Source organism: Cololabis saira, chromosome 18 (genome assembly GCF_033807715.1).
Source record: "Cololabis saira isolate AMF1-May2022 chromosome 18, fColSai1.1, whole genome shotgun sequence".
NCBI classification, from domain to species: Eukaryota; Metazoa; Chordata; class Actinopteri; order Beloniformes; family Belonidae; genus Cololabis; species Cololabis saira.
In genome coordinates, this window is record NC_084604.1 from 19156428 (window position 1) to 19212009 (window position 55582).

General features: G+C 40.3%; 1 protein-coding gene across 2 annotated transcripts; it reads left to right on the forward strand.

Moving 5' to 3' along the window:
* The first annotated feature begins 513 nt into the window (after positions 1–513).
* slc24a4b (solute carrier family 24 member 4b) lies at positions 514–38473 on the forward strand. 2 transcript variants are annotated; one of them, XM_061746951.1, is made up of 17 exons: positions 514–1320; positions 8454–8561; positions 18326–18402; positions 22415–22489; positions 22578–22662; positions 22750–22853; positions 23979–24053; positions 24136–24161; positions 25891–25944; positions 27699–27790; positions 31973–32142; positions 32332–32473; positions 33916–34082; positions 34904–35018; positions 36047–36159; positions 36250–36315; positions 36566–38473. In XM_061746951.1, exons 1-17 carry the CDS (start codon positions 1152–1154, stop codon positions 36713–36715), a joined length of 1788 nt encoding a protein of 595 aa, XP_061602935.1. In that variant the 5' UTR covers positions 514–1151; the 3' UTR covers positions 36716–38473. The 2 variants fall into 2 exon arrangements, with proteins under 2 accessions (XP_061602935.1, XP_061602936.1); XM_061746952.1 differs by having other exon boundaries at positions 32338–32473.
* Positions 38474–55582: the final 17109 nt, after the last annotated feature.

The window sequence follows — 55582 nt, forward strand, 5'->3', positions numbered from 1 at the left end:
TCCTCATATGATAAAATCCACCATCCCCCCTGATTTTGTTTTACAACTCCAGTACTGTCTATAACCTTGATTATTCAGCTTGATTAGCTTGGTATCAATATGGGGATGGCAGGTAGGTCAGATAATAAAAGGGATGTGCTCAGGACCCCGAATGATATTGGATTTGGTTTCATAACGGAGCAGTTGAGGGATAGGTTTTGTTTTTTTGTGTTTTTTTTTATAATCGTGAGTAACATCAAAGGGGGTTGCCTCGACGTAAGAAACAACCCGCTTATTTATTAACCCTCAAAGATCGCGGGACTGTCGTGTGCGGAGTGACCGACGCAGAGACGGATGAAGGCTGATTTATGGTTCCACGTTACACCAACGCAGAGCCTACAGCGTACGGTACGCGGCGCCTACCCTACGCCGTAGGCTACGCCGTCGATTTAACGCGGAACCATAAATCAGGCTTGAGGGGATGAAGATCTCTCCACAGGCTGTTTGCGGAGTTAAAGGAGCCCGGTCTCATTGACAGGGAGGCTGAAGGGCGCAGCGCATCGTGCACTGAGGAGGGGTTGGCGTGCACGGGGGAGGCGCCCGACAGAGAAAGGCCGACGGCACCGCGGCTGCCACCAATCTCGCAATTAACCCTCGATGAGCGCAGATTTGCTTTCACTGAAAACGGGCGCAGGTGCGTCTGATTGCGGCGCGGCGCAGCTGAGCGCTCCGGCGTGCGTGACTGGAAAACTGACGCATCTTATGCTAAACAGAAACTATATAGCGGGGACGGAGTGAGCAGTCGGGTTTATCTCTCAACAGGACTGGGGGTGCATGTTGCAATGAGATTCCGCCCGGTATTCGTCTTCTTCTTGCAGGCTCTGATTCTGGGGCATCGCGGAATTGATTTTTTTTTTTTTTTTTTGGGACACCCCCAAATCGGAGTTTGACCGCGGTGTCATTGCCCTTTTCTTTTTTTTCTCTCCACTGCTGCTGATCGGCATCCCCTCGGCGGAGGAAGGAAAGAAAGAAATAAAAAGTGTCCGCTTCACTACTCTACATCTGATCATCGGACGGCTGGGGATGAGGAGCGCGTCCCCGCGTGGATCCGCGTGAAGAGGCGAGCAGGGGTTTGTTGAGGTTTCTCTCAAGGACGGAGGAGGAAAGTGAGCATGCAGTCCAGCATGGAGCAGGACGACGCCGTGAGCCCGTCCAAGAAGACCATCCTGGCCAAGATGTTTAAAGTTCGCAAGAGGAGGGAGATGCTGTTCGTTCAGGTGTGCTTCATCTGCAGTGTCCTCTTCGTGGCGTGGAGCATGTCGCTGCTGATGAACAAGACAGGTGAGTGCAGGTGCTGGTGCTGGTGGTGGTGGTGGTGTGGGGGGTCTGAGGACGGAGCACACCTCTGCAGCGCGACCATGCACCCCGAGGGGCATCACATCCATCATCACATCCATCACAGGCTTCCCACGTCAAGGGCAAATGATGAAAACCTGCACAAACCGCCGGCGTGTGCAGGTCCAGCTCCTTGTGCAGCGTGTTCATGCGGCTCGGACTCGGTGGTTTGGATCATCTCCAGGGGGCTGTGTCGTTTTGCTTTTCTGGGCCCAAATATGTTGTACTACACAAAGTCAGCGACACATACTGTCGGGTCACAGCGTTTCTAAAGCCTGAATTATGGTTCCGCGTTAAATCGACGCAGAGCCTACGGCGTAGGGTACCGCGGCGACGCGCACCGTACGCCATAGCCTCTGCGTCGGTGTAACGCGGAACCATAAACCAGCCTTAAAACCTCACTGTGGAGTACAGCGTGTATGCCGCAGTGTGCGCGCCGTGGCTTTTTTTTTTTTTTTTTTTAAATCGCTCTTCTCTCGTGATGACCGTATTTACACCGCATGTTCATTGCGCACACAAACACCGGGTTAGAATCGATCGAGGATACGGTGAATTTGCCTTTCGTTTTTCAGATTCTGCCTCTTTTTTTTTTTTTTTTGGTTTAATATATATATATATTTCTGACCAGGCGAAATATGCCAGTCCATAACAGCCTAGAAGTCATGGCTGGCATCACCGCATCTGGCCCTGCATGGACACAAACGCGCTCAAATCATGGTACGCGTCGGTTCACGATCGCATCTTTGGGCCGATCGATGGATGTTGATCACACTCAAACGCCCGATGATCATTCGGAGGAGAGACACCGAGGAGGAGGAGGAAGAGATGCTCCTGCGACTTGTAGGCGATTCGCTGAGCATCCCCATGGTTAATCACGCGCGCTCGGGCGCACACACACACACACACACACACACACACACACACACACACACTAGCACAATCCAAACAACGTGCCCTCCCGTGCGCACGAGTCCGAGCACTTACGGCGGAGTCGTGTAAACGCTGACACGCAGCCTCACCCACAGTTATGTAACACAGCGCCTAGCCTTGACATTTCTGCTGGTGAAGAATATCTGACAGCATGGGCTCAAAGGTTAACTAGACACCAGGACAGTTCTGTTCATATGCAGATGGGAATGACCCTGCTCAGAGCCGAGAGAAAACTTAAAGGGGACCTATTATGGCATCTAATACCTATTTTAAACAGGCCTTGAATGTCTTAAAAACAAGCGTTTTTGCTAAAGAAACTAGAAATTCAGCCTCTGAGTCATGTCTTTATCTTCCCATTCTCTAACCTCATTATCTATGCGGGATTGTGAGTGGGCGGAGCTATTATGAGACACTGTGCTGATTGGCTGCCTGAATGACGCGAGACACCGCTACGAAAAAATGGCGGCAGCTCCGGCCGGCGGAGTTGTTGTTGTTGTTGTTCCGGCCAGAGTTAGTTGTGGGCGTGGTTTCACGCATCGGAGGCCAACCTATGTAAATTGCATTTTGGTTACGTAACGACGGGAGCAGAATCTGAACGTCTCGTAGAAGCCACATCACACTGGACGGCTCATCCGGGCGGCTGTACAGACACTGCAGCATTTGGTTGCTTTCCTCCTTCTCTGAGTTGGCAGGCTGAGGGGAGACCACTTTATATATGTTAAAGCAAGAAAAAACATGTTTTTCATAATGGGTCCCCTTTAACATTTTTAGCACCAAGGGATGCTGAATTATGCCCCCCCCCCCCCCCCCCCCCCCCCCAAAAAAAAAGGCAGGACAAGGTTTTTTTTTTTAAAAAGTGCTTCCAAATCAAAGCTTAAATCGTGGACCCTGTCTGTAAATCTGCCCATTTGTAGCCATTCAGGAGCTCCGGAGCTGAAAACGGATGTACTGTACACCCCCCCAAAAAACTAAGCCACTGCTGCTCTCTAATAACTTTTTTTTTTTTGTTGTGTGTGGTGGGGGCTGGTTTTATTAATTACATTAACAGCAACAAGAGGCTTAAAAGATTTTCAGGAATGATATACAGTGACAAATCTCTTATCTCAAAAAGCAGGAGCCTAAATAAAGCCCCTCTTGGTCACTGAAGCCTTGCCTCCTTTTTGTTCTAAGTTTGCCTGATTTCACAATGTTGCATAACAAGGTGTTTTCAGGAATTTCAGCTTTTTTGGGGGGCACTTCAAGGTGACATGCTTGAAAAAAGGGGTGGGTTACAAGGATATTCCTTCTGGGCAATGATTCCCAAATGGGTGAATAAGTCTGAGCAGCTGTGCCAAGCTCATGTTTCAACCATCATCAAAAGCACTTGTCTTGTTACATTAAAACAGTTCTCGCCACCCTATTCTGTAGCTGACCGGTCCAGATGGATGTGAAGGGATGTACTACCTCTGGGTTACATCTCCTATGAAGTGGGGTGGGGCCCTGGGTGCAGGCATGCATGCTGATCGAGCTGTGAAAGTGTGACGGAGCTACACACGGGACGGGAGTCAGGAACAGGTGTCTTGAGAAGCAGGGCAGTACTGAGCTCTGACGGGTTGCTGCAGCAGGTTTTTTTTTCTTTTTTTCCCTCCCTCCCACAAACATTAGGTGAGCTAGAGCCCAGCAAGGAAAGATTGATGGATGATTGTCCTTGGTCCATCTCCCTCCTGGGCTGCTTAGAGCTGGAGGATATTGCAGGGCTATTATTGCTCATCTGAGCTGCTCAGTACAGTCGTGTGAGGAAAGGCTGCTCTCCAACCCCCACCCCATCATAACTTTCCTCTTTTTTGTCTGCGCTAAGTTCTTAAACTTTTCTAGTGGCTTAAGAACTGTGTAGTTGATCTGGTTTGCCTTGAACCATGTACTGTATTTAGCCTAGCAATAAAATTGACGATAATATGCCAGAAACTAGTGGATATGTATTAAAAATAACTGGTGTGAGGGTGGTAAAGATTTTTATTGGGTTTAGACATGATCTGGATCAATGTACAAGGGATACAATGGGAACATTGTTAGTGTTTTTATAAGGCTATCAGATATAATGCAAGTTTGTCAGCATCTATCATTTTTGGAGCCCTTAAGTGTATTTTTATTTTTTAAAAGAGGGAAATGTGTTGCTGGTGAACTTGCTATGTTTCAGAAAGCCTATGAACTTGGTCTGACTTTAAAACTCTTTAAATGTATTCAAAATAGCTACATGTACAGTTACTATCCATCCAGTAAGATAAAGATTATGCCAAAGGAAACCCTTGAACCTTCTTTAAGGGCATCTCCTGTGGTTCTGGATGGATGGTGTGTAACGTACTTTACTCGCTATTTCAGGATGACTAAAGTTCTTTCAACCTTTTAATTAACAAGGACAACTCATTTTAAAAGTGACTGAAGTCCAAAGATTTGTGAACAGGTTCTTGGACCACAATATCCTCTAGCTCAGTCTTTGGTTTAAGAAGACCTAACTTAATCATTTGCTGTCAATCAACTTAACATTTGGACACTTAAAAGGGCAGTTATTAACATGACTTGTGCAGCAGATGGTCACTCGCTCTCAAAGTACAAAAATTTAGGGCAAGTGATTTTTATAAGGTCCTAAATCTGCTACTCTCGGTTGTGAGTCTTTTAAATTATGAATAGCTTTTAGCTTGCATTCTTCCATTCCTTTAGTTCAAGAATCCCCCACTCTCTTCTGAGGGATTTGAGACTCGCTGTGCATGAATACATGAGAAGACTCCGACAGCAGGAGCAGGAAAACCTGAATCTACCAGCTGCATGACGCCACTTGGCGTGATCTCGCCTCAGTATGACTGAGGAGGGACTTCATGAAAAGATGCCTGGCATATGTTGATCTTAATCATACAGTACATCTTTTATAACTTTCCACAGACTGTGGATATCCACCTAAAGCAGCTGGGTTTATTGGCAGTGTGAACTTGTATTTCTTCTAGACTCAAATGGTGGTTAAATTAAAATGCTGATCTGCAGGTTTTTTGTTTTGTTCTCTCCAAACCTATTAGATGTTTTCAACCATTCAAGATGCACTTATTGTCCACTGCAAATGAGAAGAATAAAATTAAAATGTTTAATTGTAGCTCTCAAAACTAATCACTGCTTTCATTAATGGGCCTATTGTAATTTTAAATGGTTAAGGATGAGAAGGAATTGCAAATGTGCACATCACAATTTCCTAGACAAAGTAACCTACTTATTGAGTTTAAATAGTTCACTCTGAGCCAGTTGAAATGCACAATCACATCTTCAAATGCGTGCTACCAGAACGCATGCCCAACAGCTCAGACACATTCTTTCGGTCATCTAGGAATCATTAAGCAATTTAGCATGCAGTTTCCCAGTACAAGTTGCATTTTAAATGGGCAATTTTTCCAAATTAAAATGTTCCTGTATGCATGATTGCCTGTCTTGCCGCATGCCGTCCACATGTCTGTGGCTTTAAAGCTGGTTCCAATGATGTCTGGATATCAAATTGGGCAGAATTTAATTTTAGCAGTGCTTACAATGTAGAGGGAGGCCAGAGGCGGGAGAGTGAAACTGAGCTGGTTAGTGGGAGCAGGTTGAAGCTATGACTGGAGGGTTCGGGCTCTGGGATTGGAGAGTTGTGGGAAGCAGCTGAGGTCGTCTAGTGTGTAATGCGTTTATCCAGTGCCTGCTGATCTTCAGGCTGTTGGACTATCGTGGATTGAAAGCCATTTAATGACAATTTTATTTTGATGTGCTGACAGCACCGTTTGAGGCAAGTATGACTGTACTGTATCGAAGTCAAGACTGAACTCAAATACTCTGGGATTCACAAACTGGGCCCTTTCATTCTTAAGAGTGAAATTGATCTGTTCCCCCATAGCATGACTCAACACTTGGGTTTTTTTTTCTTCCCCCTCTTTCCTCCTCCCCTCCAAGGGGTCGCGATTTCCAACATCTCATCACTACTTGGTGTTTTGCTAGGGAGCTGTGTTAATCAAAGCTCTGAACAAACTCTACCCTGTCGGCCGACCACTTGAAGGCAAATGAGCTGCAGACTAAAGTTTCTTCAAATGTACGTTCTTGGAGATTAAAACCTGAGCCAGATATTGGACGCACAGTTTGTGGGCCATCAGAAATGCATCCAAGTCAATGTTAAAGTTGCTGTATGTACTGTTTGGGTGGCAGTGACATCTCATTCTTTTTGAAGATGATATTGAATGACTTCTTGCTAATCAAACTGTTTAGAAAAAGGATTGTCCATTGAAGTAGCTTCCTGCACATGTTCCATAGTATCCCCTCGGATTCTCTACTTTAAGGCTACATCTGAATGCAGACTTTAGCCTGATAACTGCTATCATGTACAGTAATGCTCCGTTTACATTTGTTTCAGTAATGAGCATAGGCTCTGTAAATGAAAGAACCAGAAGGGATCTAGAAGTATAAATCAAAGTGAATCTGCAACTGTGAGGCTTGAAAATGGTTTAAGTTTTTTGTCTGTCCACTTTACAGCATCAAGGCTGCATTTACAAACTGAAATAGGGTCCACACTCCATTAAAAGTTTCAATATGAGGCTACCTTTCCCGAGTAGCATGGATGGAAAAACCTCACATTTAAAAAGGAACTAATGCAGTCATTGCCTGAGACTCGGTTATTCCGCCTGTGATGGATACAGTTGCATTCCTTGTGCTTTTCACCCATATTACACTTAAATCTGGCGTTTTAAGAGCCATAAATGGAGGATCATCCTAGCAAAGTTTTGGCAATACTAATCTGCAAGCACAAGGAAATAAAAACGTATGCCATTATACCCCAACGTGCATCTGAGTTTTTTTTATTTACTTTTCTAGCTTCATCAAAACAATCATATCGATTGTCAATTTGCTTTTACCCATCTATGATAATTTAACTTTGAACTTAAACCAGAACTCTTAGTTTTGTGTCATAAGTGAAGCTTGTTAGCCGAGGTTGTAGGGGTTGAAACGTGGGTTGACTCTGCTGGTTCTGCAAGTCTCCGTTCAACAGAGGGTCTTTAAAACGTCGTTTTTTTTTTTTTTGGCACAGTCGTAGCAAGGCTTTCCTTCAACGAGGACTTAATGTGCATGGATTCACTTTCATGACAGTTCAGGTGCTCATAACAGTTACTTTTTACAGCTTCTTAACAATGAAGTTTCATTTTGACCGAAGTGACCCGAAAATCTAACGTAATCCTCATTCTTATACACTTGCCACATGTGGGCTTTGGAACAAAAAGGCAAACTTGTAACCTTGAGCAGCAGACTGTTGTCTCAGACATTCAGGGTTGCTTTATTTAGCAGGTTAACTAAGTTCAGTTCATCAGTCTATAGGTGTTGTTTTTTTTTTTTTTTTTTGTTTTCTTCCCTTTCTCTCCATAATTGCCAGGGGTTGTAGACTGGTCACAAGGAGCCGTTCACATGTTCAAGAAGAACTTTTACAAGCGTCATGTGAGTCGACGCCTGGCTAGAAAGTCTTTTAACTTTGCTTTATTGCATAATCTCTCTTGGATGGTGGGAAGCTATTGACCAACGAGGTGATTATGAATAAAACGGTCTGTCCATCCTCAGGGTGTCCACTAGGGATGCACGCATGACTATGCATACAGCATTTAAGTCTCAGCACTCTGCTCCTCGACTAGCCGTGCCTTTGAAGTGCTGCCCAGAGTGTCTGTATGCATGTTTTTTTTTTTTCATAATGGATTGCAGACTTTTTTTTTTTCTGCCCTCATTACAGAAGCTTAAGAGCAGTTTAATAAAAAAATGAAATTCCCACCCCCAAAACATAATGGAACAGCTGCATTTTGATGTTGCCGCTGGATGGAAATGTCACATCTACATAAATGTGAACTTTTAAGGGATTTAAAAAAAAAAAAAAACAACCTTGTTTGGATTAATGAGTGTGATCATGGGTGCTTGGAGGGGGTCATAAAAAATGCTCTGCAACGGCAGCCATGTTAGTTTTGAGTGCAAAATGGAGTTTCGAGGTTTCGCTGCAACAAAAGGGGAAAAGCCTTAGAGGATGGTTGCAGGAGCATTAACCTCCAACACACTGGAGGCTTGGATGGAAACGTGCATGCTGTATTTGTCACGGTTTAATGATAAAAGCCATTTATGTTCTGTTTCAGGGCATGGGATGATGGTGGAGGGACACCCAGACCTTCAGCACTGGGGTAGGCGGCTCATGGCTTCACTGCAGGAAAATGAGACGGAGCCAAAGAACTGCTCAGCGCCAGGTAACTTTATTTTTAAACAATGGTGTATTTTGCATATTTCTCGTACTCAGGGGAAAAAATGGGTATTGTGTGGGTTTTATTTTTTTAAATTACACCATCTAGGAGAAAATGTCAAAGTTGGCAGCAAATAGATGAGTGTTTTGAGTGCAGATATTTGAAGAAGCAAGTGTTTATTGTAAGACTAGTCCGACCCATTTCTAATCGGGTAGACAGAGCTACACAGTTTTCTGGTGATAATAAAAGAAACTGCATGTAACTTGTAATTTTCTGCCCATTACGCCATCAGTCAAGATTAAATGCAGAGAGTCTTTAAAGGGAACCCTGCATATTAAGACATGTAGGTCTTAAAAGATAAATGTTGGTATCAATTATAACAATGTGATATAAAAAACCTTGTTGATGTCTTCGTTTTTATAAAATTTGAAAATATAATTTAACATGTAGGTCGCCATTGTTTTTTACATTCTGGGTAGTACGTCACACGGTGGCACCTGCTAACCCCCGTCCACTGTTCTGACACCCAGAAACAGATGAAAACACAGCTAAACAGGTGACGGCGCACCAGAAACACAGATGAAAACACAGCTGAACATTAAGGTGACGGCGCACCTACAAAAAAGTAAAATAAAATTAAAAAAAAGTGCAGCCCCATACAGCATGAACTATAAAAACACCATAAAACTCAGATAGACTAACAGACCACACGTTTCAACTAGCAGATAACCGATGCTACAATAAAAACCCCAGCCAGATCTGGCGTCATTAAATTAAATAAAGATGTTCTTGCCTATTTGAAGCGAAGTCTGCGCCTCCCGTTTCGTCAAAGTCCCGGGCCAGTCCCCTCAGCCTCTGGTGAGTCATCACCCAGCACCGAGGCCGGTTTTAGGGGGGAGAGGGGGGGGCTATGCCCACTCAAACGTGCATATTGCCCACCGGCGTCTCCATCCCGGCGGCGACAGCGAGAGCGGAGAGCGGAGAGCGGGTGGCGGAGCGCTGCGGGCTGTAGAGCCCCGGCTACGCAGCCTACGGCGTAGCCTACGCAGGCTACGGCGTGGCCTACGCCGTCTACGCCGTAAGCTACGCCGTCTACGCAGGAGCCTAATGCACTGGTAAGATGCGCACAACATTGATCATTTTTGCAGATCTCCCGTGCATCACAGAACTTTGATCCAGTTTGCCTGAACCGAGACGTCTTATGGGCTCCCTCGTCAGCCTCCACGGCCGGGAGATGCTGCTCAACTATGTTTTAGATACCTGTCCCAGTTAAACTAATGGGGCTTATCTTCCCAGAGCCACCGTCGTACGTCATCGCCCCCAGAATACATTGCGCAGGTAAAACATGGCGCCTCCCGCAGGTCAAAATATGTAATAAACATTGTAGATTTTTAAAGCAATTAGATTATTTTATGTGTTTCTAACAACATATTTTAGTATAAGAGAACAATTGTGGCTAATTAGGGACTACATGTCTTAATATGCAGGGTTCCCTTTAAACCATGCAGACCTGATTCAATATTTGATGTGACTAAAGTGAGAAAGTGCTGGTGGACAGTTTAAAAAAAAAAAAAAAAAAAAAAAGTAAACAAACAAACAAACTCTGGGGTACAAATTAGTGACTGACTTAAAACACTTTCAGCAGTTACAATTAATTGCCTATCTTTGAATGTTTTCACTGGAATTTCTCCTGAGATGCATTTGCAGAGTGAAATGTATATTTTTAAATGTTCGGCTTTTTTTAACTCAAATTTCTCAATTCCTGCATGGCTTTTATTCTATTAAATTTGTAATTGATGCACTATCAACTGAGAACAGATTTGTATTACAATAGATTTCATGCTAGTTTGTACCTGGAAATACAACAGTTTATGGAGTAGCTGCGCCTCCACCAGCCACAGGTGCTTAACGACATCAGTAATTATCATTAAACTACATTTCCAATACTAATGCATTGTTTTGGTCCCTCTTTCTGATATTTAACTCTGGTTGCAAATTTAATTTCTCAAGGCACTGATTGTGACCATTGGCAACAATTTAAACTATCAAACTTGTTTTAAAGAAATGTATGAAGTTGTTAGTTGATGCTGCTCTTAACCTATTAATTGTAACACATTCTCTGAAATGAGTGGGTTTTATTTTTGTTCTTCCCACTAGTCATATAAGTTGACTGAGTAGTTTTTTTTTTTTTTTTAATCCTGCCATCGCCTCACTTTAAAAGCCAGGATGTTTTATTTTTTATTTTTTTTTAATTTTTTTGGAAAGTGCCTCAGGAGGAAGTTACAGATGTCTTGGTTTCATGTTGATTTCCATGTCATTCAAATAGCTTCACACTGACTAGTTTTGTTCTCAAACATTGACTGATTCATGAACCTTATGTGCATTACTTATTTGGAAAAAGCTGCCAGTTGAGCCATGTTATTCCTCACGTTTTGTATAAAAAGGATGTACACACAGTGTCTCTTTTGCATCCTTCTGCTCTCGCCGGCTGAAGAACCTTCTCCTTCCAAGATGGATTTAAGACCTGAGTGACGGCGCTTGTATGATGTTTCTTAACAGTTGGATTTGTGCATTTGACCAACGCTGTGAACAGGTGAATTGACTCTGTAATGTTTATTACTTCATTACTGGACACAACAGCCCGATTCCCTCAAGGACCAGTGAAATCATCATCAGCAGTACTACTTGCTGTTTTTTTTGTGTAAACAAGCCAAACATTTATTTTTCCACTGCCACTTATGGACACTTTTTTTTTTTTTTCTTCGTGTCTTTAGCACCAGACTGGACTCGACATTCCACAGATTTCTCATTCGCCTCCTCCATCCTATTACACTGCTTGGTCAGTGTGAGCTGATCATATGACTTCTTGTGTTTTGTGAATAATCCAGCCCATAGTTGCAGACATACGAGACCTCCTGGCCCTGTGGACTGCTTATTTTGTTTGCCAGAACTGCACATGTATATATTATAGTAAATGTGGAAACAGTGTTTAAAAAATGCTCAACTTTTAACTCCCAAGAAACATTTCCCATCAGTGGTGTGCTTAGCCAAGCTGCTCTGTCTTGTCGTGCAGAAGTGCACCATGATCTGCATGTGACTTGTGAACTCCAGGACCTCAGAGGGAAGTGGGATTTATATTCTTTTGCAGCTCAGTGTGCCCTCTAAACTAGTTAAAGGCAGTTAGGTGTTTGTCTTGACCAAAGCTTTGTCATTACGTTATGCAATAACTTATGCAAATCTAGTATTCTAAGTATTGATTGGACTCCTAATCAATAGAAATGAGTAGAGCTATAATAAAGTTTTTTTTTTTTTCCTCTAATAGTTACTTTTGCACTGTAAGTCATTTGTATTTTTAATATGGAGATCTTGCCAGAACTCATTATCATGCCTGTATAGAATTAATGGCAACAAACACTAACCCACTAGAATACATTTCCAGTCCTAGTCATCTGAACTGTAAAAAAAAGTTACACAGAAGTCAGCGGTTTCATCTCTGTGGTCTTTTGGGTCCATCCTGCTCACCTTGCTGTTAGAAATTTTCTAAATGTGGTATTTGACTGCACCCCTTGTCTTTTACCTGGTAGGGTTGCACTACTTTGTACCAAAGGAAATGTATTTGGATTTGTTTATGGTCAGTGCTGTGTGCGGGGGGGACTGAGCACTGAGCCGACAAGTAAGGGGAGGTGACCAAGGGGTTTGACATTGATGTGATTCTTTGAGGCATGACGACACTTACCGTATTTACAAGAACTAAATGACACTTAAAAAGGGACATATTAAAGTTCTTGACTGTATTTGGGTGTCTGAAGTGACTCACTTCATGTGGGTCTGCCTGCATCCAACTGTCTGCAATGTGACGTCACAGGCCCAGATGGGAGTAGAATATCCATCTTTATATTATTCCATCTTCCATTACGCTGCCAGGAGTGCGTAGTGTAAAACATCAGTTTCAAAAGGCCCACTACCCTAAATCCAGCTACCGTGAAGAGTTGTAAAGAAATAGTTTTTGGAGAATGTTGCATACATCTCATTTCCTCAGGAAACCTTTGGGATGTCAGTGGTTAAGTGGCTGAAACAATCCTGAAAACATCACATGGGAACTTTATGCCACACTATCTTGTGAGATGCAGAATTTCCTCTCAGCAATCCCATGACGAACCAAACAAATGCACTCCTATTTCTCACCCAAATAAGAGGTGTATTAAATCTAGAGCAAGACTAAAGGTTTCATTTAAATGTTTTTTTCCACAACTTCTTCCAGGCAGCACAAACTTGATCAGATGGTTGTTGGCTAAGAAAGGAATAAGGGCTTACTTGGTAGACAAAGAATACTGAATTTTTCATGTGCATCACCCTCCCTCTGCTGAAAAGTGTGGCACTGATGGAGGAATAATCTGCATTCAAGTGCTGCTAAAACCATACTTTAAACGCCCACTTGAAAGGCAGGGTGTAGCAGGAATGATAGAGGTGAATGACAAGGTTTAGAGATTTTGTTTCTTTTAGTTTTGAAGATGCAACAGTGATCTGCTTTTTTGGCAGGAGGTGTATTGTGGAATCTCTCTGCAATGTTTCTTTTTTTGGATGTTTTACCTACACTGTAAATTTGGTGTTTTATGCATCAGCCTGTATTGGAATGCATGTTCATCAACTGCAGGGAAACACCAGAAGGAGTGTGGTGTGTGTTTGTTTTTTTTTGTTTTTTTTTATAAAGGGAATTACACAGGCCTGGATTATGCTGGAGTGCATAATGGCAACTGACCTCACTTGCACGCCGACGATGGAACAATACAGAGCACAAGCACCTGCACAAAACGCTTTCCAGTGCTGAGCAGATGAAATATGCCTGACCTCTTTACACATTCGAGTGCTGCCTTTTTTTTTTTTTCCTCTCCGTCTCATACATTTTCATTTTGCTCATTTTATTAAAACAAAGACATTTCTCCAGACTTCAGGAGACAAGGCGGTTGCAGAGCCATGTTCATGCATTTCTCCAATACAGATGTTTGCTTCATCTACCCAGGAGCTTCTGATTCACCAACAGCTCGTCTACACTCAATCTAACAAAGTCTGATGGGAATTTGTGCTTAAAGTTAAGTGTAATGGGTTTGAGTGTGCTCATAGCTGAAGTTGGATCTCTTAAGGTGCTTATGCGACCATGTGAGTTGGTGCTTCTGCATGTGATGGTTTTAGTATATGGAAAGTAGGGACTTTGTCTAACAAAGGCTTTGACCTCTTCATAACTTATTGTTGGTGCGACCCAGAGATCATCCAATAAGCCAGCTCATGTTTACAAAAATATTAGTCAGCCACATTCTGATCATGCCGTTCACTGATGTCTGCTGGAGGAAGCTAATTATCTAATGGGCTAATAATGGCCCAGAGGAAAAGTGTGTGTGTGTGGTTTAATTTATTGCAGTTGTGTTCACTTGATGATCTGGCTGGTGTTTTGGGGTGGGAGCACGGACTGTGATGGAACTGGTACCAGGCACTGTGCCAAAACGCCTTGCTCATGTTAGGTTTTTGTGGAATATTTAATAGCATTAAGTTTCCCCCCCTACTGCTTGGTGTGTATGTGATTGTCATGACTACCTCTAAAGATACTTTCTCGGACCACAACAGGAGTGGTGGCTGAGGTCTGTGCACAGTACTCCCCGACATCTTCTGTGTGACAACAAAGCAACACACTGTGCCATTATGCAACAGTCGTATCTAGATTATAATCAGATTACTGAATAATTACAACAGTGTAAATGGCTCTGGTTTTAACATGTCAAAGTCAGGTCATCTGTTTTTGTTGTAGCTGGATGTTGGAGTGAATACTCTTAATCCGATCTAGGAAAACACGAGGAAAAAAATATAGCCAAGTTTGTAATGAGTGAATTTTTTTTTTTTTTTTTTTTAATTCAGCTTGTGTAGAGGCAGGCTAGGAACATTGAATATTTTGGACGATGGTCCTCGTTAGTGACTGAGCCATTGTTTTTGTCTGTCATGCACCTCAATCCGTAATTGTTCTTTTGATCCTTTTTCTAAACTCAAGACTGCAGCACCTCAAAGTTTCAAAATGATGAAACCTTTTGAATTGTTTCATCTTATTTAGCTGTGAATGAGGCCAAGCACAATGTGTTAATTGGATTGTTTTTCCTTTTTTATTGCCAACTACACTGCAAGACTTGCAACAGCAAAAAATTGAATAAGAAAGGTATCAATTTGTAGAGGGTTTTTAAAGAAAAGCGTGTGCTAAAACGTCGATGCATTAGTCATTCTAAACATATCTGGAAGGTAAACGGTACTTCGACCTAACCCGGAAAACTTCACTATATTTTAATATCTCCTAACTGCTGCACCAATCTAGAAACCTGCCTCTTTAAAAACTAGACTGCGCTGTGCTAGGACTACGCTCCCCCCCCAGCAAAGGAACATCTGTTAATTAAAGTCAGGCTGTTTACCTTCCAATGTTTAAATGATTGCTTGAATAATTTATGCACTGACTTATGGTAACAGCCACCTCCAAATAAGCTTGTTAAATGTGACCATGACTTTTTTTTTTTTAAATTTATTTTCTTTTATATTAATCACTTGTGTATTTAACCACTGAAATGAGTTCCTTGCTAAATTTGATTGCGCATTAAACAGGATGGTATCTTTTACGTATAAACAGTTTTACTGTTCCTGACCTAAATTACGCATCTGCAGTGTTCAAAAGTATAGTGCGCTATGACTGTGATGCTTCAGGTGAAAAGGGGCTGGCTGCAGAAATGGATGTGCCAGTAACTTCTTGCATAAGCATCCCAATCGGGTCTCCAAACGAGGTTAGTTTTCAGCACAACTTCTGAGGAGAGCTTTATTGCCCCCCCCTTTTTTTTTTCTTGACAGTGTTGGCAAACATCCTTGTGAATGTTGCTAGAAGCTGCTTGTGTATTGTTGCTCTACTCAAACACTAACTTGAATAATTGGGTTGTAGCTCGATTTATTAAAATTCTTCTGAAAAAAGTTGGATTTCATTCAACTGAGGTATTTGTCATTCAATCCATGTACCTCATTTGAGATGGATCATGTAATCAGTCTGTGTCCTGCCCTGTCCTTGTGAGGCAATTGGCCACGGAAGCATGTTCTTGTCTAGTTTGACCTCTGTAGCTTAGAGATGGCGGTGAACGCTGCAGATGCTGTCTGGGTGACGGTTTATGGGCTTGCGAGGTGACCCTCGCCTACCGGTCATCACTCTCTGGTGTCCCACTGTTGGCGCCACCTTCACAGCTTTTCGTGATCACCCATTTTTAATGCTGTCATACAAGATCACATCCACACAGTGGCCAAGTAACTATGAGCTAAACTGCTGGGGAGTTATTGATTTAGACAGAAGACCTTCAGTGCTCTCCACTAATCATGTAGCCAGGAGCTGAGATGACAGGAAAATAAGTGACATTTATATTCTGTTCGCTGGGGTCAAACCTTCTGCAGCTAGGTGTTTATGGGACTTGTAAGTCCTGTTATCAGTTGAGCATTTTGGCTTTGGGATCAGCTTTGAAATCACAGCTGACAAATCCTGTACCTGAATGTGTCCTGGTTTAATTCAATTTTATTTATATAACGTCTATTACAAGTTGTTTTTAGAGCATCTCATCTGAAGTTTTATTCAGCACATGACGCGAGATGACATAGGATGGTAAATAGCCACCAGGTGTCCTGTCTGTTTTTAATTACACATGAAGGTCACTGACCTTGTGCTGAGTTTAGTTTTAGCAATTTAATGTTGTACAACGGCATTAAATCTTACAAATCAACTTCTGATTTGTCCCCTAGGCAGAAAGTGAAGCGTTTAATTAATTGCCATCTATCCTCATCTGTCATCTGTTCCAGACGCAGCGTTTTGGATGATCAGGTACAAAAGATGTGATGCTGGTTGATGACAAAGGAAATCGGTGGTGCAATTTTCCTCCTGCCCACAGCAATAGGCCTCCACAATGAATCTTTGCATTAGTTTTCATGATTTATTTATTTTTTGCATTAACTAAGAGTCATGATAACAAAGTAATCTCATCCTACAAGCTGCAGGGTTTCAGATGCAGGACAGACTCAGTCACACAATCTCAAATGTTGTGAGGAGTCTCAGGTGAGCAAAGTTCCACTTCCCACACCCATGTGGCATCTCCACCTTTTTTGCAGATACGGACATTTTTCAATCTTCTACTACTCCAGCAACAAGTTTTAGATTATCCTCAGATGTAGTTTAGATAGATATAGATTTGGATATATTCAGCCTGTTAGCGTTAGTTTCTCATTTTGAACCACTGCGTGATTTGCTTGTTCTGGGGATTTTATTTGTAAAAGTTCAGTTTATGGGTCTTCAGCTTTGAGATGGGGGGCCAGTTCATGTGATTTAGCATGGGGAGACCCATTAATGGCCAGCACAAGCATCCAGAACGCGCACCTGGAAATGCTCATATGGCACACGAAGTGCCCAGGAGACTAGAACTTTGATACTTTTGTAGGTTTCCTTCTCCCTCAAACCCCAAGTGTGTGTGTGTGTGTGTGTGTGTGTGTGTGTGTGTGTGTGTGTGTGTGAGTGACATGACACCACGTAGGAAACTGAACAAATGGAGGACGAATATAAATTTACTGTGCTTGATATACGGTATATCAAGCAGTATTTATGTGCTTGATATATATCCGTCTGAAGTAACAAACTTGGATGTGACAACTTTGTCCGTTTGAGGTGGCCTCAGTCTGAAGATGTCCTTGAGTGAGCTGTTCAGAGTTGCAGGATACAGTGATATATTTTGCACTGCATCCTGAGGTGCTTTGACCAAAGCATGTAAGATTTTTATAATTTTCAAACAATTTAGCTTTGGAGGTTAAAGTGACGTGATTCTCTTGGCACTTATGAATCTGCAGTTTAATACTTTGAAAATGTGAAATCTCTTATTTTCTCTTGTATATCTTGCTTGTTGGTTTCCATGTAATACATTTTTTGTTTTAATTGTCTGTCTGTGATGCAGTCTGCTCAAGCTTGTGTAAACAATATGCCTGTAATGTTGTAGTCTTGCTGGAAGGGGACCGGCACTGTGAGCCAGCTGCTCGGGTCGAACCGAGGCCGCTCCCCACAGATGCTCCCTCACGTAAACGAGATGCTGAGCCTCTGTCTCCAGCCAGGTGCACCGTGGATTGGCTGTGCTCCCAGAGATCTGAGCTGTGCAGTGGTACCATGTTCACGCCGCGGTCCAGCTGGAGCTCTGGATGATGGATGAGTTCTCAGCATGGGAGACTTTCTGCGTGGTTGCTTTAACTCTGTATGACTTGAGACTTTTAATATAACCAAGACTTTTTAAATCAGTTGATGTAACTGATGGTGCGTTCTCTGAACAGGTATAAATGTTAGTAGTGTGCTATGTTGCAATTTCAGGATTTAACATTTTTTGTGTGTTTTGAGCCAATTCAGTCCTTGGAGAATTCAACACCCCAGGGTTTTGTTTTATTTGAATGACAGCCCGTCTAATTTACGTTTGACCCTTTCTAGCGGTAGTGGCCACTTTAAGTGCGCAAGACATTTTTGCTGTATTAGATGATCTAGTGGAAAGATGAAAGAGACAGAATAATGCAGCCGCAGTAATTCGGTGAAAGCCTACTGAACCAACAGGACACCCCAGGCCTGTGGCTCCAAGATGGATACCCATCATGAAGTCACAAAGTCCTCCTAGGGTGGGATGGGTACATGTGTACCTCGCAGTCATCTGGCTGATGTGTGGTGACCATGACATTTCCTCTCTCCTCAGCAATACACGAGTTCCCTGATGACATTTTCACCAACGATGAACGAAAGACGGGAGCAGTTATGCTGCACATTGTGGCGGTAAGAGACCTTGCTCAAGTGATGACACAGATGTTCATTAAAGTCAGCATGCATCGCACCTCAGGTTCCAAAGTTTGGATGCTGTTTTTTTTTTTTTAAAGTCGTGTGATGTTGGAATTTAGTTTTTTTTTTTTGAAGAAGAAGAAGAACCAACTTGTTCATTCTTGAAGTTGATGCCACCACTGCATTCAAAGGGTTGGGACATGCATGTTTGCATGTTTAACACTTAACTAACTGTTTTTTGTTTTCTTTTTTAAGCGCTTGAAGGGACATTCTGGAGTTAAAACAACCCAGGTGTATTTTTAAGAGTGCTATCTTATAAGTCTGGACAAGTTGGCCACTGATGCTACGCAAACTCACTAGCTGCAAAAAGAGTTCATAGCTCCTATATTGAGTCTGGTCGGAGCTCCATCGCCCTGATAACATTAATTGCCATTTTTCTGCAAACACATGTTGAACTGCTTTGACTCCTGTCGTTTTGGTCCCCATCGAAAGTTAACACACTGCTGCCAAAGTACAGACCTATGGCTATTTAAATGCGGCCGTTCTTGTCTAAAGGGATACGTCTCGCATGCTCTGCATCCAACGTGGTCCAGCTGCCTCAGCAAAGCCACTGGGAATGCATTGCTACACCTAACCTCATTTCAAATAATTGGAGGTGTTTACATGCTGACATAGTCATTTCTAAATAAGGTAAATGCAAATGTTGCACTTGATCTTCAAAGAGCAGTATTTTAATTTTGAAGTGCTGCTACTTGTGTGCAATGATTGTATTCAGCACCACTAAAATCCTGCTGTAACCTGTGCCAACGGTGCGACTATCCAGTGTTAAGCAGGCACCGTGGCTACTAATAACGGCCGACGTGAGCGCTTGATCTTCAGACTTCTTTGTACAGAATACTCTCAAGTAGTGAGCAGTTGAAGCAGCCACGAGTAAGAACGGAATTGAATGATGGTGGAAGTGTCGAGTTTATCAACTGATGGCGACAGAAATAAAATTGCCCCATTTGAGAGAATGCTGCCATCAATAGCAAGACTCGACATGTGACAGGCGTTGCTGACTTCTCAAACATTACCTTGCAGCAGACTATTACACCCAGGTATTGGTGCTTTTCTTAAATATAGTTCCTTGGTTTGAGTCTAATTTAATAATTTTTCAAATTTTATGAAGTTATTTGTATATTTCAACATAAATTTAGGTCGACTTTGTAGGTTTTTTTTACTTTTGTTACTTGGACTATCATAATATGCTCAAATTTGATGTGAATTGTGATGCGCTTTGCAAAAAAGGTCAACGCCTCTTATCTGAGGAAGCTCGCTAAATTCCAGGTAGACAAAACCCTGATAAATGTTTTATAGTGCTTTTATTGAATCTGTTATTTCGTTTTGTATCATATGTTGGTACGGAAATCTTGCCAGCAAGGAAAAAAACTGTTGCTTCTAAAGTTGCTGGGGTGAAGTTCAGCAGTCTGGATGAAATTTTTAATTCTCAGGTGCTTAAGAAAGCAAAATCCATCGCAGGGACGATACTCACCCTCTTAACCAAGAATATAAGCTCCTTTCCTCTGGCCTTCGCATAACTGCCAGCTACAAAAAATAGATACAAATTTTATTTATGCTGATCGGTGGTCTCCCTTTTTTATTGCTTCTTCCTCGTGTTCTGTGAGCTTTGTGCAGCTGATGTAGTTTTTCTCTGCTCGCATCATGTATGTTTTTATGTCTGAACATAGCTGTATGATTGTGTGCTGAATGTTTATCTGCAAAGTGAAGCGACTACGTGTGGTATCGCACTTCCAGTGACTGTTAGGCTTTGCCAGACGAGGTCATTGGATGGTAAGAGAGAAAGGTATATATGCTTATCAACACTTGTGTTGATGTAGAAAATAAATCAAAAACATCAGCATCTCTAAGACACATGAAAGGGAAGTGTTCCCCATTCTACAGCATTGGTCCTACTTTGTAACAGGCAGACCAGTTTAGATCAAGCAGTTGAACTTTCCCCTGGAAAAGGGATGGTGGCATATGTTGCTTTTACACACTTAAATTTGTGAAACAGTGACTTGAAAGTTGCCCATGCCATGCGTGTTTCTTTTTTTTTTTTTTTTTATTAAAATGCCACCCATGCCATTACAGCAGGTTACTAAAATGGGCATTTCCTCTGTTTTTGAATAATTTTAGATATGTAATCAGAACTCAGGACAGTCTTGAACTTCCAATTTAAGTGGATTATGTAAATTTAAATAAGTGCATTTCTGGTAACCTGACCTCATGTCAGAATATCTAACTGGTGTCTGAGAGGTGACTCGTGCTCTGATGGCAGTATTTATTCAGCCGGTAATGTAGGTGCTCAATGTTTGTTTTTCCTGCAACACACTTGTAAGTCTGCAGCGTAATAGAGCTGCTGATCCACCGATTCAATACAATTAGAGCAGAGACCATCAACTTGCTGTACTTCACCTCCAGCTGCCACAGGTCAGGATGGGGCTAGAGGGGTACATAGTCATGGTTTATAAATGTACTAATGTCAAATGCATCTGCCCTCCAGCCCCCCTTTTTTTTTTTTTTTTTTTTTTTTTTTTTTTTTTTTACAAACTTCCAACTGTAATTGGTTTAATGCAGTGCCATCTGAAGCGTGGGACCATTCAAATATTTAATATGTACCACAGATGAAATTCGTGACTAGTAACTGAACTCAAATCATTCTTTAAGTCTTGTAATGTGGCATGCAAGATGTCATCCATGAGAAACTTTCATATTGTGTATGTGTGTGTGTGTGTGTGTGTGTGTATATATATATATATATATATATATATATATATATATATCTCATATCTCATATCTCTCTGCCTCTTTGAAGGGTGTTGAATGCGCATGGTAATGGGCAACTGGAGACACTTAATATGATTTAATGCTGCTTTATCTGTGGACATGTTCTACTCCTGAGTCTGTGCTGAGTCTTCATCAATAAATTAAATGGATCATTATTTTTAGACTAAGTTTAAATGGTTGTCCAACTCCAAAGAATGTATTTGACTTGATTCTTTAATGGCTCTGAGCTTCTCAAAGCTATTGTCCAAATTCAGTCACAGTTGAGCTTCATAACTGGACATAAAGACAAAGATTAGTTTAAAATTATTCTGAAAGACATGAATGATGGATTTTTCATGCTGGATTTAACACAACCGAGCCTCAATTCTGCCTTTCAAAATTAGACTTAAGTTTGGGGCACAAAAATCTGTGAATAAACTTCATAATGCCTTGGGGTGTGCACTTTCAATTTATATTAAGATAGCTTTTGCAGTGTCTAATGAACTCCACAAGTGAATAGAATTTTTGGGTACTGTTCTTTAGCTCACTTTGCCAAAAATACTTTTCATTTTAAATATCCCAAAAGAACCTGACTGGAGGAAAAAATACAAGCATACATCAATATTTTAGGATGCGTTTTTGTTGAACTGGATTTTAAACCTCAAGATGATCACATGTCAAATTAGTTTTTAAATGTGAAATATGAGCTGCACTCCACTAAGGTTCACCTTTTTAACTCGCTCAAGCTTTGTTCCGCTCGAAATATGAAAAATACTTTTTGTACTGGCATCAAATCACATGAGGTCTGAGGGTCTCTCCATTCTGCAGTCCTGCACTGCCCCCTGTGGACAGCATAGAGAAGAGCATCCCTGAAAGCTGCTGGCTCCTGATGTCACAGCTGATCTATAATTAATAGAGCTCTCAGCTTCTGCCTTGTCTTCCTCCCCTCTTATTGTATCAGAAGCATGCACATTTTTTTTCTTCCAAACATTTTTGGAGAAAATTTACAATTGTATACATCTTGTTTTATACTGTTGATTCTGCAGTGGCCTGAGAGCCCTGGTCTTACCTCTTTAGCCATAGAATATTATGTTAATATAGTTCATTTGTGCTTGTTAAAGGTGCATCTACACAAGCCCACAGAAGCAAGAATGCATACATGCCTTTCATGTCTCAGATGCACTCTTTGTGATTCTGCCTGCAGGCTCTCTACATGTTCCTGGCCCTTGCCATAACATGTGACGAATACTTTGTGACAGCGCTGGAGAAAATCTGTGAGGTACTGCAGAGATGCAGCCTTTGATCTTTCGTTCTGTGTTGCACTGAAACAGTATTGTGTAATAATTGGATAATCTTTGCTTATGCAGAAACTGGATCTGAGTGAAGATGTTGCCGGAGCCACCTTCATGGCAGCTGGCAGTTCTGCACCAGAGCTTTTTGCATCCGTAATTGGTACACTCGTGCAGTATGTGCACACAGACATTCCCAGATGGTTGGTGTCACCACCAGCTCTCACTAGCTGCCTCCTTTTTTGTGCAGGTGTCTTCATCACCCATGGTGATGTGGGGGTGGGAACCATCGTTGGCTCAGCGGTCTTCAACGTCCTATGCATCATTGGTGTCTGTGGGATTTTTGCTGGACAGGTGCGTGTGAGTCAGAGGGGGAGAGTTACTGCTGCTGCTGCATCATCGTTTATTTATAGACTGCAAAGCTGCACGTGTGGTACAACTTTTAGCAGAGGGCAAATGACGACGTCTAAAATGTAAAACTATGCTCTTGGAGTCTGAGCAGATCAAAGATGCAGTGGCCCCGACATGTAGACGTGACGGTCCCAGAAAGGCAGCAAAACGGTCTCAGGTGGCAAAATAGGCTGAGACAACAGAACAAGTGTGGAAGACTTCTTCATTCAAATTGAAATGCAATGCGAGGGGAAACTGGATTTCACTTAAGAAAGCAGTAACTTAAACAGTCCAGAGATTTGTTCAGCTGAAGTCTGGTTAGATATTTATTGTTAAAACTGCAGTTTTTAGGACTTGTTAGTTTGCCAAGATTAATAATTCTGTCAGTGTACAGCATATTCATCCTCTGCCCAGAATATATCATCTGTACCCTGTTCTTGGGTGTAGCAACATTGATTTACAAATGGAGAGTTGCCTCCAATTGAACATTTACTAAATATTGCTGCTGTAGTCACTTTAAACAAACCTGTGCAGAATAAAGATTTTATTAAATAACAAGAAGAAATTTACTAATAGACCCAGTTTCTTCAAATGTACTTTTGTCTTTTCAGGCTTGAGATAATTGAAAGTCCAATTTTAATATAGTTACGACAGTTGGTCTGACAGAGTGTACAACGTGTACCCCATTAGAATTAACTTATAAACTTTTATTGCAGTTGATAAATGTTGTTCTATTGGAAAACACTCTTTCTGTAACTACATCACCTTTTTAAAAACGATGGCTCGGGTACATCTGTTGCCATGGTGACTCAGGTTCTCATGTCAAGGTCACCTGTTCTGAAACCAAGAGCTCCAATCTCCATGTGTGAACTTAAACTGTTAAATTCAGTTAAACCTGGTCTTTGAAACGGACCTGGGAAATGAGGGAACAAGGTCCAACGCTGGGTTTTGTACTTCAGGACCACTGGATAATTCTCTAATCTTGCCATCGGGCTCATTTAAGTATCATGTGAAATGACTAAGATTCTGTAAATGCTATAAAACACGTTCAGTTCATTTGGGAACAACTGGCTTTCCTTTAATTCTTAGGTGGTGATGCTGACCTGGTGGGCTGTTTTTAGAGACTCCTTCTACTACGTCCTGTCTATTGTGGCTTTGATAGCAGTAAGATTAATTAATGAACATCACCTGTTTTTATTTTACCTTCATCCGCCACCAAAACCTAACTTTTTCTCTCAATTTTCAGTTCATCTATGATGAGAAGATAGTTTGGTAAGTGAATCTTTAAATCTTTTTAATGTTATGAGTTTGAGATAGTTGGCAAAACTTCTTTGTCAGGGACCCTTGAGGGCTGTAACAAATGACTCTTGCTATAACTGATTTTGAAGTCAGTTATTCATGAATGCCAAATTTTAAATTAATGTAACGTTATGGCACTTAAGTGAGAAAAATGCATTAATTTTAATACCATGTTAACTCATTTTTATCTGGTTATTCCAATTGTTTATGCCAATTATGTGAGCTCGTAAAAAAGAAACCAGAAGTTGAGTCAAACAACCTTGACACAACTAAAGTATGCTCGAGGCGCCAGGTGACAGAGGAAAAACACGCAAACTGGATAAAACATTTAAAACGAAACAAATCCCAAAAGATGCCCCCCCCTCCCCTTTGGTCTAAGAAAACCATAAATGTTAAACCATTTGAGAAGGGAAATCCTCTTTTATTGTATTTTAGACTTTACTTTTTCCCTTTCCCGGTATCAATAAAGTTTTAATTTAATTCAAATGTGAAATGATTTGAGACGCTTGTGCTATTTATTTATTTTTGTAAAATTCAAGGTGACTTTTGGGTTATTTTTGTCACTTTCTGAATTTTTGACTCATAATGTGCTTGACGTTTAAGTTATCTTTACTTGCACAGAGATAAAAATCTAATCTTAGGCTGGACCTTGGAGGAAGGAGCAGGCAGACGATGCGCAACAACAAAGAAATGGCTTTTGTCATTTCCACTTTGATTTAAAAATTTAGGCACATAAGCTATGACTAATGTTAAGTATGAGGCGGCTTTTAGTACGGCCAGCTAGATGATGGCTTACACAACTCCTTCACCTGCATTTTTGAGGAATTTGAAAGTGTACAAGGCAAGTGGGACATGACTCGTAATGTGATCCTCCCGCTCCACTGCATCTTGAGGTTTTTAATATTTGTGGGTGGCAGCAGAGGTGTGTAGGACTGCAACTCAGCCATCCAACACATGAGCATGAGACCAGGAGGCAAACACATTCATCCATGTTTCTGAATGAGAAGATCCCCATTAAGTGGATCTGCTCTGTGCTACTGTTGCACTCTGACATTATTTAGAGCCAGATGATCACTAAGGTCCATCAGTGTTGCTGCAGAGTTCTAGTTCTCGCTGCTGTTAAATCCATGCCTAAATATAGACCACTTATAGCCCAAGTAGTTTAATTCCTTGTTATGTAATTGATAAAACAAGCTGTAAATACGCAAGATGTTGAACCTGAAATCATTTTATCGTGTTAAGATGATGGGAACATCTATTGCTGGGTTGTTTTTTAAATGGACATGCTAAGGCTATATATATATATATATATATATATATATATATACTGTATATAGTTCCCTTTTTTAAGCTGCATATTTGGCAGATTTTAACATCATTGTACTGTAGCTCAAATTGATCAGGATGATTTTGGCTACGTGAAGCCAAGTGTGAAACAATTGCGTTGAACAATACATTTTTGTATCTGCTTGACACAAGCAGGCTTGTGTATAAGGCATTATTTTCTTTGCAAAAATCTCATAACCCCAAGAGTTTTATGCTCTTCATTTAGATTCATATCCATCGAGATGTAGAAAAGTGCTGGTTTGCCGCAAATGCAAGCTTAACCTGATTTAGTTTTTCTTTTTTTTTTAAAGCCTGGCTATATTCTAAAACAAAAATGCAATATGTGAGCATCTGACCTCTTTAATTTTCTCATCAGGTGGGAGAGTTTAATACTGGTACTCATGTACGCAGGATACATCCTCATCATGAAGTGAGTTCTGGATATTTAACTTTTTTTTATTGAGTCTGGTTGTTTTGAGTTTCAATCTGCTGCTTCACACTCTCGTACACAAGCATCTGCATGTTCATTAGTATAAATGATTGTGTGTGTTCACAAGGATGTTTTCCAGCTGGGAGGCAGTGTCCCTGTCAAGTCTCCCGCCCCAGTTTGAGCAAGTGTTTCACCAGAAGGCATGTGGGTCTTTTGAAATCAGAAGTGAGCTATGGCATGGGAATACAGTTTATCCAATTTTATTGTAAGGTTTCTTTGAGGATTGTAGCTTTAAAATTTCAGATGCCTATAACCTAATTTCAGCCTTTTCACTGGGTGGGTGGGGAGAGAGTCTTCCTGCAGATATCTTCTAGCCTCCTGTATTTCTTTTTTCTTTTGAGTTGTTTAAACCGAAAACGTAAATAAGCTACAACATTTAGTGTGATATGCTGTCCAGACTGAATAATACTAACCGCACTGTGTTGACGTCTGTCCAACTGGTAATCTGTGTTGCACTCGGTGGCAGCTTGCTCTCTCCCTGCCATCAGTTTAATCTTCCTCCCTCTGCAGTGGCTAAGGGCGCAGGCTTAACCGGATCACTCCTCTCCTTTCTCATTTGGAGGAATAAGTGCTTACTGTAGGATATGCTGTCATATGTCTCCCTTCTCCCAAAATATCTGCTGACCATTTTGGGCTGTTCCCGTCAAAATGGAGACCAGTGGGTTTAGTGTAATGCAATCAGTACTCTGAAGTGACCTCCCACGGCTCCGATCTAAGATGCTTTTCCCCTCTGTGGCGCGTGAATGATCAGATAAAATCAGAGGGGAAAAGAGACGCAAATGTGAGATTGTATCTCTCACCTCCAAATTTGTAAATGCTTTTGTCCAGTGAGTCATTACATTTTCTCCATCTTCGTCTCAAACTGAAGCGTCAAATTTGATCTTGTACATATGGTTTCCACATGGATGTGGTCATATCAAACGTGACCTGTGCTTCCCCAGTCTGGATTTTGGTGGCGTCGTGTCCTGAAGACTGTAAATGTTGCAACTGAATATGATTGTAAACGAGTGCTGCTGAAGCCCAATGTTTTTCATTTAGATGACAGACATGTGTTGCTGAAAAACCACGTTTAGACTGGTGGTGACAGGTTTTTAAGTGGTCGATGCAACACTGCAGCAGCGCACACTGCATTGTGGCGGTTGGAGAAAAGTGCACTAGTGCTGAACTATTTTCTCACACTTATGTTTTAAGGGTCTGATTATGGGGTTATTTTTTCCTTCCCATCCTTCTGAGGGCATCAGGGATATAATAACCCTTATAAATAGTATATTACCACTGCTCACAGTTCAAAGCACTGGTTCTTCCATTTTTATGCCGTAGTACTTGACTGGTCCCTGAAGTTGTGCCCAATGCAAGCCTTGTAATTGCCCTCTTAAAGTTTTTATTTTAAATAGCTGGAATGACAATATGTCTCAGCCTCTTATCTTTGTGCAGTGCTGATGCTGTTTTGGTAGGTGGGCCACCTTAACTGTACATTCTGTGGGGAAATGAGAATAAAGGGATTTTTGACAGGTATGGTTACCAAATTTCAAACGTGTTAACCTTTTTTTTTTTTGGTTTTTTAATATTTAAAATTTAAAAAAAGCTGGTAAATCCTGTTTGAATATGGGAATCCCTCCCCCACCGCTGTTTGTATTTCAGCACGAACCATGTCAGTGTATCTAATTTAGGGATTATGTTGGCTCTTTTTCTAGATTCAACTCTAGCATGCAGCGATTTTTCATGGGAAAGTCCAACAAAAACGTGGCCAACGGTAACGCCGCAGCCAGCAGTGAGATGGAGGATGGTAATACTTGCTATGACTATTTTTGGGGCGACGACCCGTCATCGCCTTTACTCAAATCAGGTAAGGTTAATCAGACAGGCCGAGTCCACGTGGAATAGATGATTCGACTTAGTTTTTTTTTTTTTTTTTTTCTTTTTTGGAGGATTGTGGATGTTTTTATACTTTTGAGAGGTCTGTGGCTTTGAACCTTTGCCCCTTTCTCTCAAACTAACATGAACTGCTTCAGCAAATAGTGTAGTCTGCTGAAAACTTGGCTAAGAGACTTGCTTGGCATTTTGAAGTCTTTGGATCCCTGAGCTTTTTGTAGTCTCCCAAAATTGAAGAAATCTTGTTCAAATTTGCTAAGCAAAGAGGCTGAGGCTGGCTGTAGTCTCATTTCCAAACCTAACTTGTATTATAGTATTCCAAGATGACGGCCTGCAATAGTTTATATAATGTTAAACTGTCCCGTTTATACACTGCTTGGCTAAACAAGTAAATGCCTTGATTTCATTAATCGGCAGGAGGTACTTGTTGGAAAGGTACTGCAATGTTTTTTTGTTTTTTTTTTCAGCTTTTTAGTTTCACCCCGACCTTTCAGGTGTGGTCCAGCACTTTTGGAAATGGATGCAAATTAATCCCTACATCAGATCTCTGTAAATATAGATTTGTTGATCAGCTGAGGCCCAGGATCACTGGCAGTGTAGTTGACTGCAACGTAGTCCTCTCACTGCAGCATAACAAAAATCCTTAAAGTACAGTACACAACCCGTAGCATCCCAAAATGACAAACTGAACCAAAAAAAAACACGCAAACAACCGAAACCAGTGACGACACCCGGTATGACACATACCGATAAGCTGTTTTTAGTCCAGGAACAAGATGGGGAAACTCACTTTGGCATCCCACTTTTCATGGTTCTCACCAACCAGTAAGACGGTCAATGATTTGCTGCTACCAGACTGTTAGTTTGTGGTATGCTGTCATACAATGTGTGTAGTTATAGGCTGTGAAGTTCTACAGTGCAATTTTAAGGCCAATCCCTCAAAACGAGGGTTCTATTTATCCCAAGATAAGCCATTAATACATCAAAAGGACTTTGAACCCATAATCCTAACCCTTTAGGGCACTAAAATACTAAATGTCAAAATTTGAAGGGTTATTGGATATGAGATCAATTTTTTTTTTTTTTTTACATTGCATGTTTGCTTACCAGAGTTGGAAAATACAATTTCCCCAGAAAAGGGCTAATGTGGAGAAAGTTGCACTGAGTTGCCTCAAGTGACCTATCGGATGTATTCAGTGCTTATGGAAAAGATGCATGTTTCAGAATAACATCTTTTTTTGCATTAAGCAAACAAAACAACCTTGGAGCTTTACCACCCCTAAACTGAGTCAGAATCTGGAATACATTTAAAAAAAATAAATCCTACAATGGTAGTTGTTAACCATCTTTGATGGGAGAAGTGCACTTAGACAAGAGATCACATCGGTGCTTTAAGTCTGAAAGAAAAGCAGCAGTAATGTTTAAAAGTGAGGATTCCCACGTATAATTAATGTTGGGCCTAACAGCTGTGCAGCCTTGAGGGGAAAAGACACATCTTTGGCGCTATAAAGTTTAAATTCCTAAAGATTGGACTCTGGACACCGACCTCAGTTTTTCCTGCTGGTTTAGAGTGATGGATGTGTGGAGGCAAGAGCAGTGGATAAAGTGATGCATCCATCATGTTCTACTGGGCAGTATTATGATCTGTGGCTGCTTCACGTGGTCAGGTCTAGATTCAGCAAGAATAGGCCCAGAAATGAGGTCAGCTATTGACAATATTTCTCCATTACCAGCCGACAGCCTCCCATCCTTCAGTGAAGCCGCTGACATGTTTGAGTATAATGGCGCCAGGATTCAGCACGAAGAAATTGTCAGAATTTGGTTCAGAGAATATGAGACCCAAGGATTAAAGTCCAGACCTCGACCCCACTGGAAATCTGAGAATTGCTAGGAAAAACCTGGAGACCTTACCATCATTTATAAGATTATGGGCAAAAAAGTAATCTCTAGACACAGATGTTACATTTTATCAGATAACCATGTAATCAGAGCTGTGTTGAGATGTTTTTTTTTTGTTTGCTTGGCAGTGTATAAGCCTACATATTTCTTCTACCCCCCCATATTTTTTTTTAAAGAAATTGGAAGTCATAATGAATGCATTTAAACTTTTCGGTAGCAGGTCCTATTGTCAGAACTTCAGTTTTGTTTAGTAATGTTTAGACCCAACACAGTCTTAATACTTTGTCTCATTTGAGTTGGATTCTCTTACAGCCTCAGCCCTCCACTTCTTCTTTTCCTGCCTCCAACCTGTTAAGTTTCTAACAGGTCTCATCTAAACCGTGAGAAACCTGACTTTTTCCCACTTCTACTGCATTTGTGCTAACTTGCCTGTCTGTTTAGCCTTACTAAACTTATTCTTGCTTATTGTTAACAGTGTTGTGATGCTGTGTGCCAATGTTTTCTGCTTGCATCCTACTATTCTTCTGCCAGTCTCTGGAGCATAGACCTACTCACTCAAGAAGTGGTAATGAATTTTGAAAGAGGAAATATTTATGCCAGCTCTGTTTATGCAGTTAATTTGTGCATTGGTGCATGCATTAAAAAGTCAAATTAGGGCTGAGATAAACTAATAAGTGTACTGTTGAGTTTGTTTTATTCTCCATATGCTGCAATGTTAACGCTAGTTCCAGTATAGGGTAAATGTGCTCTTACAGACCAATAAGGTGTTTTATAGGGTGCCACACATAGATTTAGCATTTGTTTAATGCCTGGCACTTTCTGAAGTGATCTCAAACTGTAATGCAGAGTGCTGAGGTTAAATCTTTCTCGTCACAGAATTTGAATTCCATCTCTGTCTGCACATAAATATTCACAACTGGTGGGGAAACTTCAAAGCTGCAGCAGGCAATTTGTGAATGTTGTTTGAAGTTTGGTACCCATAAATCATGTGAACTGTGCAGGACAGGATCGTATTATCCAACCAAGCTAATATTACAGTACTATTTATCAAAAGGGATGAGACAAGTGGAGCATCTAAGACCAGAGAATCAGATGTTTTTATGCTTTTTCTCGTTAAATCCTTGTGCATCTGTCTTCTAACTGAGGATGGAATAAATTGACAATGTCAATCCAAAAGAGGGGGGTTGTTGAGTTTGTTTCTAGCATGCAGTGACACCCTGATAGTTACTGCCAATAGTTTACATTAGTCCAGGGATCTACAGGTGTTAGTTTGTGACTTTAAAAAAGCATGTGCTTATCAAATATGAGGAGGCTGAATGCCAACAGATGAATGTGCCCCCATTCATGCTCCCGTTTCCACTCTTAGATTTGGGTTTAATTGGGCAACTGCCTAAGCAGAGAGGCCTAGACTGTTCCTGAGCCTTTCCTACCCCAGCAACAATATCTCCCCTTGTTCTGGGTCGTCTTCAGGGCCTCTCCCTGGATGGAAATGCTTGGAACCCCTCCTTGGAGGAAAGCAGGATACAGATGCCCAAACCATCTTAGTTTGCACCTCTTTATTTCAAGGAGCAACAGCTGCCACGTCATGAATGCACATTTTTTTTAGAATAAAGTAATCCAAGTCAAAAGCTTTCTTTTGTACTCCTAAGCAGTCGGAGATGTTCATCTTATGGTACATTTCATACCTGGGCTTAAACAGTCTTGGTCATCTCCTTTAACGAAAATGTCCACATTGTCTTGACCAGAAATTCATCCCTGCTTTCATCCAGGAAAGAAAAGCTCACTTAAGATTCTTTGAACTTAAACCTAGGTTAAAGAATCATGACAATAGACTTCAAGACAGAAAGTAACTGTTACAGCTGCACCAGACATTAGCCTTGTTTAACAAATGCTTCAACAATAGCCATTCATGGTGTCTGATATTTCTTTGGAGCAAGAGACTGAAAATGTATCCCCCGCAGTAGTGTTTTCTGTGGCATTGCAGTCGGGTCAGGATTATCCCTGTGATTTAAATAGAAGGTAACTGGACTTGGTCTGGAGGATCTTGACTCTTGTTTCAAAAGTCCAGTTGCCATGACTTTAAATGTAAACCCTCTTTTATTCACACGTTTGAAGTTTTAGTTTCCACAGGTGAATACTTGGAAGATGTATTCAACTTGAGTTATGCATCGTCTGTATCTTGTTGCCCACACTTCAGTCAAACCTACTAAGGCTTACAGCCGCGGCTCAGTGGTGATGGTGGATGAGATCATAAACGCCAGCCCTACAAAGTACAGGTTCCCAGAGGCCGGCCTCCGTGTCATGGTCACCAGCCACTTTGGACCCAGAACCCGGTTGCGGATGGCCAGTCGTCTCATCATTACAGAGGTACAGCAGACTTTGTCTATTTCTACCATTTAATGTCTATTTTCAGCTCCTGCTCCCTGTACACTTCAGTTGCTACTTCCCCTCATTTGACTGGGACAGTGAACTCCACCTTGGAAATGTATAGTAACTCAAGAAAATAGCTGCACATCTTCTTTTGTGCTCTTTGACTTAGTTTCTTTTTTCTGAAAGCGCCAGAAGTTGGTGCAAGCTGCCAACGGTGTGGAGACGCAAGTGATTGACGGGAAGGTCGAGATTGAGAATGGAAACGTGCCAGAGGACAAACCCACTGAACCAGAGGAAAACGAAACCATCTCACCCTTTCATATTCCAAGTACGTGGTGTGTGTATGTTGGGGGGGGGGGGGGGGGGGGGCTTTAAATCTGATTAGGATCGTCAATCATTTCAGGTACTGACTTGAAGAACTTGTGTTGGTGCTAAAAGGAGCTTTTAGTTGGACAGCTCTACTCAAATGTCTTCACTTCGGCAGTTATTGATGTATTCACTGAAGTTACTCATTGTCTCGTCGATCAAACGATCATCATCCCTGATGGCTGAGGCTGCTCATAAAGCTGATTTAAGTGCTGCGTTATTTAAGATGCAGCTGAAATGGAGGGAGTTCTGAGGGAATGTTTTCAAGTCTTCTTCAAAAAAAGCATTTCTGTGTAAAAGCTTTTAGACAAAGGCTTTTGTGTTGGAAGATCAGACGTCATCCCATCTGCTAACGCCAAAGAGCCGAAAGAGAAAAATGGGAGGGAAATTGTTTCCAAAAGTTTGACTTTTGTCAAAGATGTGCTGAATGATGTGTTTTGTTTTTTTTTATCTTATGTAATTGAAAATGAAATCACGTGCCAATGGCTAGGAGGGGCTTAGCGTGGATATCTGTAGTGGAAAAGCGAACGCTTATTTGTGTGGCCTTCTGGCACATTGTGCACGAGCGATGGGTTTTCATCACTTTGAGATTTTGATCTCGACTGATGGAAACCATCTTCCTCAAGCTAAGGGAAACAACCCCTGCATTAGTGTCACAGCCGGGGTAACGTGAACGTCTGACGGGGCGACTGATCATGGCAGGTTTGGGAGTAACGTGCTGCCACAGAGTAATGTCATCGGAGGGTTTTTAGTTCAGCGTTCTGCACATACAAAGCATATTCAAGTGAGGGACTTCTTCTAAAATGCAGTGGCTTGTAACTTTTAACTGGCACAAAGAAACTTTGCCTTAACTGACCAAGAGAGAAGTGAAATGACTGTTATGCCAAAAACCAACTCAAGCCGAGTGAGTTGGACAAATTTAGTAATTTCCCAGCATGGCTCTGTAGCAGCAGTCCAGGTATAAACTGCACTTCCTGCAGTTCAGCACAGAAAACATTTGGCTCATAATGAAATGGAAAAAGGCTCAAATTGAGCTCAGTTGATTCGGGTAAGAATGGAGAAGCATTTTGCTTTCAAAACTAAACTGAGAACATATTACTTATGACTGCTCATAAAGGGGTGAGCTGAGCAAAGATTGTGCTACCCCCCCCCGCCCCCCCTCAAAATATTTAAGCAAAGTAAAATACAAAAATAACAATCCAGCAGCTGAAAACATGAAGCTGGATCACAAAGGCATGGAAACAAAAGTCCTGTTGATGATCACCATAATCGGTCACTCATGGCAATCCTACATTAAACTTAATTTCACAATGGGAAAGTAATGCCATTTGTAACTGTTTTTTTTTTTTCTTCCCAACCCATTTGAGTCGTTTCTCACCACACAAATGTCTTTCTTATTTTCAGGGGGTATCGGCAGCAAGTTGAAGTGGCTGATGTCGTGGCCTCTGCTCCTCCTGCTGTTCTTCACCGTCCCAAACTGTGCGAAGCCTCGCTGGGAGAAATACTTCATGCTCTCCTTCATCCTGTCTACCGTCTGGATTGCCGTCTTCTCCTACTTCATGGTCTGGATGGTGAGTTTAATAATTTAATTCTCACTGTTCATGAGTGGAGCTGTTCTATGTGAAACACAAAACGGCCCTTAAACTTGGCTAAAGTGCTGAAATGTATTTGTTTATTAGGATCCCCATTAGCTACTACCTAAGTAGCAGCTATTCTTCCTGGGGTCCATACACATAAAAAGAAAATACAATACATAATATACAATATACAATACACGATATACAAAGGTTTTACTGAGCAGTATAGAAAATGAAATACACGATTGCAATTTATTCTATAAAAAATGATTATAAATAATTAATGTAATGCATTCTACAGTATTAAATTACAAAGAACACATGATCATAATCCACTCTACAAAATCAAATACAGTGAAGTTGAAGTAAAATGAAGTTTTATTAACCATGCAGGTTCAGAACACGTGTGTTGTACGTATTTTAGGACAAGATACTGTTTCACTAGGGGTATTGTGATATACTGCTATTGCTATAAATAACAGTTTGTTTTACGTATACTATATAAACCACAACTGTCTGACATGTTATGTTTGATGGTGGTGATGCATAATAAATGCATACAACAATTTTCTTAATTCCCTGTGTTTGTAAGGAAAAAAAGACCAGAGAACTGGTGCATGAAGGTAGAAAGGATAATTCTGTCAGGCGGGTGGAACAAATGAGGGATTCTTGTTCACACATCTGACAGTCGTTTTATGGTCCTTTAATACTTTAACAGCTGTTTTCAATCATATGCTGAATTGTCATGTACGTCTTCACAAAGGGGAATAAAAGTGGTGAGAAACTGCTGCTAAGCTCTGCCTCTGAATCTTCAGGTCACTATAATTGGCTACACTCTGGGAATCCCGGACGTCATCATGGGCATCACGTTCCTGGCGGCAGGCACAAGCGTGCCGGACTGCATAGCTAGTCTCATCGTGGCTCGGCAAGGTAAACTTCCCCGTGTTGCAAGGCGAAGCGGCTGATTGCAGGAACTGATGAGGTGGCAGGGTGGTCAATGTGTGCCAACAACTGCTGTGTTCATCCTGTTGGCTCCAATGCCTCTTCCACCAATGAGCATGAACGTGTCTGAGACCGTGTGGATTTGTCACGCGGCACAAAGCCAGACTTGAGTCTTCAGTTGCATTTGTTTATAAATGGTCAAATCTTTACAAAATGTCTTGAGGCCCCTAAGAAAATAAGTTCAAATTCATGTTCAAGTAAATCCAATTATAAACCAATTGTGTGTGTGCATGTGTCTATAACCTGTGTATATAACCTTGCTGAAGAAATTAATGGATTGCATGGAATAATTATTCAATCAACCCTTTAATAGGAAGAGTCCTCCAGCAGAACCACTCAGACACGGCTTCCCTGTCTGTTTTGGGAAGGGTAAGAGGATGGATGCAAAGTCTCTGCACAGTAATGGCATAGATGGACAATTATGAAAACAAAGTGAAGACGGATACCAGTGCATCATGGGAGGACCCATTTAAAATGTCAGTTTGAGTTGCAATTCCTGAAACGACCTTTGTCAGAAAACAGAGGCTGAGATGCACCAGGTTTGCAGTGTATACACGAGTCAATAACTGATACTTAAAACCTGCAGGTATGAAAACATGCACAAGTCCTCTACTTTCCCTGATTAGGGATTAACAGTTGAATTGAGCAAGGTTTGAATTGCAAAGTTGTGCCTTTTTTTTTTTTTTTTTTTTTTTTTTTTTTTTCCCCTCTCAAAGTCAAGTGCAGCAGAATCAAAGATCTCTCTCGTGTGCTCGGAAACAAAGTGAACAAAGATTGTACTCCAGTTGATTTATTGACGACTGAGTAGAGAGCTGCGTGTCTGCCTTCCCTGCTGACGAACGTTGGAGCCCTTCTGGATATCAAAAGGCTCAGAACAGAAGTTTGAATTGAACTTAATTTGACCTCAGAATGAAAACTTTTGGGTTTTGTTTAAATGACTCAAATTTCTGTTGCAGGTTTGGGGGACATGGCAGTGTCGAATACTATTGGAAGTAATGTATTTGATATTCTCGTGGGACTTGGGGTTCCCTGGGCGATACAGACCATGTGTGTCAGCTACGGATCAGAGGCAAGTTTCTTGCAAGAACTCGCACCTTATTGTCTATGCATCGAGTATGTAGAAACAAAGAAAAAAAAAAACATCTTTTTCTTTTCCCAGGTGGCCATCAACAGCAGAGGGCTGGTGTACTCGGTGGTGCTTCTGCTGGGCTCCGTGGCTCTTACGGTGAGCAGACAGCCTGGATCCTTTTCATACTGCACTGGTTCATCTCAAATTTTCTTTGTTTAAATAAAAAAATACCAGTGCAAACATTTCAGATTGGCTCAACAGCTCAAATGAACTTATTTTAATCTGAAACAGGAATTGTGCCAAGTGTACACTGGGGTAACCTTTTGTCATTGCAAACCATTTTGTGTTGTATTTCTTTCCCCCTTCAAGTGTTGATCTGATTCCCGGTATTTGCTTGTGCCTGCAGGTGCTGGGCATCCACCTGAACAAATGGCGGTTGGATTTCAAGCTGGGCGTGTACGTCATCGTCCTGTATGCAGTTTTCCTCTGCTTCTCCATCATGATAGAGTACAACGTGTTCACTTTTGTCAACCTGCCCATGTGCATGGAGGAGTAGAGCACAACAGCATGCCTTGAAGACCAAAACCTCAATGCTCCCATTGCAGTCAGTTTTTTTTGTTTTTTTTCAGTCAATAATACTGGACCTATCTGCTGACTGTTTTGCCTCTTGCTTGCACTCTTTCTTTGTACTACTTCAGTTCAAAATGTGAACCTAATTTTCTTACAAGGCACTTTGCCGTAAGACTGAACTGTCTCTAAATTGACCCCCTTTGTCACACAGTGCTGGTCCTTTATGCCCGTTATTTCAGTCATTGCCTGTTACTGCGGTAATGTATTTTTGTTTTTTCTTTTCTTTTTGCGCCTGATAACTTTCTACCCATCCAGCATGCCTTTTAGATGTTGGGGACCTCCAGAGTCATAAGTGCCCCTGTTGATTGTTGGTGTTTTCACTCTTCACAATGTAGATTTTTCACATAACATTTCTAAAGGCTTGCCACAAACCAAATTGGTTTGTCAAGAAGAAAAAAAATCATCCTATGACAAACCCTGTTTCTAATGAAAAATCCTCACATACTGTAGAGATGACGCTTCTTTTAGTCATTCCTAAGAGATATAACGAGTAACTGTAATGTCCTAAGAAACATCCCTACCCGTAGGAGGGTTTGTCCGTGGCAGCTCCCCCCCTCCAGCTTGGACCCGACTCCCCTGGCATGGCCTTTGGCATCAGGGAGCAGATACTGTTGACTCTTCACTCCTGTGCAACTCTAACCCTCATCTGCTCGATCTAATCTGCTTTCTAAAAAAAGACCTTTTATCAGGATGGTTTGTCTCGATGTATCAGTCCAGATCGGATGACTGTGAGGGTGTTATGCATCTGCACCAGTGCACAATGTAAATTTGTAAACACTTTTTTTCTTTTTTTTCTTTTGTATTTTCCAAATCAAGGTTTTGTCTTTTGACAGTTTGAAATATGAAGGAGAGCTTCTTGCAAATATTGGACATTGCTTGTCTTTCAATGGAGAAAAAAAAAAAAAAATTGCACATGAAAATCTTTCTTGCTTTGTGAGGTTTAACCATGCAGACATGTGGCTGGAGGTGGTGACGATCCACTCCGGCACCGTTTTCATTTAGCCATTTTGGGTTGTTACACTTTTTTCCTTCTGCACAAGTTCAGAAAAAAACAACAAAAACTGGCTCCATATCTGGATGCATCTTAATGGCAGCGGGGTGAAGGGAGTTGTCCAGCAAATGCAAAGAAACCCGGCGGTTTTCGACACTGTCACTGCGTGGCCAGCAGGGGGTGCTGCAGCTGCGGCCGCTGTTATCAGGGAAACTCGGACATGGACAACTCCGGGAGATGGCGATGGTCTCTTGATTTCTGAGTTACATGTAGATATTGCACTTTAACAGCCGTCCTCTCATTCTGAATCAACTAGTGCTTCCTTTTGTGCGTGTGTACTTTCAGTGTATATCCGTCTGTGTGACGTGTGTGCTCAGTTGGAGCCCACGCTGCGTTTTTCACACCGGCCTCTGGATTTTGAAATGGACCAGAACCTCAACAATGTGAGCACACCTGTCTGTCTGCAGTGCATGCTGGGACATTAAACGGCTCCTTCACAGCACAGCAAAAGGCTGAGGGCTTCTGGGTGTCTCCATGGATACCGCCTGGCCCACTTTACACAAATCGGCAGCTAAGAGTACTGCAAACCAGACATTTTGACATCATGCAAATATGCCTGTGAGGAGTCCACAAGTGAGATGCAGACAAAAACTAAAGTGTGTGTGTGAGTGAGTGCGCGCGTGTGTGTGTGGGGAGTGTGCGTGTGTGTGCGGGGAGTGTTAAGTGTTGAAAATATTCCTCTGCCACAACAGTGGCAAAGGGCACATGTATATGCAATCTAAATGTAAATTTATGTGACAAAGGCCCCCTGCAAGGTTGCCATATAAAGACGGGGCCTCCCGTGGAGATGTGACGTTAGTTTGTCTAGTAGTACTTGATGTGTGAGCTCACAGGGGTGCGACAGCCGGGGAACTGGGCGCACAGAACGGACATGTCTGGAGCAGTGGCTTTGAGGGAAGGCCATTTTCTCCCACTACATCCATATCTCCACTCTTGCACAAGGGCATTAACAATCTCGTCAAAATTAGCTGGAGGAGCAGAGGGAGAGCAGGATGGATGAGGGCATGGCTTTCCTCTGCTGTCCTCTGGACTCCTGCAGAAGACCTGGATGAGAGAAGACTAGGGACTTTACAAATGGCTGGACCCCCTTAGGCTGCTGCTCCACTAGGGTTGAAATGACCGTGCTTATTGGATGGGGATGGAGGTGACGACACAGGCCTGTGGACTGTGGCCCCTCAGTCTGCACAGGGATTTATAAAAGCTTTAGTTTTTATTTTCCCCTAAATTTCTCGTGCTTTGCGGGGGAAAAGCATGCTACTACTGTACTTGGGTTGATCTAGTGTGTGCTGTGATGTTTTCGTTGCTGCGGTGAGGTCATGTCCCAGCTGCTGGGTTTGAGCACACCAGGAGTCTAAACACTGGTCCCATTTGTCCCGCTCTTGAGACATGGGGTACGTTCTCACCAGTTTGACTTTGCATTTTTTGTTTTTTTTTCCATCTCTTTGGAAGGGGAGCTTGGATGCCATGCTTCTTGTGGTTCTGCATTTTTCCAGATTGTATGGACATCCCGTATCCAAAATAAGCGCACACACTAAAGGACACACATTAGAAATGGCAGTTTAACGAGGACTGGTGTGTATTGACTGAATGCGACCTGATGCACTGTGAGCTCAATGTGATGTGGGAGTTTTGTCAAGAATTATGAATAAAAAATATATTTAATGTAAAGTTAGTTATTATAAAAACATTGAGGACATCTGTATAACTTATATGAATGTATTTGTCTTGCTATACTGGACATATCCAACCAATGCATTTTACTGTAAAGCAATAATGTGAAGAAAAAAATAAAAAGGCAAAAATAACTCCTATACTTCATCTCAGTTTTTGGATTATTGAAAAGAAGTCATTGAATGTATATTCGTTCCAATGAGCAGTCTGTTTTTTTTTTTTAAAAAGAGTATAATTGAATATTTTTGATTTTTCCCTTTTAAAGTCTTCCTCAGGTGCCAAGGACTTGTGGGTGTAGCTGAATTGTAATGAAGGCCATAGGTCATCTCAAAGTTGGATCTGAGTTTCAGTGGGAAGATGCTGACAATCGGCTCATGTGATCAATAATTGTGGACTGATGTAATTTTTCGAAAGAAAAGTGAATATAATGGGAATGAACGCCAATATTTCTACTCAAAGGGTCTTAAGGTCATACATGAACATTTATGAAAGTTTGGAAGAGGAATCGTTGCAAATGTGGTAACTATCCCGTCTTCATAATTCACTACTTGGAAACGTTAGAACTCTGCTAAGTCACGTTGACTTTTAAAGTGGAACTTAGCTGCTTATCTTTAAAATGTTGTAAACACTCTTTAATATAGTTGCCTTTTTAACATGAGTTTTTTTTTTTTTTTTTTTTTTGTGCTGAGGGGCGAACTCGAGTTTCACTAACTTTTTGCCAGTTAAATTGTATTCTTTCGGAAAAGCGCTTCACAGACAGCCTATTACACCGGCTCAAGTGTGTGGGTGCGTGCACTTACATAAGCTTGGTAAATGGCCAGTATAACAGCAATTCCATGCAAAGTTTAAGCTACACAAGTGACACTTAAAATCAACACACTACAGGGTTTTTAAATTTAAGAGCAATAATCTGAAAAGCACAATCTCCTCCAGATGTGCAAAATGCGGGCCTCGTTTAGAAATCACTGGAACCTGGGCTCCGCAATACTGACTTTTGGTGTTGACCTATACAGTGTGTTTATACTGTTCTCAATAAATATATATAATTTTTTTTTTTTTTCTTTGAAAATCAGGAATGTAATGACTAAATTGTGAAGTGTTAAGAGCGGTTGGGAGTCCTTGTTAGCAGCTTGAATGCCCTGGGTCCACAGGACTCTGGACCAAAGGTAAAGGGGTTACAATAAAGAGGTTATGTATCACAATTTACATTTTACTGAAGGAAGTATCCACCTGAAAGGAAGCATTCAGGCGACGGGAGATGCTGGAGAGTCCCTGGAAGTGATGGAGATCTGGGACCTTCGTTCTTGGGCTGCTGCCCCCACTACCTGAGCTTGGATGAGCAATAGTAGATGGGCGGACAATTTATGTGCAATACTACAAATAAATGGTATGTTTAAAAAAAGAAAAGATAAAAAAACCTTTTTGCCAGTCCTGTAATCAAAATCTAATTTATGTAAAAGGACATAAATTTTATCAACTAAATATAACCAGCAGCTCCATTTATATTATGCCCCCCTAACTTATTTTAATTAACAAAAAATAAATAATTACCTAAGTAGAACCACTGAAGAGCAAGTGCAGTCTCGCTGACTCAGTATTTTCCTCAACCCAAAGCCAAATGGATCAGAGTCTCGATTATACGCAGTTAAAGATTTGTAACGAACCTTTCTGGGTGAAATAACCCTCAAGGTGAAATTAATGAGCTTCACGTTCTTCTTCGGCTATATTGTTTTATCAGCAGCGTATAAAAATGTTTCCAGGGAAAGGAATTCATCTACATGTATACTTGGAAGGAAATTTAAAAAAAAACTTTAATGCACCCTGACCATATCTCTTAGGCTTGGTTGCAGTTTCTACATTCTGCTGGCCTCCCTTTTCTCCACTCCCGATTTAACGGAGTAGCCAGCGGCTTCCAGTCACTGTTGTAGATGATTCACTTTCGGACGGTGCCTGAAGTAATGCCGTGTAACAATACTCTTAATTGTGGGCAAGAGTGTGAGATGGCACATAAATCCTCAGCTTTGGTCTAATCACCCCCTGCAAAGAGTATCTGAATGAACGAGTGCCACTTATGATTTAGCTCTCACAACACGTGGCTCTTCTTGAGTGAATTATGAGTAATGACTTATTGGTCCCGAGTGGAAACTTGTCTTATATGATCATTGAGCTGAAGAGCACTGCACTCATAAAGAGAGGCTGATTGCAAACAATATCTCATTTCGAGACGACTGGTAAAAGGTGAAGGGTCCATTGAGGGTTGAGTCACGGGGGAAATGACCGCACATGTCCTGACTCATTGTGGATGTGCTGCTTGTGCTTCCAGCAGAGGGCAATGCAGCAACAGGGTTGGCAAGTCGGCTTCATCTGCAAACTTTGGTGGAGTTTAGGAGCTGAGACTAGCTTCTATAACCAAGAGAGCAAAACTGTGGCCCACGACAAAGACCTGTTTCAATATCAGTCTCACAAAGGCAAATATGATGGAATCTACACTTTGTGTCATTTCATCCACCCCATATATATATATATATATATATATATATATATATATATATATATAAAATACACAAATCATAATTTGTTAACAATGGATGTCTATGTCCTTTATCTGCCAGACAGGCAGCCATCTGGAAAGGCCAGCATGGCTACCGGTGCTTCTCCCTAATGAGCCACCCTCTTGGCTATCGTGCTGCATTTAACAAGCTTCTCTGTCAGCCATGATCTCGTGCACTGATGACTTCCCCTCCTGCGCCCTAACAAGCCCATTTGGACGACTGCTGTGTGTCCCCTGAGAGCGCTGGCTTGGGTCCATCAGTTGTTGGGCCACATTTTGAGACGGGGGCCCACACATCCTGTCCTTGGCATAAACAGAAGGATAATCCCGTTTTTTTTTTTTCAAGTTGTTTATCTGTTCACCCACTTGCCTCAACGATTCTATCGTTTGGGGAAATTTTCCCTCCTTGTTTGTGCCTTGCCAGGATTTTTGACGGCGCTTTGCTGTTTGGGTAAATTGCTGTGCTGCAGTGATGGATTGTGAGCGAACTGGGTTGCGGCTGCTTGCTGCAGTCCCTGGGCACCAAGTGTTGTAGGTTGCCCGACTTCTTCTCTATTTGCTTATTTCTGATTCCTCCCTAGGTTTCTGGTTTGAATGGACTTTGACTATTTGTTTCCATTCAACAGGCTTATTGACACAAACTCGAACTATGAGAGAAGCGTTTTCTGTGCTTCTACCTGAGTGTAATGACAGAAAAGGTGAGTTTATGGTCTTTTAAGAAATCAATACAAGTCAATAAAAGTCAAAGGTAAACCTCACTGTGAATAAATAGAGAATTATAGAGGAGCAGTCATTATGTATGTACTAATATTTAAGGCTGATGACATGATTTTGTTATTATTAATCACTAACCAGCTGACAGTGAAGCAGAAAAGGGAAACCTTGGCTTTATTCTGGGCTGCTAGTTCTTCATGCATCTTTGAGGTTATGTTTCAAAATATCAACAGACATGACATCATTCAGAAATCCCTCACTCTGCTTTAAACACCATGCAACCTTTTCCTGGTATTTTATTCATTTCCACACTTTATAACTACAATCCCACAGAGCATATGAATAAATGAAAATGCAGTGATTCTCAGATTTCCTTTTTCAAGGTTGTCTGGACTCTAGGGATCCTTATTTCACATTGAGGAGACGTGCAGCAGAAGACCACAGGCCGGCGGCAACGAGGACATTGTGCTTCTCTTTGGGCATCCATTCAATCACCTGAGCTCCCCAATTATTTCATCATGTTGGTTGATGCAGTTAAACATCTATTGCTGTGCAGACCATACAAAACCAAGGCAATTCTTTTTTTTTTCATCTGGTTAATTTGTCATGCCTTACGCCGATGTCGGAGTGCTAAAATCTTTCTTGTGGCCGTCATGGAGAATCAGAGAGCATATGTATGTTGTCAGTGCCTGTCCCCTCTTCATCATATGTGAGAGCTTGGTTAATGTCAATGTAAGGCGTTCAGTAGCCAATGAGCTACTAGATCTGAGCTATGTCCCGCCTCCCCTGCAGTGGATAGACGCAGCACTGATATGACACCCGTTTCAGAATTGCAAGTGCAAAAAGGACAAAAGAGAGACGGTTCAAAAACAGAGGTGGGTTTTAGAAATGATGGAAAGAATAGAAAAGTGTAACCCAGAAAGATGAGTGCACTTGCGCTCAGATAGTTTGACTTCCTGGTTCCAGATTCTGGGTTTTAGTGCTCAGATCTTTGGTTGTGATGCTTATTAACCACATACACTTCACTGGATTTGTTAGCATACAGCCATTTCTACTTTTCCGACTTGCAACAGTCTCCCAAAAGCAAACGTGAGGTCACAGGAGCCTTTCATTACTCGGCAGTGGTGTTATTCATTCTCTGACCACTTAAAAGATGTTCTGTCATTGAGGACTCCAGTGAGGACCTGTAGTCATTATTTTGTCATCACTCTTACTACAAACATGCTTTAACAGTACAGGACTATCCTTGCAGATTATTCAATTTCAAGTTTCCCACAAGCTCTTTATGAGGGCGAGGTCAGGACTGCAGGCCCTCGTATTCGCTTTGTGTGTCGCTTTGCAAATTCTTGGTGAAAAATCCGTTGAGGTCCCTGGAAAAGATGTCATCTTAACAGCAGCGCAGGTTTCTCTACAATCTCAGCAGTACTTCTCTGCACGAATGCTGCCGTCATCAGAAGTGTAAATAACCTTTACCGGGGGCACTGATACAACTACACACAACTGCACAATCTGACAAATGGACTTGTTGCTGATAACGACGTGGACAGTTCCCTCTGTCTGCAGTCTGAAGCACACAGAGCCCATCTTTCTGACTAAAAGGCAGTTTCCACTGTCTGTCCATCCCAGTTGCCTCTGAGCCCAGTGATGTTGATGCCACCTCTGCACAAGGTCAACAGAAAGCTTCTTCTTTGCTCAGTAAGTTCTGAAATGGCACTTGTGCATGTAAGTCTGTATTGCTTTACTTGATAAAAGTCTCCCAGAGTAACACCCTGCTCAAGTTATGTATGGGTTATGAATGAGTGACCGTTCTGGCGATCCAGGGGCTCAGAGATCATGTGTGTCCAGTCTCGGTTCATGGCCAGTCTACGCACAAAAAAACCCCCTATTCAATCATTTAATTATATTCATATTCAATTATATACTATAGAAAGAGAAATATGCAGATGTATTTTAGCATCCCACTGAGAAAACTGACCTCTCATCTTTGCTCCTCAAAGACGAAGGTGAATTTCTGTGACCTCTGAGCTACCAATATCACTTACATAATCAGAAAAAACTGTTTTTAAATAAACAATTTAAAAAATAAATGAAAAAAAGCAAACAAACAAAAAAACAATGTATTTTTTAATCATACAGAAAAAATATTTAGAAACTGTTAAAGACAAAATTGGGGACGTTTATATTTTCAGTATGTGATAAATAATTCAAGTAAGAAAGGATTAAAGAGTAAACAAATGACAAAGTTGACAGAAAATGATTTAAAAAAGCGAAAATATGTTGAGTTTTACACTTCCTAAAGAAAAAGAGAGAAAAGTAAATGCAAGAATTGCTGCTGATTTGCAGCTCTTTAAATCCAAATAAACAGCGTTGACGGTTATGTAAAACCCAACTCTATTAATTATTTATGCTTCTTACTTGCTAATGAAGACACTTCAGATAGCATAGAAACCAAGCCGCAAAACACGGCTCAGTAATTCATCAATCCCACACGGGCCACGCAGTCCGTGAAGGAAACACAAAAGCTTCTCATCTGTGTACGTATGAATATTAAGTAGCCGTTCCTGGTAAATCTATCAGTCCAATGAAGATAGCTCTGATAAGACCATCTGGAAGAATCAATTAATGGCGAGCCAAGTCTCTGAGACTATTTCACCTTTTTTTTTTTTTTCCCCACTCGTGTTTTAAGCGGAGGACGTATGTCCAAGACAAGATTCCTTTTAGCCGGCAGAGTCTTATCTCACCTTGTTAAAGTTAAGACGCGTAATGAAAACTTTTGTCCGGCTATTCCTCAGACATCCATCATTACAAGAACACATTAGTGCTGGACGGATTCCAGCGGTTCACACCTGCAAGCCAATCTAATTTCAAATAAGGCTGACTTGAATACATCTCTTCTTTTCTGGTAATAACCAGAGTCATGGCTCATTATTAGAATTTAATGCAACTTCTGGTTGTATTAAATACAATCTGTCAAATTTAGTAAAAGATTTAACAGCAATACATGTTCCTCTACAGCTCAACGGCCTGTAAAGCAGCTCTGACATCATCGCAGTGTAACAACAGAAGGACTGAGCAACATTAGCATGCACTTGGACGGCCTTTTCCTGCCACTTGATGGATGGGAAGCAGTGAAATATTCCTGCTCCTTTTAACTTTGTTTTGGCCTCTACGAAGCCCCGGGGGAAATATGTGACTCCTTAGCAGCTCACAGCTGTGGCGTGTTCATCAGGCACCAGCCAACCTGCAGCAGAGCAGCAGAGCTGCTATTGAAGCGCGGCAATAACACTCCAGCTACACACTCGTGTTTATTCAGCACGAGGGGATTTGTTACTTTAGATTTATGAAAAGGTATGGTAATAGCTAAGCTGGAGCCAACAGCTCAGTAATCTTAAACAACAACATGCTAGCGAGGCCTCATCTGAGTTCATGCTAAAAAATACAAATCATTAATCTTGGTTATAATAAACACATTTTGTTTTTCATTTTTAAGATACTTTGGGGTTAATTGAAAAATGAAAAGAAGTATAATTGGTGTTAGCTTGTTATATTAAGCTGTTTGCCAGCATTTGTAATTGATGTTTCTTTTCATCAAAAAGTGTGATATTCTAGTTTTTATACTGTTGTTTAATCTCAGTATGTTTTTTTGTTTATTTATTTTTATTGCGTATCGCTAGTTCCTGTTCTGTGTTTAGTCAGTATCGCTGATGGTTCTTCAAAATTCTCTATTCTGCCACATTTATCTTTGATTTTGTAGTTTTTTTGCTTTACTGCCCATTCTGTTCTATTTCATAAGTGTCTCCCACCTGAGTGCCGTTTCACCAGCCCTCCATCACGTTATCCACAACCTTCCACATTATTTATGCTCTCAAGTTTTCTTTGTTGGATGTTGAGTGCTTTTTTATTGCCTGTCTTTTTTTGTTTTGTTACCAGACTTCCCACACCACAGCACAAAAACGCAGAAAACATGTTACATCTGTTTGACACAGAACCATTTTTTTTTAGACAAAACAAAAACTGCAACGTACCTAACTATAACCAGTCTACCTGACATATTACATTATAAGGTCACCATAATCATATGATGCCAATGTTTAATTACATTTTTAAAAACTATAAACATACTTGGCTCACTGCAAAAACTTATAAAAAGCCTGGTTTCAAGGAAATTAGGAGACTGTTTTCTTATTTAAATTATAGTCAAGAGAAGTTTTCTTGTATAATATAATGAGACAATTTTGACAACAATTAAACCAAATTATACTTATTTGAGCAGAGGCTGTTTTTTGCAGTGTAATTAAATCCAAACACAGCTGCAGTGTTACATACGCAAAAGGAGAACAGCCGTGCTGCAGTCGAGCCGTAGAAGTTGCTGCAGGGGTGAATTCTCATATTATTCCTGCCTTTACATATTATCTGGCAATCCACGAACTGTCCAGAAACATATTCCTGTCTAAAATGAATGCCACAGATGTTTCTGTTTGCATCTGAAACATAAAATAAAAGGCTTACATTGGTGTAAAAAGTCCCAATATTGTGCAAACCACAGAGGCAGGTCCACTCCCCGATGTTATGTAACATGCCGCGTAGGTGGAGAAAAAGCACTGCTAAGACTTTATTTTTCTTATCGTTTCTGTACTTTTGTCTCATAAAGCACTAAAATGATCATGAACCTTTCAGACAGAGTTTACTAGAGTTTGTGAATATAAGGTAACAGAGATTTTTGGTCTGTTTGTTTGAAACATCCACATTAATGATATTTTCTCTTAAATTGGAGCAGATGAACTGACTCAACTGCTAGTTTATTTGGTACATCCAGCTAAAATAATTTCACAGTCCTGCCATAAATCCTTTTGCCACAGAGGTTTTAACTTCAACAACTCTCTGCTTTTAACTTGACAATAATTTATAAGGTTTACATTTTTAAGTTTAGCTAAGTTTCTCACCTTCATAATTACTTAATGTAAAAATGACACACAGAGGAAATTCTTGATTTCTGTTTGTTAGTGCTTTTCTTTTACTTTCATAATAACGATATTATTGCGCGATAAACAATATGAGGCCAAGGAAAGAATTTAGGCCGATTTTTGAGGATACAGGAAGTTTACACAACACAACAACAACAACAACAACAAAAAGAACAAACAAAGTTTCCACTCAGAGGGAATCATGATAATTTCAGACGCTCAAAGATATTCCATGAAATATAGATTAGATACAGTGCCTGATGTGTTCTCATTGTGTTTTGACAGAGACTAAATACAGTATATCCCACTAATAAGAACATCGCTTCACTGCCAGTGTTAGTCATTTTAAAAAGGAAAGAAAAAAACCATTGGAGAGAAATATCATGTTGTCCCAGACAACTCTTTCTGTGCTCATATGAGTCCCAATTAGTACAAGTGTATGAAAATCATTAAGTAGTGCTTTGAATTGGGGGACAGCATTATCTCCTCTCATTTCATTAATGATTCTCCAGAGCACAATGCTGGAGAAGATAATGAAGGAACCTCCTTTCCTTAGCATTTAGAAAAAAGCTCTTATCACGGCTGTCCTCTATTCTGGGAGAACACAAAAAGACCATCAAACCACCAAACTCAATACTTTCCAACATTTTAGGTTGTTCCATGTCTGATACTGCCCCCTAGTGGCAGGGGATGGCTATAACACGCTGTTACGTCTACAATGTGGTTGTGCACACTGCACAGTAACAGTTTAGAGGTCTTTCATTTTCCTAATCATAGATTTGTTCAGCTTGATGATGAGTAAAATCCACATACTAGATTGAATCTGGCATTCATGAAGCTTTTGAAATGCAAATGAATAAACAATGCAGTTTATTCTACATAAACTGAAAAACCCTTGCTGCTTGTTTTTAGCCTGTGTGCTAAAATATGCCCAGCAGTCCAGAAAGTTCAAGTTATGTTTTGTCTTTCTAAGTTTTATCATCATTTAGCAGTAGCTGAGGGCTTTTCTGCTGTTGTTGTTGTCGTCATTTGGACAATAAATACTGCAGCGCTGTGGAGCTGGCGAGTGATTTCCATATAGATTGCTGTTAGCAGCAAGTTGTGCAGTTGAAGAGTCATGTAGTCACAGAAGTCATTATGGTGTGAGAAAAATAAAATGCATTCAGTAACAACTGTGAAAAACCGAGAGCAACCGGGGGAGAAACCGAGCTGATAAAACCTGCAACTCAGCAAATGTAAAGTTGGTCAGGAGACTGTACTTGAAATGCCACCTTTATCCGATTGGTTCTGATTTAAGTTGGGTGAGCCTAAATGCATCTGGAAGTCAGGGATACAGTAAATCACACGGTGACAGAGAAAGCGCTTTTACTGAGTTATTATATATATGGAGGGAACACAATTACCTTATTCCTGATGCGGAGGGCTGTTGATTTATGGATGAGTTTCTCTCACAGAGGGTCCCGGAAAGGTGATCTGCTGCTGAGACAGCCACAGGTAATTTATTCTATTCCGAAGTTTGCCATTAACTTTTTCCCCACCTCAACCACTTGTGCTGACAAGATTTATTTAAACAGAAGTGGCACTTCTCACAATAGGCTGAGATCCAGAAGTAAAAGTTCTAATCGGAACCAGAAACCGTTTCTATGGCTTATATACATACAGGTTTTTATGAATTAAATGTTGGACTTGGATAGTGGCATTATGCTGAGCTTGCAGCCAATTAGACCATCGTCTGCCAACACAGGTACCATGTTCTCTGACGTTTTGTCACCGTACAATGCCCCATCTTGGAATAAGAATATAACTATGGTGGAATTATTGTATTTCTTTAATAACTTGTAAACTTGCCCTGCATTAGCTCTATATTTATTTGTCTTTTGTTTTTAATGTACCTGTTTATCTTGAATTATGTCAGATTTAAATGAACAGCTGTCTTTACTAAAAAAGGATGTTATATTTATAAAGGCCCGACTGTGGCATCTACTGTAAGTGTGTATATGACAATATTTTGAAGGATTGTTTCACATGGAAGAATCACAACCGTACAAAGTCCAAAGCAATGTGTGCATTTAAGCACAGGTAAACAGAATTGATCAGCATGCAGTAGTGCAACAGCATCTGTGTACTGATACAACCAGGATCCATCATTGCAGGTAGAATTTGATTCACTGCACTATGACAAAGGCAGTCAGGACAGTAAAATGTATGAAGCGATTACTGCAGGGGAACAGAAACTCTTGTTTGCATTCAAACAAGCAGCTGGATTTTCTTTTTAACGTGAGGCAGAATGAACAAAATGAAATTCAAAATACCATAACACAAAGCTACAAAGAAAATAATCCAGTAAAATACATAGTTTTTCTGTGTTGTATCAACACATGCGCTGTGATTAAGGTTTCTCTATAGTTCCAGGAGGACTTCAAATATCATGTCTGCGATTGCACAAAATAAACTCTATTGTGCACCCCAGCGAAATCAATGCTGTCTTCTCATCAGCCTCCCGTCAGCAGCGAATCCCTTCAGAAGGATGTTGTGAACGGGAACTCCCCAGGAATCAAAGTTCAGTTGAACTTCAGCTGGAAAAAGGCAGCTGGAAAACTGGGCCATGTGCAACTCAGGCTGTCCACTGGAGATAATTACTCCGCTGTTCCCAAAGTCTTGCTGTCCTGGGTGTTGTTTACAACCTGATTCATTGTCTGACCACAAGCCTTCATTTTATATATATATATATATATATATATATATATATATATATATATATATATATATATATATATATATATATATATATATATATATATAATATCATGTATAAATAGTAGACAGAGACCTACAAATATCTCAGAATGTTGATAAATTTCAACAGGAAATGACTGCGTTTCTATTAACGTGCTTGTTCACTGTAAAAGTTCAGTTTTTTCCTCTCAATGGTAAGTTCTTCCAGAAAATAATTGGAATGAATGTCCAGAACCTTTAACTCTGTCAGGTTCATTTCCGCTCTATAGCTATCATTCCTTTTAAAGAACTGTTGCATGGCAAGATCCTTTTCTGTGGAGCGGGCCACATCTGAAGGAATTGTATGAGGTTATTGTGCAGGATTTCATGGAATACCAGTGTATTAAAAGATTTAGAGTGACTCATGCAATTTTGATGAGTTATGTGAGACAAATGCTTCTTTACCTGTGTCTGCTACATCGTGCTAAACATATTCAAAGGATCTTTTTCCGAAAGAAAAGCAAATATAACTCTTTTTGCCACATCATGTAAGCTGTAGATTTGAAAAAAGGTGTTTTCATAGCATCTTCAGAAAAAACACATCATGAGAGTTTTTTAAGAAATAGGAGAAATACACATTGACTGCAAACAGAGCAGTGGGAGTAAAGAAGAAGCGAATCAAGTGTTAGTACCCATGCAATAATGGACATGTTATTGTGAAGGAGCGTCTCCGCACCCCAGATATTGAACTATTCTCTGTAAGGTTTCTGTCCATATCAAGAGAGTCAACCTGTGTTACCTGCCAACACTTGATGATATCAGTTCACTTGCTGCTAGAAGTATAGATCATGGCAGAAGAATACACTTATCCACCACCGTATTAGGTAAACCTGGTAAAGCGATGAATGACGGTAGATTGTGGCAGAATAGATAGCTAGCCAGTAAGAAGAATTGTAGAATATAATCCCTTTGGTACGGAACCCCAGGCGTTTCATCTGAAATAAATGAATTGTGGCTACAAATTAGTATTTGAATGAATGAATGAATGAATGAATTAATGAATGAATGAATGAATGAATTTATTTATAACATGTATATAAAAAATAAAAATAAAAATAAACAGTAACATCTTCATATGCACATAGGTTCGAAAAAGGAGTAGGAAGAAGTATACACTTTTTCCTAGTTCCTACCCCTTTATAACTCTATGAATTTACATTATTGCTATTATTATATCTACACAATATCCATATAAGTATAGTCTATATAAATACTACGTAAACATGCCTATTACTACATAATTATCCATATAAGTATATAGAAAATATAAATATTACATAAATATTATATCAATATATAGAAAATACAAATATTATATCAATTTATATAAATATACACTATATAAATTACATAAATATCCCAATAAATATATATATATGCTACATACATAATAAATATATAACATATATGAAATAATTATAACTATCCCTCTCAACATATAATATACAGTATACTACATAAATATCCACATAAATATCTAAACATATCTTAAACAAGTATAATATACAATTTTTCCCTATTTTATCTGTTTATCACACTCCTCGTTAATCCATTTCCTCTTCCATATACCTAATTTTTTGTATCTCTTTTTGAAGATTTAGATTTATTAGTACCGGTACTTTGTTTCATTTCCTGCTCCAAACTGTTCCACAGAGTAACTCCACAGTTCGATATGCACATGCTTTTTATTGTTGTTCGTATTTTATGTTTTCTAAAATGTTGTTCTACCCTTAGATTATAGCCCCTTTCTCTCTCTGTGAACATTCCTCTGATATTTTTTGGTAGTAGATTATTCCTTGCTTTGAACATTATTTGCGCTGTTTTTTTATTTTACCAGATGCATACATTTCAGTGTGTGTGATTTTATAAACAGTGGGTTTGTGTGTTCTCTGTATCCTGCATTGTTTATTGTCCTTATGGCTCTTTTCTGAAGTGTGCATATCGGCTGTAGATGCTTCTGTAGGTGTTTCTCCAGACTTCTACGCAGTAGGATAGATATGGTAAGAACAGTGAACAGTATAGAGTATGTAATGATTTATGATCCAGAATGTGTCTTATTTTCCCAAGAATTGCAGTGCACTTTGCCAGCTTTCCTCGCACGTGGTTTACGTGTGGTCTCCAGCAGATTTTGTGGTCCAGGATTACACCAAGAAATTTAATTTTGTTTAATTTTCTATTTGTGTATTGTCTATTATTAGATCTACATGAGATTCTGTTTTATGTTTTCCAAACAACATAATCTTAGTTTTGCTCATATTTAGTGATAGTTTGTTTCTATCAAACCATAATTTTAGTTTGTATTTAGTCAACTCATATTATTATTTTAAACTCAAATTAGTATTTTGTGGCCCCAAATTAGAATTTGTGTAGGTTTAAATTAGTATCTCGCAGACACAAAAGTAGTTCAAGGTCTAAGTTTCGTATTTAATGGAAACAAACTAGGATATAGTAAATGCAAATGAGTATTTCCTGGCCTCGAAAATATTATTATACAGCTTCAAAATAGCATTTTGTGACTTCAGATTATTATTTTGTGGCCACAAAAACTTTTAGCCTCAATTATTAATTTGTGAATTTTTTCCAAAATGCTATTAAATACAAATTTGTGGTCACAAAATACTCATTTGTGGCCACAGTTTAGTAATAAATTGATTTCAGATGTTATGTTTGGGACTTCGAAGTCAAGATTAAAATAGCCACTGTGCTGGCAGTATGTGTCGTCAACTGTTTTCTCGGCACAAAATAGTAATTTGAGACCACAATTAATTCATTTATTTCTGATTTCATGTCTGGGGCTACTTTAGGGATAAATACACATTATTCAATTCAATTCAAAGTTAATTTAATTGATCATATTAGCCATGCATTTTAGCATTGAGGCTAAACTGAAGTGCTCCATGGCTTAGAGATATTTAATGCTCCACGACTTCAGACGCTAAATGTTTTTTTTTCAAAAAAGAAATTCTGACAGAAAAGATACTACAAACCCATAATTTAAAATAGCTTGGAAAAATAATTTCTGCATTTCTATGTTTTTTTCATAATCTTATGTACGTTTTTCAAAATAAACCTTTTCATATGTAAACCAGCAAATGCAGTTCAGCTTGAAAAAGTTTGTAATATAATTTACACAAGGTGTCAGAATCCCTGTCTGTGCTTTGATCAGAACATTTAACTGCAAGAAATCCAGCATCTCAGTTTTTATTTTACTAATTTTATCATCTGATGGCAGCCAACTACACTAACATGTCAGATGATTTGTTACACAAAACCATCACGATGAAGCATCTGTGTAAAACAAATGAAATTCAACTGATCAGTCAGGTTCACAGTTCACTCTCGTTAAAAGTCATCCATAGCAGTATAAAACACTGATCAGTCCTTATCTTTGGTATATAGTTTGAGCATTTGCAGGAATTTACTTGTGCCTGTGATCTCCAAATCATGCAAAACTCCAGCTGCAGTGATGCAGTGATTCCCTCTCTGCTAAGCTTATGTAATGTGGAGAGAATGTCGTTTTTTCGCTGTAGCTCCCTCTGGAAACACCAGGGTTGCATTTGGTCGCGTTTGCCCGAGGGTCCTGATAAAACCTCATACAGAGCCTGGCTTCTGGATATTTTGTTAATGGTATCCTTTTCTCCCTTTGGGCTGAAGGAATGCCCACTCCACCCCAAAAAGAATACTGATCTGTCTGACCATAGTACGTTTCCAGATGCCTCCGAGTGCAGAGATATTGCTTTCGCCTCTGGAAAAGGAAAGCAAAAGGCCTCGAATTGCCCATAGACGATTTAAGTAACACTGATGAGTGTAGCTCCAAGTTGTAATGTTTGACAGTTTCCCAAAGTCATCCTTTGTCCGTGTTGTTGTATCAGCGACTGAATGACGGTTCCTGATACTGCGTCTGACATATCAGAGATCACGAGGGTTCAGCTTAAAATTGCACCTTTTGTCTTTATGCATGAAAGTTCCCCCAGGTTCCTTAAATAATTTAGTAGTGCATATTTATATTGCATAATATGGTATTCATTAAGTAATTATGCATTAAGTGAAGGGAGAAATGTGAAATTCCATCAAAGATTTTCTTTAGCAGCATTTCCTCCACAAAGACTAACCTGGTGACGTAACCTGTTTGAAATAACATTATTTTATTCTCCGTAGTAACTTTTTGTTGGACATTTGAAATGCAGTAATGCCAGTGCAAGCATAATTAAATTGAAACATGAAACTCTTGGGTTCGCACACAGTGATTAGAAAAATAAATAAACTAGTCAAATCTAATAATTGGGATAGTCACATTTTCCTCAGTATTTTATTTTTTTTCTACCTAACTTAACAACTTCTCATAATTTGGGGTTGTACTTTGATAGTGGCTTTAAATGTCAAAGGTAACTATTGCGTGATTGTTTTACAATCAACTTAGTTCCGGTAGATCAAACACTAACAATTACGTTTTCACAATAAAAATCATGTATGAAATCAGAATTTAGAAAGTGTCTCAAAATATGCTAATGTAATTAAGAAGGAAATGTCACCCTTTCTATAATTTGTGTTTCTTAGCTGACATTTACAATTAATTGAGAAAGGCAGTTGATGATCTAGGAGTGTCTCCTTCCCGGACTGAGATCAGCGTTTAAGCTTTAATTTTCCTGCTGACATTAAAGTGACTTTCCTCGTGTGCTTGACCTCTCCGCAATTCAATCCTATTCAGATGCAATTCTCCATGCAAGCATGAAAGCAATTCATTCCCTGGAAAAAGTTAGATTTGATATTGTGTCAGTACAAAAAAGATTACTGTTAATGGAACAACAAGGCTCATAGAAAGGTGATAATGAGAACTGGGAGGAAAAGTGGAAGACTAAGGAAAGGTTCATATATGTTCATCTTGTTTGAAAGATAAATTTGTTGCTTTCTTTCCCCCAATGTGATAGACTTCAGAATATAAAAATAGTTCCCAAAGAGCTGCAATTATTTTTTCAAAAGTGTCAGAAATGCCAAAATGTGCAGTTCCTTGACTGACCACTGGGGAATGGATCCAAAAATGTGTCAATGTTAACATATGCAAAATGT

Coding starts and splice junctions, on each gene's coding strand:
- slc24a4b (XM_061746951.1), top strand. CDS start 1,152: ATGCAGTCCAGCATGGAGCAGGACGACGCCGTGAGCCCGTCCAAGAAG. Junction 18,403..22,414: donor TTATGCTGCACATTGTGGCG/GTAAGAGACCTT, acceptor TTCTGCCTGCAG/GCTCTCTACATGTTCCTGGC. Junction 32,474..33,915: donor CTCACCCTTTCATATTCCAA/GTACGTGGTGTG, acceptor TCTTATTTTCAG/GGGGTATCGGCAGCAAGTTG.